Source organism: Rana temporaria, chromosome 1 (assembly GCF_905171775.1).
Source record: "Rana temporaria chromosome 1, aRanTem1.1, whole genome shotgun sequence".
Classification (NCBI taxonomy): domain Eukaryota; kingdom Metazoa; phylum Chordata; class Amphibia; order Anura; family Ranidae; genus Rana; species Rana temporaria.
The window spans coordinates 315,181,345-315,253,433 of NC_053489.1; the positions used below are offsets into that span (position 1 = coordinate 315,181,345).

Consider the following 72,089-nt stretch of genomic DNA (forward strand, 5'->3'; position numbering starts at 1 on the left):
TCTGGAGTTTAGTTTTGGTGCATGCGAAGCAGCGCTTACAGGGGAAGAACCCCATGCCAGGGAAGAAAGTAAAACCCTTGGTGGGGGGGATCAGGAATGTTCTGTACTAATTTATCTCAGAGTGTTGGAGCTCTTCTGTATATGAAATTGGGATGTTTGGGAAGTAATTGTATATCAGATAGCAGAATGCCCCAATGTCGCCTGATAATTTGCTCCATTTTCTTGTGTTGTCTGTTGTAGTCTAAAATAATGGGAACTCTGTCGATGGCTGGTGCTTGGTTCTTATCTTTAATTAGTTCACTACGGTCCATTGCTATCACTTTCTTTATATCTTCATCAATGTCTGATATTGTAACCTTTTTTTGTAAATCTATGTCAAATATGGTTTGCTTGGGTTATGAAAGTATCTATGTTTGTGCAGTTCCGTCTAAGGCGCATTAATTGTCCCTTTGGAATATTGCATAACCAATTTCTGTGGTGGTAGCTCTCCAAAGCTATTCCTGTCAACGTTTTTGAAATGATGACCTGGTTCTCTTGTATCTCTAAATCCAGGAATGTAATCGATGTCCCAGGTTAGCTTTATGTTCCTGTCATTTAAAGTTGAGATTCTCAAGAAAACGGAACAGGTCTTTATCACCTTTCCAAAGGATGAAGATGTATGTCATCAATATATCTTCTAAAGATGGTCAGTTCACTTGGAAGATATGAAAAAACTGCTTCTTCCTCCCACTAGGCCGGGCGTCACTAAATGGCAGACCGCGGTCCGGTTCCGGCCCCAGTGGCCATTCTACCCGGACCGCAGCCTCGCCTGTGTGTCTCTGTGGCCGGCTCGCCCGCCTGCCGATGCCGCTATATACACAGCATGGCAGGCGCAGCAGGTCTGTGCCGTCTCTGCACTCCCCCTCCCCACACTGCCTGTCTGCCTTATTCACACAATCATGAATCACGACCGCGCTGGACAATGGGCGGGACTTTTTAAAGTTAAAAAGTGGGTGATTGGTTGCTAGGCAGCGGGTCGGTCCCAGCAACAAATCACTCGCTTTTAATGGGAAAGGTCCCGCCCATTGTCCAGAGCGGCCACGCTCCATGTCCTGTGTGAATAAGGTAGGTTTTCTGTGGGGAGGGGGAGTGTTGTGCTGTGCAGGACAGGACAGGACAGGACAGGGGTTTGCTATTGAGAGGATTGTGATGGGGGGGAGGGGGTCTGTTATTGTAGGGAGGGGGTTGTTCAGTCTGTGATGGGGGGGTCTTTGAATTTGGGGGGGTCCGTCTGATTGGTGGGTCAGTCTGTGATAGGGGGTCTGATTTGGGGGGGGTCAGTCTAAGATGGGGTGCTCTGTGATTGTGGGTGGGGGGGGGGTTCAGTTTGTAATTGGGTGGTCTGTGAATTTGGGGGGGTCAGTCTGTGATTGGTGGGTCAGTCTGTTATAGGGGGTCTGATTTGGGGGGTCAGTCTGTGATGGGGGGGATCTGTGTTTGTGGGGGGTTCAGTCTGTGATGGGGTGTTCTGTGATTGTGGGGGGTTCAGTTTGTAATTGGGGGGATCAGTCTGATTTGGGGGGGTTCAGTCTGTGATGGGGTGGTCTGTGATTATGGGGGGTCCATCTGTGATTGGGGGATCAGTCTGTAATAGGGGGTCTGTGATTTGGGGGGGGTCAGCCTGTGATAGGGGGATCTGTGATTGTGGGGGTTCAGTCTGTGATTGGGGGGTCCATCTGTGATTGTGGGAAATCAGTCTGTGCTGGGGGTGTCCATCTGTGATTGGGGGGGATCGGTATGTGATGGGAGTCTGATTTGGGGGGTCAGTCTGGGATGGGGGGATCTGTGATTTGGGGGGGTCAGTCTGTAATGGGGGGTTTGTGATGAGGCAGGGGGATGTGATGTAAGGGGGGGGGGGCTGAGGACACTGATGTACAAGGGGTTCTATGATTTCTGCACTGGCAAAACACAGGTCTCTGATTTCTATGTGTCCTGTTCACATTGAAACACTGAGCAGTGTGGTGCAAAATGCATTCTGTTTCTATGCACCGCAACTGATCTGTGCTGCCTAAAAATGAAAGAAATGTATTTTGAGATTTTAATGTCGATTTCGATGGTGTGTGGGTCTTAAAGGTGTGTGCATGTGTGTGGTGGGGGGGGCGCTGTGAAGTGGAGGATATCATGTGGCGTCATAGCACCAATATGACATTCGGACCTCCGCTGGAAGAATTTTTTTCCGACCGGACCCCCGTGAATTTTAATTCACTACCCCTGCACTAGGCCATAAATAGACCCGCTACGCTGGGAGCAAATTTTGCTCCCATTGCTACTCCTATTTTCTGAAAATAGTAATGTCGATTATACCAAAAATAATTATTTTTGAGACAAAAATCTAAGCTTTTGACTAAAAAATGTCTTTCAACGCAAGGTAGGGTAGTGTGTCCCCATTTGACAGCCTCACGTGCCAAATGATGTGGAATGACCGTGTAGAGTGAAGAGACATCAGCCGTAGCCATGATCCAAGGCATTTCTGTTGGCAGGATTTCTTCTAAGATTTGCAACATCTAATTGGTGTCCCTTAAATAGGCCCAAGTTTCTTTGAGTAGTAATCAATGTATTCACCCATCCTGGATGTAAGGGAATCCATTCCATTAACTATCGGTATTGGGGGTGGATTGGTGCCATCTTTATGGATTTTGGGAATAGGGTATAAAATTGGTGTGCGACAAGATTCAGGTGTTAGGTATTTTGCTTTTTTATTGAGAATATCTATTTTAAGGCCTAGATGTACTGTTTGTTCTAGCGCTCTTCTACATTTGAACATTGGATTTCCCAGTAATCGATTAGAAGTACTTTCATCCAACACGCCAAGATAAATTAGTAAAGAACATTCTTGATCCACCCACCAAGGGTTTTACATTCTTCCCGAATGAGAATTTTTTTTTTACTTTACCTCAACCAGCACTGGAGACTCATATGACGTCAAGGCGTTCATTTGCTGAAACAGGGGGCAGTATACATGCTGGAGTGCAGCTGTGGATTACAGTATGTAGGGCGTACCAAGAGACTTCTCAGGATCCGAATTAAAGAATGTTCAGAATATAATGAAAGGTTTCAATAAACACAAGGTCTCCAAGCACTTTTTACTACATCACAACAAAGATCCCACCTATTTGAAAATTTGGGGGAATCAAACTCTACGCCAGACATTGGAGGGGTGGGCATAAAGTGAGGACATTGAGTTAACTAGAGTCCAAATGGATCTTTACTTTAGATCAAAGTCTACGTTGAGGCCCAGAGGTACAAAAGTATCTAAATTGTTTCCTTAGTGATTTTTCGGTTTCTTAGCATAGATCTTGCCTTTTAGCATATATTTTATTTTTGTCCCCACTTTATATATATTAGGGCTGTGCAAATTAACTTTTAATTAATCGATTAATCTTTAATTTTTTTGATCGATTAAAATTCTTTTGATTGGTACTCACCTCTCCGCCGGCTTCTGGGCCTTCAGGGAGTTCCGTCGGAGATCCAGTAACGTCACGGACTTGCCGGCGGGGCTTGCCGTGTCCATCTGAAGGGCTCTTTTGCTGTGCCTTCATATCTGCATGCCGGCGGGACCTTACTATCTGGCACACGCAAGGGTTGTTACACTTCCCTCTATCAACCTGGGATTCTACAACCATCCACTGGGAGTTGTGATAGTTCCCTTCATGGGACATCTACATGCCGACAGACTGATGTTAACCTCTCCTCATCTGGGATTCAGCAGTGGCATCGTTGTACACATTTTTATACCCGTATCATACTTAGCTACATGTTTTTATGACTGCTTTTGGTACCGTTTGGTATTACAGACACCATTTTTACAGTTTATGTAGCTACATCGATTTTTATCTTCAGTGCAATATTTATTTGGTTACCTACTTGAAGACTATAAAAGTTTTAATGCTATTCCCATTGAGTGCTGCCTTTGTGTGTTTTTTTGTATCCTGCTATCCATTTTTCCAGTGGTTGGTAGCTGCACTGGGAATCAGCCTGCAAGGAGATCAGCTAAAAATAGTTGGATCTGTATGTGCGTTATAATTAATCGATTAAAAAAAAAAAAAAGATTAATCAAACAGAACATTTTTGATCAGTAACAGCCCTAATATATATATATATATATATATATATATATATATATATATATATATAAATATATATATATATTCTCCATACTCATTTTATCTTTGACCTTCACAATATTATTCTCCCTCATATGTCACTTGGTTGTTATCGCCCGTGTCATTTTCGGTAGCAGACTTAAATTATTTCGCAAAATACCCTCCTTTTTAGATATTTATGGCATCTCATTTATCCTATTTCAATTTACTCTAGGCTTTTAGCCATTATATATTTTTTTAATAATTGTTTTATGCATACTTGATAGTATTGTTTTTACAACACCGAGAAACTATTATTTCTTCAGTTCCGGCATCTGCGATATAGCAACATGTCTTCATCGTTGTAGCTATTAAACTTTCCCATCATGCATTCCATTATATGTTTGCACTCAAATCATGTCTTGCTTTTTAATACTTTTTTCACACAGAGCTGAAGATTTTAAATTAGTGTGAACTTTTGTTTTGTACCACCAACAAAATGGCTGCGCCCATCACCGCACAAATATCCTTAAGAAAACGCATTTCCATTCACAATATAAGGACACTTCCTAAGCCCATTACTCATCCCCTGATGAAGTCACGTGATCACCGACAATACATGTAGGGACGTAGAGGCAACCGGAAGTGACGCAGGCGAGCTCGGAGCCCGTGGATACACGTTTTGTTTACGGTTTGAATGCCAGTACCTTGTATACTTTTTATGAAAAAAATGCAATTGTAGTTAAAACATACTACACTATCCTGGAAATCCTTTTACCTTCCCTGCTATCATATATGCAGGACATCTAGAGACCCCTTACACCACGGACATAACAGCCACTGCCCACTTCCAGGGATTACCCAAAGCACCAACCAGGCAGGCTGGATCCACTCAAGCTTTTCTTATATGCTGTAACCTCACAGCAGTGGAGTAAGGGGCCATCCATTTACCTTAGCAGAAGGCACTGAAGAGCCATCACTCTGCCCAATTGCACCCAAGAAGGCACTGAAGAAGCCATCACTTTTTATGTGCGATGGCACATTTTGGACTTTTTATTTTTGCATCACACTTTGGAATTGACCATGTTTACCTAATGCACCTTTGCATTTCATGATTGTTTACATATTTCACAGCAGATGTGATCGTTTCAGAGCAGATGTTATTTGCGCTTGTACTATTTGAAGTATTTTCCATGATTCTTTCACATTGTGTCACATACCTCTTTAGCATTTGAGGTTTATTTGGACACTATTGTTTGGCACGTTATTTCGTTTGCAAATTACACCCATTATCATTGCTTTTATGCTTGTGCATTTTTATAGTTTGCCACTTGCACAATATTTTGCACCTATTATCATTGCTTTTATGCTTGTGCATTTTTATACTTTTGCATATAATTTTATCAACAGCTCAGCACTACTTTTCACTTAGATAGATATGATGCAATAGAAGTTAAATACTCTGGTTATTTACAACCCCAAGTCTGGAATAAAAACGCAGCGCATAGGCATTTATCCCTCTTTTTTCCTCCCCTTTCTTTTTCCTTTGGCAAAAATAAAGGCATTTTCACCCACAGAACTATGTCTGGTGAAGAGGTGCTCAATTCTTTAGACCAGGGGATGCCCAACCTTTTGCAGATGGAGGGCCACTTAAGCAACTTGGTAACCGGTCGCGGGCCGACGGACACAACCCACTATTCTTTTTTTCTGATGTGCTGCGGTTTACAATGCAGTGCACCTTTGGCTTTCCTGCACTTTGCAATAGACTTCTATTGTATTCTGCAGGTTTGGTGCACTTTCAGAAAGCTCACCAAACTCACAGTTAAACAGAAGTCTATGGCTCAGTGCAGGTAACCTGCAGGTAAACTGCAGGTAAACTGCTCTGCATCTGTGGGTCATTTTGAAAGCAGCCCAGTAACCAGAATGATTACATTTTTGGCAGGTAAATCTATTTTTATTTATATACTTCAACAGTATATTTAGCCGTTTTCTTATTGTTCAGCTTTTAGAAACACGAGCCATACAAAAATTGTTATAGTGAATTGCACAAAAAAAGGAGGGGGGGGGGGGGCAGGCATGCATGTTTTTTTGTACATTCGGGTGTGTTAAAGAGCCCATTCAAATGAAGGTCTCAATGCAATGCACAATAAAGCAAACACACTACACTTTAGGACATTGCACAGAGGGACATGGGGCCCCACAGATTAAAAAAAAAAAACTACCTACTGTAACAATCAAGTGGTTTAGCAGCTCTTTCCTATTCTGAACAGGTCAAACACAGTTTATACAAAGATCATTTTTATAAGATCTGAGTGAAGATTTGTCAAAAAAAAAACAAAAAAACACCACACTACAGCCACCATCAAAACGTAAATTTGCCTAGCTGTCAACAGCAAGCTCTTATTTTGACAGACATCAGTCCATTCCATCATACAAAGCATACAGAAATCAGATAGAACAGCAAATAATTTTACCCACACACTGTACAAGGAGAACCTTTAATGTTGTGCATATTTTTATGTTTTTTTTTTTCTTTTCCTTTTTGCCGATTGTCCATCTGTCCATTCATCCAAAGTATATAAGTGGTACATACACAAATAGTCCTAACAGTTCAATTATATGCCATGCCCTCTTTAAAAATAACAGAGGATGGGTTGACCTCTCAAGCTCTGTCATGCCAGCTTTACAGCAGAGTAACTCTTATTGAATATTTTGCTACAGGGGGGATGAAAATTAAAACGGTGCAAAAACCCTTCTGCCAGCTTCTCACATTAAGCAGCTTGTATTGATATGGGTCTGGTTGGTATAGGTGTTCATTCAGGAGAAGTATAGGGGTAAATGGGCTGGCAGTAAACAGTTGTTGCACAATGTCATCTGACATGGAAATTAAGTAATCACTGGAAAAAAAAAATATGTTACTTCTTAAACACAGCAAGTGGGCTCCATCAAAACTAAAAAACATGCAACAGTTGTTTTAAAACCTTTACTGCAATGTAAAAATTGAAGAGAATGAGCAATTAGAAAGCTATCCATTTCAATTAACGGTAAGGAAAAAAACAAAAACATACTGTTTTGTCAGCCAGAACAGAAAGTGGCTACTTCACAACCAATGATCAGGGATTTACTTAAATATCAGTAAAGATTTATTGGAAGAAAGTGCTTCTGAACCCATTTTCACAGCATTTGCCACAAAAGGTGTTCTGTGCACTAACTTCAGGCAAATGATCAGCTATCTATAGTTTGGCATTTACATTTCATAAGTCTTCCTTAAAGCCCTAAAGTCTTACAAGGTAACAAGCTGGTGCTACTGTGAATTACAAATACCTCCAATAGCACCAGTTTTGTTTTTTTTCAATACCAAGGTATATGTCAGAAAGAAAACAAGAGGCAGGGCATTACACTAATTTTCTGGATCTAAATATACTAGTGAAAAAATAAAATATATGTAAATTAGCAGATGGTATTCAGAGGGGAAAATGCTTGCAGAAGCTATATTTTCAAATTTTTGTCTTTAATAATCTTTCCCATAGCACACATGGATTGCTGCAACTGCTCAATTATAGCAGATGTATGCATTATATTCTAGCTTTTTCCAATATTTCCCTAACCCACCCCACCCTCGACTATTGTACACCAAATATTGTGGATATGAGCCCAAATCATCCCAATAAATCCAGTGAGCAAAGTTAGTGTAATGCACTGGTGTGAAGTGAGATAAAAAATAGTCTTTTTTCAATCCTCATCAAAGTTCTGCTGTAGGAGAAAATTGGCAGCCAGGTTTTCATTCTTCTCACATGCAAAATATGCCTGTATCACCAGTCCCTCAGGAAATCCTAGTGCTTTTAGCTGCAAAAAAACAAACAAAAAAAAAAAAGGGTACAAAGCATTGTTAGCAAGTTATACAATGTAGTAAAGAATATATCAAAATGTACCAACAAAAACCACATTCTACAAGACTGAACACATTAAAGTGGTTGTAAACACTTTACAACCACTTACTTACAGGCAAGCCTAAATTAAGGTTTACCTGTAGGTGCTCAAAATATCTCCTAAACCTCCACAATTTAGGATATATTTACAATGACGGGTAGACATCGGTGCAGGCGCACTTTAGAAACAGCGATCGTGCCGTTCCTAAAGGAGGCCGTGCCGTCATCGTGGCTCCAGCCAAATCACCGCGATGGAGCCGCGATACCCGGAAGTAACCCCCGGGAGAGATGTCCAACGTTGAGCGGTGTACGAGGATGGCTGCAGGGGCTTCAATTCTGAGGTATTACATAATAAGCTAGTATGCAATGCATACTAGCTCATTATGCCTGTGTCTTGCAGGTGTTTTTTTTTTTAAGTGGGTTTACACCCACTTTAATCATCCATCTTCAGGATTGCAGTTTTTGAACTTGCGTTTAGTTATGGCTTAATTTCCATATACAATATAAGTTACAGTTTAAGAGTAACTGAGCTTTGTAATAAAACAGGAAGTTCTGGACAGCCGCACTCCAAAGAAATAAAAAGAAAAAAAAGTAACATGCGATTAGCTGTGGCAAATCAATGCTTATCACAACAAACACACACTGAATCAATTTCATTTAGTAAAAATGGTTGCTTATAACAGTAAGGGCCCTTTCACACGGGGCGGATCAGTAATGATCCGCCCCGTGAACCTCCGCTGCTCAGCGGGGATCGCTCCGTTGATCCCCACTGAGCCGGCGGATGATTTTTCTCCAGTCTCTCCCCTATGGGGGGGGGGAAATCGGATGTATTTCCGCCCGTATGAAAGAGCCCTTAGACGATGCAGGAACCCTGCAAATCCACTGCGGGTTCCCGTGTTGCACCTGACTTGCAAAGCAGTTCACACTGCTGCGAGTGTCAATAGAAAGTAAATAACACCCCCAAATCAGTTTGCATATCGCAGTGCAAACTGTCAGTTCGGACATAAATCGGAACGCATGGGTGTGAAAACCTATGTGATCCGATTCTGGAGTAAACCAAAAAAAGGGTCATGTGAGAGGTTGGTCCGAATGCGATGCAAATTCAACCATACTATTATCTGTATGGCTGAAATTGCATCACACAGACATCACATGCGATATCGCACTGGCGAATCAGGCCTCACCTGTTGTGTGGAAAAAAAAAAAAACAACACACAACACTGTCACCGGTGTCCCTGATCACTGCAACACCAGTTACAAAACCACACTGTTCTGTACAAAAAGGGGGGATATTTGTACTGTCCTGGCATTTTCAGGCCTCAAGAATTGAGATAGTACATCAGCATTTATAAATTTTTAGAAAAAAAAATAAAATGATAAATACAGTGGAACCTTGGATTACGAGAATTCGCTCCAGGCGAATGCTCGTAATCCAAAAGTACTCGCATATCAAAGCAAGTTTACCCATTTTAGTCAAATGGAAACAAAAATAAAATGGTCCTGCATTGACGTCAATGGCATGCAATACCACATAAGGCCAGAGGCAGGGGGTGCCGGAGAGCCTTGGAAACGGCCGGAAATGCCAGAGGACAGTTCGGCTGACCTCGGCAAACCTCGGAAAGACTCCGTTCACGAGCCTTTCCAAGGTTTGCCGAAGTCAGCCAAACTGTCCTTGGGCCTTTCCGGCAGTTTGGCTCCGGCGCCCCCCCCCACCTCAGGCCAAACGCGATACTGCACACGGCTTTGGCCTGAATCCTGCTCCTTTTGCGTGACAACACTCGCAAACCGAGTTAGGACTTTAGGAAATGCAGTGCTCGTATTGTGAAATGCTTGTGAACCATGTTACTCGCAATCCGAGGTTCCACTAATTTTCATATTACACACACACACAAAGTATTTGGGTTATTTTTACCAAAGAAATGTAGCAGAATACAGTTTAGCCTATATTTATGAAGAAATAGGATTTTTGTACTCACCGCAAAATCCATTTCTCTGAGTTAATGGACGGACACAGCAGCATCTTGACCTTAGGGTATGATCGTCCTTTTAGGAGATTGACTAGGCAGAAAAACAGCATGTTAAGTGTTAAACACATCACACAGTACAGTACCTTCCAGGGGGCGGTTCCCCTGGGTACATCCCCCTTTCTCTGCATATGCAGCCTCAGTTCGTCAACAAGCCGTACAAAGGAGGGGTGGGTACTGTGTCCGTCCATGAACTCAGAGAAATGGATTTTACGGTGAGTACAAAAATCCTATTTTCTCTTCCGTTCATGGATGGACACAGCATCATCTTGACCTTAGGGACATCCCCAAGCAGTGTCAAAAACAGAGCTCTCCAACAAAGGAGCTGCAACCTTAAAACAGCCGTCTGCAAAACCTTGCGGCCGAAGGAGGCATCTGAAGATGCACTCACATCCACCTTGTAAAACTTCGAGAAGGTGTGGACCGACGACCAAGTCGCTGCCTTACACACCTGTAAAACAGACGCCTCATAGCGGAAAGCCCAAGAGGCACAAATTGCCCTGGTCGAATGCGCCGTAACTGGGAAGGGGGGCGCCCGCCCCTTTACAGCATAGGCCTGAAGCACAACCTGCCTGATCTACCTAGAAATGGTGGCCGACAGACCCTTCTTCGGACCAGTCACCGACACGAACAGTGAATCCGACCTCCGGAACAGAGCCGTAGCAGACAGGTACACCCGTAGGGCTCGAACCACATCCAAGGAATGCAGCGCAGCCTCACTTGGGTTCGCCGGCCGAGGACACAAGGATGGGAGAACAATGTCCTCATTAATGTGAAAGGCCGAAACAACCTTAGGAAGGAATGACGGCTGCGGACGCAGCACCACCTTATCCCTGTGGATGACCAAATAGGAAGCCTTCCAAGAAAAAAAGCCGCCAATTCAGAAACCCGCCTGACCGATGTAATTGCCACCAGAAAAAACACCTTCTGGGAAAGAGTCAATAAAGGGATCTCCCCAATGTTCTCAAACGGAGGCTTCTGAAGCACAGAGAACTAAAATTCAAGTCCCACGGAGGCAGTGAAGGACGTACCGGAGGGGCCACATGCCGAACCCCCTGCACAAACGTACGCACCAGGTAGTGCGCCGCCAAGGGTCGCTGAAAGAAAACAGCCAAGGCCAAAATCTGCCCCTTAAATCATACTTAAGGCGAGTGCCTGGTCCACGCCACGCTATAAGAACAGCAGAATCCGGGACATCACGTATGCACGGGGGTGCCATTTCATCTCTTCACACAGAGATGCAAGCCTTTCACGTACAATGATAAATCTTCCGGGAAGTAGGCTTCCGCGCCCTTGGCATGGTAGAGATCACCGAATTCGACAGACCTCGGTCCCTCAGCACCTGGCTTTCAATAGCCACACCGTTAAAGCCAACGACTGTAAAGCAGGATGAAAGATATGACCCTGCGACAGAAGGTCCTCTCGCAGTGGCAGTCGCCACGGAACATCTGCCACCAGACGCACCAGATCCGCGTACCAGAGAAGGAGAGGGCAATCCGGAGCCAATAGGGATCATCGGTATCCCCTCGGCTTCCACTCTGCAGAGCAGCTGAGGAAGAAGCTTCAGGAGGAGGAAAGGCATATATTAGGCGATCGTGACCCCGCGGTGCCACCAACGCGTCTGCCCATGAACCGCGACACCTTGCGATTGAGTCGTGATGGCAGGAGATCCACATCCAGAGTGCCCCATTTCAGACACATTCTCTGAAACACGTCCGGGTGTAGCGACCATTCTCCTTGGTCTAGCGTTTGGCGACTTATGTAGTCCGCCTGCCAGTTCTGTATACCCGGAATGTACACGGCCGAAAGAGCCGGAACGTTCTGCTCGGCCCACCGGAGGATGTGAGGAACTTCCGCCTCCGCAGCCGAGCTCCTTGTGCCCCCCTGATGATCGACATAGGCCACAGCCGTGGCGTTGTCCGACTGAACCATGACCGGACGGCCCTGTAGGCTGAGACCACTTGGAGAGGAACAGCCTGATTGCCCGGAGTTCCAGGACATTGATCGGCAGTCCCCTGGGCCGACTGAACACCCCACACTCCCCCCAGCCGGTGAGACTGGCGTCCGTCGTGACCACTGTTCAATGACACAGGAGGAACGACTTTCCGGCCCGAAGAACCAGAGACGTCAGCCACCACACTAGGGAGGACCTGACCAGGCGACTCACCGGGATTTGGTAATCCAGAGGCGCAGGGCGCTTGTCCCAACGCGACTGACGACTCACCACCCGACCAGGCCTTTACCGCCGCTGTCTGCCTCCTAGAGTGCTGCCCTGTGCCGTTCTGTCCCTCAGGAAGTGTGCTGGAGCCGTTTGCGCCGTTATTTTAGCCATTAGACTCCTATCCAAAATGGCCGCCGACCATGCAGGCTTCAAGAAAATGGCCGCCGAACTCCAATAAAAGCGCCCGGGGCAGCCAAAATGCCGGCCGCAATGATACACCAAAAAACAACAGCACACAGCAGCAAACACCTGGGACCCCCTCCCACACACACAGCAAACGACACCACCCCCCCCGGAGAGCAGACACAGCCAGCCCCAGGATGGAAGCCCCCCCAGGCGGACCCCCCACCTCACGGCCGTCCCAGAATATAGGGAAGGAGGGGAAGGGAGAGAGGAAAGCAGGGCGGACCCTCAATCGACCTCCCCAGGATTTCCCAGCCGCACCACCCTGCCAAAGCAAGGGGACTGCTACTTACCCGTCCTGCGACGACTGGCTGGAGGCATCCCAGACAGAACCAACATCTGCACGGTTTACGGCATGGCTGTCAGCCCGGCACACCGACACAACAGAGCCAGGTAATGTGTGTGCTCTGGAGCGTATAGCTCACGCCCACCCCTGGAGCAACGGGGCATGTCGTGGACGGCCCAGCGCGTAGCTAAAAGGCCGGCACATGCTCGATGGCCGAACTGGGGGGACTACAAGGATCGAGGATGCAACCTGTCACCCAGTCGGCAGTTGATTGTAGATCTCAGGATCCAAAAATGCAGAAATGAAAATTAAGAAAAAAAAGCAAGAACATCGCAAAAAATCCCCAGGCCACATGGGCCCACAGGGAGCCATGTCATTCTCCTGTGTTAGGCAGAAGAAGAAAAAACTGAGGATGCATATGCAGAGAAACAGGGATGTACCCGGGGGAACCGCCCCCTGGGAGATACTGTACTGTGTGATGTGTTTAACACTTAACATGCTGTTTTTCTGCCTAGTCAATCTCTTAGGAGGATAATACCCTAAGGTCAAGATGCTGCCGTGTCCGTCCATGAACAGAAGAGATTTTTTTACTTGCAAAATTTTAAAACAGAAATGAAAAAAAAAAATCCCCCCCCCCCAAAATTTTTGGTCTTTTATTAAGCAAAACAAATAAAGAAACCTAGCAGCGATTAAAGCGGAGTGCCACCCAAAAGATGAACTTTCTATTAACAGCTCGTCTTTAATGTAAAAAAAAAAAAAAAAAAAAATGTTTTACTCACTTCCATTTGCCTAGTTTCTGGTCCTAGGTGGTTCAACTTCCTGTCTTAAGACCCCATTGCCTCCTGGGAAATGATGACATTCATTTCCCAGGAGTCTCTGGGCATTACTGCGCCTAAAAATCGCCCAGCATGCACCTCTCCCTGAAAACCAGGAAGAAAAAGGAACCGAGCTTCACATGCTCACACATATGATGGATACGGCCACAACATGAGCTGGAGGATATAACAAAGTGTTTGCAATGATTGCTGGAACAATTGGGGGGCAATTTATATGTTTTAGGGACTATTTAATGTGATTATTTTTTGCTTGCAAAAAAAAAAAAAAAAAACAAAAAAAAAAAAAAAAAAAAAGGTATGCACGGAACCCCGCTTTAAAAAACACCAGAATAAAGCCATTTGTGAAAACAATTACCCAAAAATCATATGGGTATAGTGTTGCATGACTGTGCAGTTGTCAAATTGCGATAGCGCTGAAATACTGAAAAATTGGCCTGGGCAGGAAGGGGGGTACCCAGTATTGAAGTTAGAGGTCGACCGATATATCGGCGGTCGGCCGATATTTTGCCTTTTTAAAGATATCGGCATCGGCCGATTATTATGAAAAATATGCCGATTGTCTGGGATCTGAGGTAGGGGTGTGCTGGGTGGAATTCTTCCGCCTGCCTGCTATCTGCTGACTTTTTTTTTTTTTAGTTCAGGAAGTTAGCAGCCAACCAGCGGGCCGGTAACAGCCAATCGGCGGCCGCCGACATCCTCCACTGTAAAAAAAAAAAAAACGTCCGACGTACTGCGCGCCCTCCTGCCTACAAACCCCAGAATGCAGCGCGGGCCGGCAGTTACCGCATTCTGGGGTTTGTAGGCAGGGCGCGCAGCACATCAGGGGACGTTTTTTTCCCCCAGAGTGAAGGATATCAGCAGTGGTGGCCGCCGATTGGCTGTTACCGGCCCGCTCTGCAGGCAGGGCAGCATGTCAGGGCCAGGGACGAATGGAGCTTTCTTGTGCTAGGCTAGGAGATGGAATGGAGCCTGGAGCGCTCCACTGGTGGGCATTAATGAGGTGGCAGTGAATGACATTGGGCTGTACTGGTGGGCACTGATGTGAGGCAATGATGAGGTGATGCACTGGTGGGCACCAATGAGGTGGCACTGATAGACTTCAATGAGGTGGCACTGTTGGGCACTGATGTGGAACTTATGGACATTGATATGCTCCACTGGTGGCTACTGATGAGGTTGCACTGGTGGGCACTAATGGATACTGATAGGCTGCACCCCACCTCTCCATCCTAAACAATTATCTCCTCCCAACCCCTCCACCCTAGGTTTTTAGAGATGAAGGAAAGAAGAAAAAAAAAAAAAAAATCGGCCTAAAATATCGGCCGCAAAAATCGGCAACACATATCGGCCGCCCCGATTTACAAATGGCATCGGCCAGAGAAAAACCCATATCGGTCGACCTCTAATTGAAGTGGTTAACCACTTATCAGTCAATGTACATAAATAGCAAGGCTAGTTTGTGAAGGACACACATTTTTTACAGACGCTTTTTTGTAGTCACCGGAACAAGTAAAGATTCACTATGATGACATTGTACCGCTGTGGCTGTAAACATGTACAATAGCTGGCAGCTCCAATATCACCACTACAGCAGTACAAGGCCAGTGCCAGTCACTGCCACCACCAGTCGCAGGGTCCCTGATCACCGCCACTACCAGTCACTATGTACCTGAACACAGCCACACCAGTCATATTGGCCATAAGCTTGGCTTATAGGAATTGAGATGGCTATAAGTGACACTACACTACACTACACACTTCACTACATTCCCTGACCATGTGTATAGGAGATGACCATTAGAGTACAATGGCTTTGACACAATTGTTTGATTTGTGTGATATACAAGATACAATGTCCTGTACATAATCAAGTCCAGACAGTGACAGTTTCAAATGTGGTATTGCCATACTCAAGTAGTAGAATGAATTTTAAGGTGTAATTCTAAGTACAGTAAAACGGTTTGTGAGCAAAAATATAATAAAAAATTGGGCACAGTGTGACGGGGTAATTGTCATACATAGTTGACAGAACTAAAATCACAAAATTGATCTAGGCAGCGAAAATGTGCAGTATTGAGATGGTTAAGAAACACTTTGAATTTAATTTTACTGTCAAAATGCAGAGATCTAACTTTCATTTTCAAAGCTTAATTGAATAAGCTGCAGACAGAAGCTAATAGTTTGCCATGCACAGCTGATCCAGTTTTTGTGCATGTTAACAAGTACATACCCTTTCAATAGCTTCCTTTTCCTGAGGTGTCACTTGAATATAGTTCATATGACCACTTCCAGCTTCAGCTGCCACTCCCACTCCCCTTCCTCCTCCTCCGCCGCCACCTCCTCCGCCAACTCCTTCTCCCTGACTTCCAGATTCTGGGATTGGATCATTTAACATCTGGATGAACTGCTCCTGGTGTTGACTAATTTGCTGTTATAAATGTAACAAAAGAAAAATAAGAAAATGGATATAAAAACAGACCAATACGAAAAAATGTATAAAACAACTATCCAATATAAATATGAAGACAAGCAGGCAAGAAAGCACCAGTTAATATAGTATTTGTACACCGTTACTACCAAGTAAAAAAAAAAAAAAAACAACACTAAAATAAAGAGCCATCAGATGAAAACATGACAATACAAATTACTTTAAAGCCTAGGTTCACATTGGAGCGCTTTGTCATGCGATCTGAGAGATCGTATGACAAGTCGCAGCCTATTGGAGGCAATGGCACTGTTCCAATCGGTGCGACACCACACCGATTTGCAAAAGTAGTTCCCGCACTACTTTTGCCGATTTCAGGTGTGACTTCATTAGACATCTGTGCATGAAGCCACACCGATGTCCATCAAATAGCACCTGAAATCAATCTTATCTTGCCACTTTGAAATCGTGTTACTTCAAGTGAAGTAGCATGATTTCAAAGTAGCATCAATGTGGACCAGGGTTAAAAAGGGGTTGTAAACCTCCATGTTTTTTTCACCTTAATGCATCCAGTGCATTAAGGTGAAAAATAGGATTTTTGCACTCACCGTAAAATCCATTTCTCCGAGTTCATGGACGGTCCGTCCATGAACTCGGAGAAATGGATTTTACGGTGAGCATTGACCTTCGGGTTATATACCTTCCTTTCAGGAGAGACTTAGGCAGAAAAATAGCACTTTAAGTGTTAACACTTTCAGTACAGCGGGTCCCCCGGGTACATCCCACTCTGCACATGCAGCCTCAGTTTGTAAACAAGCAGTACAAACAAAGGAGGGGTGGGTGCTGTGTCCGTCCATAACTCACAGAAATAGATTTTACGGCGAGTACAAAAATCCTATTTTCTCTTCCGTTCATGGACGGACACAGCAGCATTGACCTTAGGGATGTCCCCAAGCAGTGTCAAAAAATTTCGAGGGGTGGAAAAAAAAAAAAAAAAAAACAGAAAAAAAAAAAACGCAAACCAAGCTTCACCCCAAACAAACCAGAGTTCAACGGAGGAGCTTCAACCTTAAACTGCCGCCTGTAAAACCTTGCGGCCAAAGGAGGCATCCGAAGATGCACTCACATCCACCTTGAAAAAAACATTAAAAATGTGTGCATTGACAACCAGGTCGCTGCCTTACACACCTGTAACACAGACGCTTCATGGCGGAAAGCCCAAGGAGGCACCAATCGCCCTGGTTGAATGCGCCGTAACCTGGAAGGGAGGCGCCCGCCCGTTTAGGGCATAAGCCTGGAGCACGACCTGTCTGATCCACCTAGAAATGGTGGCCGACGAGACCGCCAGACCTTTCTTAGGACCAGTTCCTGACACGAACAGTGAGTCCGACTTCCGAAACGGAACCATAGCAGACAAGTACACCCGTAGGGCCCGAACCACGTCCAAGGAATGCAAAGTGGCCTCCTTCTGTTTTTTTTGGCCGAGGACATAAGGATGGCAAAACAATGTCCTCATTAATGTGAAAAGCCGAAACAACCTTCGGAAGGAATGACGGCTGCGGCCGCAGCACCACCTTATCCTTATGGATGACCAAGTAAGAAGCCTTGCAGGACAAGGCCGCCAGTTCAGATACCCATCTGACCGAGGTAATTGCCACCAGAAAAAACACTTTCTGGGACAGAGTCAACAAGGGAATCTTCCGAATGTCCTCAAACGGAGCCTCTTGAAGCACCGAAAGGACTAAATTCAAGTCCCATGGAGGCAGTGGAGGGCGCACAGGAGGGGCCACATGCCGAACCCCCTGCACAAACGTACGCACCAGGGAGTGCGCCGCCAAGGGTCGCTAAAGGTAAAAAGCTAGAGCCGAAATCTGACTCTTAACCGTACTTAAGGCGAGAGCCTGATCCACTCCACGCTGTAAGAACAGCAGAATCCGGGACATCACGTATGTACGGGGGTGCCATTTCATCTACTCACACATGGAGATGTAGGCCTTCCACGTACGATGGTAAATCTTCCATGAAGTAGACTTCCGTGCTCGCAGCATGGTAGAGACAGCCGAGCCTGACAGGCCTCGATCCTTCAGCACCTGGCTCTCAACAGCCACGCCGTTAAAGCCAGCGACTGTAAAGCAGGGTGAAAGATCGGACCCTGCGACAGATCTTTTAGGTGTAGACGCCAAGGGATATCTGCCACCAGACGCACCAGGCCCGCGTACCAGGGACGGCGCGGCCAATCCGGAGCGATCAGGATTGTTGGTATCCCCTCGGCTTCCACTCTGCGCAGCAGGCGAGGAAGAAGCTTCAGAGTAGGGAAGGCGTCGATTAGGCGATAGTGATCCCATGGTGCCACCAACGCATCCAAAGCGTCCACCCACGGATCCCTTGACCTGGCCACGAACCGTGACACCTTCCGATTGAGACGGGACGCCAGAAGGTCCACGTCTGGAGTGCCCTATTTTTGGCACAGGCTCTGAAACCCCTCCGGGTGTAGTGACCATTCTCCTTGGTCTAGCGTTTGGCGACTTAGGTAGTCGGCTTGCCAGTTCAGCACCCCCGGAATGTACACGGCCGACAGAGTCGAAACGTACCTTTCGGCCCACTGGAGGATGTGCGCGACTTCCATCGCTGCAGCCGAGCTCCGTGTGCCCCCCTGATGATTGACGTACACCATGGCCGTGGCGTTGTTAGACTGGATCCTGACCGGTCGGTCCTGTAGACCCAGAGACCACTTGGAGAGACACAACTTGATCGCTCGGAGCTCCAGTACATTGATTGGTAGGCAGGACTCCTCCCGAGTCCAGCACCTCTGGGCTGACTGGACACCCCAGACATCCCCCCAGCCGGAGAGGCTGGCATCCGTTGTGACCACTGTCCAATGGCACGGCAGAAACGACTTGCCTGTCCGAAGTACCAGAGATGTCAGCCACCACACCAGGGATGACTTGACCAGTCGACTCACCTAAATCTGGTAATCCAAAGATGAAGGCAGCTTGTCCCAACGTGACAGAATCTTTTTTTGCAACACTCGTGTGAAATTGGGCATACGGCACTGCCTCGAAAGAGGCCACCATCAGACCCAGCACTCTCATGCAAAATCGAAGCGACGCCCACTGCTGGGACGCCAAACGCTGCACCGCAGAGCCTTCTCCAACGTGGGCACTCGATGTGGGGAGGAGCTACCAGCACCGTCAGGGGACCCCAGAAAGAGGATAGGGGGCACTCAGTGCAAAAACAAACTGCACAGTGGAGGTATGACATGTTTTTCAAACAAAAAAAAAGTAAAGTTATTTATGAAAAAATGTAAAACGCAAGTCAGGTAATTTCTTTGAAAAAAAAAAAGGAGCAACAGACCAAATGCAATTTTAATTATTGGCAAATAAAAGTCAGATAAATACATCTACTGCAAGTTTTCTGGAGCCAAACCATCAGGGCTCTAAACAGGATAAAAGCTGAATGGACTTGAAGAAACTGACCGCAAAGATCTATATTAGGACCAGAGTTAAACTCCAGTTACGAAAATACAATGTAATAATTGCTGAATGTCAATTCCCTGTTTAACAACAATTAAAAAGGGAAAGTATAACCAACTGTCGGTCGATTTTAGCTCAGTTGGTTCAGGCTCTGAATTGATCCAGACTTTACAGTTGGAATCCACCCAGATGCCTAAACTGGCAGCGGGCTCAGCCTATCAGCTATTCGCTGGGAGACTGATCAAGCCCCTCTCACCCCGGCACAGCTCAGCATTCCAGTGAGCGTGGGAGGGGCAGAGCAGAGAGCCAGTGGAGGACAGACGCAGCATTAGATCGAGCTGGTTGGGAGCTTTATAGCGTTAAAGCTGCCTCGCTAGAGCAAATAAGCAAGTTTTCCTTCAACAGACTGCACATACAAATGAGAGAGAGAGAGAGAGAGAGAGAGAGAGAGAGAGAGAGAGAGAGAGAGAGAGAGAGAGAGAGAGAGAGAGAGAGAGAGAGAGAGAGAGAGAGAGAGAGAGAGAGAGAGAGAGAGAGAGAGAGAGAGAGAGAGAGAGAGAGAGAGAGAGAGAGAGAGAGAGAGAGAGAGAGAGAGAAATTTGCATATTGTGATAAAGTTCATTATTTTCTGTAATGTACTGATAAACATTAGACTTTCATATATTTTAGATTCTTTACACACAACTGAAGTAGTTCAAGCCTTTTATTGTTTTAATATTGATGATTTTGGCATACAGCTCATGAAAACCCAAAATTCCTATCTCAAAAAATTAGCATATCATGAAAAGGTTCTCTAAACGAGCTCTTAACCTAATCATCTGAATCAACTAATTAACTCTAAACACCTGCAAAAGATTCCTGAGGCTTTTAAAAACTCCCAGCCTGGTTCATTACTCCAAACCGCAATCATGGGTAAGACTGCCGACCTGACTGCTGACCTGAAGGCCATCATTGACACCCTCAAGCAAGAGGGTAAGACACAGAAAGAAATTTCTGAACGAATAGGCTGTTCCCAGAGTGCTGCATCAAGGCACCTCAGTGGGAAGTCTGTGGGAAGGAAAAGGTGTGGCAGAAAACGCTGCACAACAAGAAGAGGTAACCGGACCCTGAGGAAGATTGTGGAGAAGGACCGATTCCAGACCTTGGGGGACCTGCGGAAGCAGTGGACTGAGTCTGGAGTAGAAACATCCAGAGCCACAGTGTACAGGCGTGTGCAGGAAGTGGGCTACAGGTGCCGCATTCCCCAGGTCAAGCCACTTTTGAACCAGAAACAGCGGCAGAAGCGCCTGTCCTTGGCTACAGAGAAGCAACACTGGACTGTTGCTCAGTGGTCCAAAGTACTTTTTTTCGGATGAAAGCAAATTTTGCATGTCATTCGGTAATCAAGGTGCCAGAGTCTGGAGGAAGACTGGGGAGAGGGAAATGCCAAAATGCCTGAAGTCCAGTGTCAAGTACCCACAGTCAGTGATGGTCTGGGGTGCCATGTCAGCTGCTGGTGTTGGTCCACTGTGTTTTATCAAGGGCAGGGTGAATGCAGCTAGCTATCAGGAGATTTTGGAGCACTTCATGCTTCCATCTGCTGAAAAGCTTTATGGAGATGAAGATTTCATTTTTCAGCACGACCTGGCATCTGCTCACAGTGCCAAAACCACTGGTAAATGGTTTACTGACCATGGTATTACTGTGCTCAATTGGCCTGCCAACTCTCCTGACCTGAACCCCATAGAGAATCTGTGGGATATTGGGAAGAGAAAGTTGAGAGACGCAAGACCCAACACTCTGGATGAGCTTAAGGCCGATACCGAAGCATCCTGGGCCTCCAAAAGGATTCCCGACCAAGTATTGAGTGCATAACTGAACATAAATTATTTGAAGGTTGACTTTTTTTTTATTAAAAACACTTTTCTTTCATTGGTCGGATGAAATATGCAAATTTTTTGAGATAGGAATTTTGGGTTTTCACGAGCTGTATGCCAAAATCATCAATATTAAAACAATAAAAGGCTTGAACTACTTCAGTTGTGTGTAATGAATCTAAAATATATGAAAGTCTAATGTTTATCAGTACATTACAGAAAATAATGAACTTTATCACAATATGCTAATTTTTGGAGAACGACCTGTATATATATATATATATATATATATATATATATATATATATATATATATATATATATATATATATATATATATATATATATATATATATATATATATATATATATATATATATATACATATATACATATATATATACATATACATATACATATACACACACACACACACACACACACACGAACTGCAAGAAAAAAAAACAAAAACATAAATGTACCGTATTTATGGCAGTATAACGCGCTCCCGCGTATACTGCGCACCCCTAAAGTGGCCCCCAATCCTGTGGAAAAAGTTTTTTTGTACTTACAGTTTTGGTGTCTTGCGCAGCGTCCATCGGCGGCCTCGCCGGGTCCGGCTGCGGGCTTCGGGTGTCCTCTTCGTCGGGTCCGGCGTCCGTCTGCGGCGTCCTCCCCGCTCGTTTCCCGCGGCGAGTTTGAATACTGCGCCGACAAATACAGAGCGCAGTACACTCGTGTATTGTCGGTGCAGGCTCGGCAACACTCGCGCTCACGTCCTGTATGTTCAGGACGTGAGCGCGGAAGGAGCCGAGACTGGCCGACTATACCCGAGTACTGCGCTCGGTATATGTCGGCGCAGTATTTAAAACTCGGCGCTGGAAAGCGGGTATCGGCAAAAAAGTGCGCGGTATACGCCAATAAATACGGTATGTGCAGCCACACTGAGAGTTCTTGGTGCATGTTACCACTGGCTAGTCGCCAAGTTTATTTTGGACTATATGCTTACTACACTGCTGCTAATGAATCCGTTATATTCTGATTTTGTCCAGGGCTTCCGGGTTCTGATGACTGCGGGACTGGGCATTCCTATCCTTGGATTACATGATTGACGGCTTGTGAAACAGTTCCCCTGTCGCACAACGCGCGTCACCAGATTTCCGGAAATAGCCGAGCTGCGAATCGGCACTATACGGTGCCTGCGCAGTCAGCTCTACATGGCGGGCGCAGGCGCCGTATAGTGCCGACTCGCAGCTCGGCTATTTCCGGAAATCTGGTGACGCCCGTTGTGCGACAGGGGAACCGTTTTACAAGCCGTCAATCATGTAATCCAATGATAGGAACGCCCAGTCCCGCAGTCATCAGAACCCAGAAGCCCTGGACAAAATGACAATGTAACGGTTATGTACGGAGAAAAATTGACCTGCATACAGTAAATGTCCTTAGTATGCTGGATGTAATGTTAAAAAAATTTTTTTGGGTGAACCCCCCGCTTTAACAAGTGTCAGAAAAAGATTTGGACTTTAAGTGGTTAAACTTCCTGCATTTACACACAGAAGTTTGCTCTAAGAAGGAAGCTTAGTTACAATGTTTCCTGTTAAGAATTTGGCAGACTGCACAGATATTTTCTTTTGATGGTGAGCAGATAAAGTCTTTCTACTTGTTATATATGAAAGAATCTGCAAACTCTGCATTGGAGATATTCAGGGGGGTTGAATAGAGATCACAATTTATTTACATTTTTTTTTAAAAGGCACCAGATACACCAACCTTTAGCCATAGCCAAGACCAGGAGATCACGATTTTTTTTAACGATTAATTGTGCAGCTCTACTACATAATGGGCCTAGGATCTAGGAGGCATCACAAGGATCAGTACTTGCAGATGCTACAAGATGCCCTTCTTTAGCACAGCTGTCTCAAGGGCAGGTAGCATAGTTGGATGTCAGCAGGTAAAGTATATACATCTCCAGTCATAACTTACACAGGTACTAGTGCAGTTTTGTGACAAAGAAGGTACCTGCAGTAATGAGGGGTTTTCCCTCCCAATTTGTTGTAGAAGTGCTGGCAACAGAGAGGGATTCTGTTGAATAATCTGTCTCATCTGCTGAAACTGAGGTTGATTCTGTAAGAAATCAAGGGGATTTCCTAGAAATAAAATAAATGAAAAATACATATGTCACCTTATAAAAACAGAAAGAAATTAATTAGCTGCCCTGCTGTACACGTGATTTTTTGTTTTTTTTTTAAAGTAAACCCAATCTGGCATAATTTTAACAGTACTGTAATGCAGGCACCTCCAAACCGATTTGTGTTGCCTGCTTAGATCCTATGCCCACACTGTATATGAGACCTCAACCCTTGCCCACTTCCACACCTTGCCATTAAACTGTCAAATGCAGAACTTGAGTTGGCTTTAGAGGCTTTGGTATTTGACAGAATGAAAAGGCATTTTAGTGTGGAGACCTCTCTCCTTGGTGTTATTCAATAAAATTTATATTTGAAAAAAAAAAAAGAAAAAGGCATTTTAGTCAGAAGTCAGGGTGCAATATACAGGCTGGGCAAGAGATCCAAGGAGGCTTCTCGGCAATCATTTTGAAGGCCAACACAGTTACTACTGCTGCCACTTTAAAAACAAATATTAGGCCAAGCCAGGCTAAAGTAAACATTCAAAAACATGATGACTGTGCGTCTCTGGAGGCTGCCATTTTGCTAAAGACCTAAGGCCCTGAACAACAGTAAATCATAAAGCAGAAGGAAATCTATTGCAGATCAAACAGAAGCAGCTTTGGCTGTAAAGGATAGGAAGGTTTAATTCCGCTTTAAAGCCGTCAGCAGATGGACCTTTACAAATTTGGCAGTTACTAAAAACACCCGACCATGGAAAGCAACCGAGTATGTGCAGAGCAGCATGAGACAGTATTACTGGATCATAAAAACGGTATAGACACTTCTTTTTATTGCTTTACATAGCTAAACTTGCAAAAGGGGCCAGCCTGAAGTGACCTAGCAGGACCTAATTTTCTGACTAAAGTTCCACTTTAAACACTTCAGCTCCGTAAGGTTCCCTTCATGACCAGGCCATTTTTGCGATACGGCACTGTTACTTTAATGGACAATTGCACGGTCGTGCAACGTGGTAACCAAATAAAATCGATATCCTTTTTTCCCACAAATATACATTTAATCACATCCTGCATAGTTTACATTAAAGCCTTGTACACACGATCAGACCTCTGTCCAACTTGCCCAACATTTTCAGCTAACATCGCATCAGCCGGACTCGCCGATTGCACACAGCGGGAGCCAATCACAGCAAAAGCAGGTCACCGGTGGCACGCACCCTAGACCATGTACCAGGAATGTGATCTGGCGCAGCGTGGCCGCCCTGCAGCGGTATATCATGGTGGGCGGTATATCTATGGTGGTGCCTGTTCCTCTCCAATCCATCTCCATAGGCAAAGCATAAAATGCATAGCTTAGGCTAACTACCGTATATACTGAATTTTTTCTGCAAGATGAACAGATTTTACCATTAACATTATACAGCACGGTCACTAGCAGCAGCTGTTTGAATACCTGAACAGCAGCTGCATCTGATGGCAGCCACTGTTCAGCCAACAATTTTTCGCCAGACTCCTTCAGTTTTTCAATTGAAGAATGTCAGGAGGGGGCCACCAAGGCCACTCACAAAGGGAATTTCTGACAGTTCATTTCACAGAGCATAGCCAGTTTATACCAAGTGTTTGTATTTATGCATTGAGCCATGCCAAAAACAAAAAAACACACCTAAAAAAGATAAATCAAACTGTGGAAGCACTTTCTCCTACATATTTTTATATAGGTACCGGCCTCCAAGCTGGACCAGTTGTATGTAAAATATACTATGCCTGCCATTAATCTTTAAGCTACAGCCTACAATGCATATCAGTAGTCATGGTTTGTTTCTTTTACAGTTTTGCCTGCAAATCTATATACAAATTCAAGACAGCATCTTCACAACAGTCACATATTCAGAGTAATATTTACCTCCAGTAGAAGGTGTAGTTGGTGTAGTTGTAGTTGCAGCCGCACCAGCTGCTATTGGCAGAGGTGGAGTAGGAGCACTGACTGCTTGGGGAGGATCAGCACCTGCCTGACCTTCTCTATCTCCCGGAATTCCCTTTAAAAAAATAAATAAAAACATTGCTGTGTAAGTTTGTCCTATTCACAACCTACTGAGCATAATTTTTCATGATTACATAACACATATTCCATAACGTAGAAAATAGAGCAATGTCTTTGAACTGCTTGAATTTAAAATGGTGTAATCCAAGTTATGTACAGGGTGTAGAGTTGGGGGGGGGGGGGCACACTACATACAGAGTGCAGAGTTGGGGGGGGGGGGGCACACTATTACATACAACAACATTTTGTATCTTTTCATACGACTGACCAGTTACTGTGTAAGTTTGTCCTTTTCACAACCTACTGAGCATCATTTTCCACGATTAGATAACACATAAGTAGAACATAGAGCTTTACCATGTCTCTGAACTGTTTGAATTTAAGAGTGTAACCTAAGTTATGTACAGGGTGCAGAGTTCAGGGGGTCACGCTACATACAGGGTGCAGCGTTTGGGGTGGGGGCACACAAGAAAAAGACAAATACAGAGATCAAATGTAATCACTTCCAATTACCTATAAAACCATGTGAGGATCCTTTGCCTTGGCACCTCCTTTGTAACTGGAGGATTTAAGGTGCACGCTGTCCTCTGTGGTATGGCTACAGATAGAAGCTCTGTTAACCTTTTCACTAAGTGATGAGGATTAGAACCCTAGAAAATATGCCTGGCATCTTTCAAGCACTTCAAATCAGGTTTTTGTATTTTTACTTTGGTTTGTGCAGTACTGTCAGTCACACTCACATACTAACGGGCTGCCTATAGAACTACTACTGAACGTGGAGTACTGTACAGCTAAGAATCATGCAGCAACTAGAGCCCTGAGCAGGCAGCACACTCCATTTAATCAGAGAATTGCTGAATTACGTTCTGAAGTATATTTAGAATTGTTCTTCTTTATCGTTTTACAGCCATTTCTGAGTAGTAACTGTTCTAGAGAAGTGAAGGACAGGGTCTTAAAATATTGGCAATTACGAATTGACAGTACAAATTAGATTAAGATAGAATTAGAAAATATAAATTTACCATAAGGAGATACTCCACAGCCCTGTCAGGGTTGTTAAAGCTGGCTCTAAGGGCAGCAATAACTTGCTCTCGTTCATAGCCCATGGACATAATTTCAGTCACCATATTTTCATATGACTGACCAGTTACTGTTGAAAAAACAGAGTGGTAATTTATTATACACAAAGTACATACCTGGCACGTATCACTAACGAGCAAGAGAAAAAAAAAAAGAAAAAAAGATTGGAACTCTAAAACAATTGTTAAGATTATATAATACACACACAAAGCATATTTAAACCTCCCCTAAAAAACATACTGCAGCTTACCAGTCCTTTAAGCGGAACTCCAAGAAAATGCGCAGGAATGCTTTGAAGTACAAGGTGAATGCCACCTACAGGACAGCTACAGGATAGCTAGCGCTAAACTCTGGGGCTCTGTGTGGACACACACAGGGGGTTATTTACTAAAGCTGGAGAGTGCAAAATCTGGTGCACCTTAGCACAGAAACCAATCAGCTTCTTGGTTTTATTTCCAAAGTTTATTTGAACTAGAGCTGCACGATTTTGGACAAAATGAGAATCACGATTTTTTTTTGCTTAGAATGAAGATCACGATTCTCACGGCGTAAAATCTTTTACATTTTTTACAAAAAAAAAAAAATGGGCTAACTTTACTGGCTATTTTTTTTTTTTAATTAATTTAAGTAATTTTTCCAAAAAAAATGCATTTAAAAAGACTGCTGCGCAAATACAGTGCAACATAAAATATTACAGCAACTGCCATTTTATTCTCTAGGGTCTCTACTAAAAATATATATAATGTTTGGGGGTTCTAAGTAATTTTCTAGCAAAAAAAAAAAAAAGATGATTTTAACTTGAAAAGAGCTGTCAGAAAAAGGTTTGGCGTTTTAGTGGTTAAACGTTCCTAATTTACATACAGAAGTTTATTCCTTTGATGTACAAGTCAATGTGACAATGTTTAGACTTAACTTTCCACTGATAAAGAATGTTTTCAAAACTTGGCAGATTGCCCAGACTGACTTTTCATTTCACTTCCGGAGCCCAATGTAAAAAAGAAAAAAAAAAAAAGAAAAAGAAAAGCAGAGCGATGTCATGACACTTCCGGAGCCCAATGTAAAAAACAAACAAAAAAAAAAACAAAAAAAAAAACAATGTTTTTTTTGATCGAATGCTTGACATTGTAAAAAGGAGAGATCTGGGGTCTTATTGACTCAACACTGCTTATTTCTATCATAAGGAAAGTTCACCTTCATGTCTGGCAGTATGGATTTTTGAATCCATTCCAAGGATTTTCCCCAGAGACAGAGCGTTTTGCCAAAGAGAAAATCTTTTGAATTTATACCCTCAACATCCTGACACCTGGTGGCCTCAATGAACTAAAAGGTTGGCACCCTCCTTTAAAATACCTCAATGGTGACGCCTGCCTCTGGGGGGTCGCTCTTGGCTTTATTATACATCCTATTTGGTAATATCTCGCCACACATATAGGTCCTCTACTTCTGTTCCCACAAGGATTATGTTACAGCATATGCATCCACATACCAAACATTTTCAATGTTTTTATATTTTATCTATCTAGATACACATTTTATACGTCATATCGGACCTTTAAGATTTCCTAACTGCAAGTACCATATTATATACTTTTCTAGTGCACCCAATTATTAAAGGGTCACTAAAAGGAAAAAAATGTTTTTGCTGAAATGACTGTTTACAGGGTATAGAGACATAAAAGTTAACTGATTACTTTTAAAAATGATTAAAAAGATTAAATTCAATCATATAATGTGCCTTTAGTTTCACTTTCGTTTTTAAACTGGTTTCATGTTTCTGTGAAGTAAAGAGACCCACAGAACAAAAACAAACAAATCCAGGGCAGCGTTTTGTTTTTAAAATGAATCCGAGGGGTTTTAGACACACAGTAATGACAGCTTAGACCATCGTGAAAAGCTCCCATTACTATGGTTTTAAGGAAACAAGCAGGAAGTGTGGAGATCAGATCAGTTTTACAGCAACATCAAAGCAAAAACGAGCAATGAGGACATGAAACCAGTACTGCAGTAAGGTAAAAGTAAGCTATTTAGCTAAAAAAAAAAAAACGGTTCTTGCGTCAAAGTATACACCTATTAAACTCAAGCAAGCTCTTTTTCTCTCTAAAAATCACTGAGATTGGCTGAAGTATACACGCAACAAAAACTGATTTCAACTCTTAAGCAACAAATGTCAGAAAAAGATGAAAGATACAGCTTACGAATCGATCGTACGATAATCGGATCGTTCGTACAGAGCTTTTTGATAGCCGATCACAACAGTTCATCCGATATTAACCCATTGGGCAAGCACGCAAATTTTTATTGTACGATATCCGATCGTACGATAAACTTATTAGTATGGAGGTCGTAAGGAAAAATTTGAAAGCAGTAAACGGCGCATGAGCGGAAACGAACGAACAACCCGGAAAAAAAAAAACAGAACAAACTAGGCATAAATTGCATAATGTCATAGTCGGAAAGCTAGCCATTAGGTTTGGTTGGTACTTGAGGATCAATACCATTATTTGGTTGGTACTTGAGGATCAATACCATTATTGTACAAAGTTAATGGATGGAAAAGTTTGAAAGTAATAAAATAAAAAACATTACATCATCTCCCCTCACACGCTACAGTGTGGTTACGCAGACAGGAAACTATTGTAGCATCGTACGGAAAAATTTGGATTGTTAGTACAATCTCCCAATTGCGATACATAAGTATTTGGACTAGCAACCGAAAAGTCATTCTATTTTCAGATTGTGTGTACGGGCCATTAGGCATGAAAGGGTTAATACTCATTTTGAGCAATATTCTTCAAACCCCATTAAAGTGACTATATTGCTACACGTAGTATGCGCTTTTGTCTCGGTTTTTCTCTAGAGCTTCTCTTATTGCTCCAACACGGAGTTGCCGTTACAGTGAGCTTTTTTTTACCCATGGACATCTTATCAATGAATCCATAGATGCTGCAAACGTAAGCCCATCCAAAAATGTTATGGTCTTTATTCCTTCGATTAGTTTGGCTGATGGCTCAACTGGGCCACTAGCTAATGATATTGCAAAAAAAAAAAAAAAAAAAAAAAAAAAAAAAAAAAAAACTTACCAAGTGCGCTTGTTGCATCTTCAAAAAGTGATGGTCGGGAAGAATCACTGGGTACACTGTAGGAAAAAGAAGCTTTTAGGACATTTGTTTTTTTTTCACATAAAAGACTTAGGGCAATGTAAAGGCATTAGTACCCTAATGCACTTTTCTGACACTTTGTGTATTTGGTGTAAATGTAGCTCTTGCCATGGTAAAAATGAATTGCAGATTAGGCTGAAGTGCTCTCACTTTTGCTTAACAGGAATTTATAACTTCGTAGCCCAAAGGGGGTCAAGAACGCATATATCTTTTAGATATGCAACAGTTGTGTGCGTCTCAATATTTGCAGCAATTTTACATATAAGCACCTTGCATAATGGAAGGAGTTAATACATTACAAGCAATAAAAACGGTATGGAAAAAACAGAAGAGCGAATGACACCTCTGATTAAAATACTGATAACCAAAGTTAGGGCCATGCATTGGCAAGCATAAAAAGGGTTGCAATATTTTTTTATTTTATTTTGATTGTGTACTACAGAGTTCAAAGCATATTTAAAGAGGAAGTAAACTCCTATGGGTTTTACTTCCTCTTTTGCTACCTGAAAAGCCTGCAAACTAAAAAGCATAATGGGCCAGTATGCATCGCATACTAACCCATTATGTGACACTTACCTGCAAAAGAATCCAGCAATGTCCCCTGTGTAGGCATCACCCATCTTCTGTCTATTCATTTCAGGCTGTGGGCTCTGATTCGGCGGAGCCGCGAGACGTCACTCCCATGCATGCAAACTAGAGCCGCCAATAACGGCACAGGCTGGAGAAGAAACGGCACTTAGTCCGCCGTTAACACTTTTGGCGGACTACAAGTGCAATATCTCCTAAACTGCGCACGTTTAGGCGATATTTCACTACCTATAGGTAAGCCTTATTCTAGTTTTACCCATAGGTAGAAGTAGTCAAAAGGGGTTTACAACCACTTTAAAGACAACTTGTGAACATTTAAGACTCCTAAACTTTAGAAAAATGCCCTCTAGGGCTTCCTGGGAGTCCCAAAGATTAGTGAGGTCTAATATATTAAATTCCTAAAGGTGTGCTTGGCCCCATCTAATCCTAGGTCTCGCTATTAGCTTTAATGACCAATAGCAAGGTGCATGACATGAGGTCGAACGCAACTTTGAAAACTGAAGTTAACACTTGGATTTTAGAGCTCCCTAATCTTTAAGACTCAATAGAACATGAACATATGTATGCAGACGCCTTCCTAAGGTATTAGCAGAAGTGAACATGGACACGCCAAATACATTTCATTGTGTAAAGCACAAAATTTCATTAAAAGTGGAAATTCCTAAAAAAAATATCATGTGAACTGAATCATGTACAAAAATGTAATGAATCCCACATACCTGCCCTCCGTTGATGAAGGACTAACTGTCTCCTCAGGAGACTCTGTCTTCTCTTCAGGTTTCTCTTCTGTACTAGCTGTGGTTGTCTGGGGTTCAGTAGTAACTACTGGACTAGGAATAGCGATGCTGGGTAAGGGAAATGGAAGGGACCCAGGTGCATTGGTTCGGGAAATTGGTGTGTATGTCTGAGGTGGTGATGAAGGGGCAGCAGTTGCAGTGCTAGTTGGCTGAGTTGGTGCTGGAGCTGGTACGGAGGGGGCTGCTGCTGCTGGTTTTGGCTAAACGGGAAAAGAAAGAAAAATGATTACATATTACTTAGAAAATGTAAACACAATAAGATAACTCCATCCAGAAATTAATTTTTTGGTGGCAAGCACCAGTGGATTGAAACTAGTAATCTATGATCTAGTCAAGTAAAAGAATAAAAACCACTAAGGGTGGCTTCACACTGCGCTTTTGCTAACCCACGATTTTCATGGCGGTTAGCTGTGCTTTCCCACAGATATCCATGAGGTCCTGCTTTCTAAAACCGCAGCAAAACTCCTGCATGCTGCATCTTTGGTAGGCTTTCTGAAACTGGTAGGCTTTCCAAAAGTAAGGGACATCATATAACTATAAGAAAGTCCAGCTAACCTGCACGAAAACACTGTGGGACCGCACTGGGCGAGTGTGAAGCTGTCCTTAAACATAAATATTGGGCTTGTGGGGAACGGGGGTTAAAAAGTAAAAAGAAGAAACTTACACTTACTTTTGTAACCATAACCACTACAAAGTTCTTATCGTCAATTTTGTATTCTTTAAGTGCCGTATCATCATTAAGGATTTTACCTGGAAAAAATTTGAAGACCAATAATAAAATTCACTCTATGGCCAAAAAAAAAAAAAAAAAAAAAAAAGCACTATACACAAGAGGTTAGCAATGTATACATTTTGACCACTTGATGACCAGCAACATACCCGTACGTTGCTGGACTTCAAGAGGTTATATAAAGGAAAAAGGGGATGGCCGCACACCACGAGATGGATGCTGTTCAAATGTGCTTTATTGTCACCATGCCAGATGATTACATGAGCATTGTTGACGCATTTTCCACGAGCAGTTTGTGCTTGTTTACAACACCAAGAGGTTATACCAGGATGATGCTTGCAGGCATCATCGCGATATTTTTTTTTTTTTTTTTTTTGGGCAGACGGTCGGCTTTCTTGTAAATTACATAAAAACTGCAACAAACATTTTATTCTCAAGGGCCTCTGCTATAAAAAATAAAAAACTTTTTTTTTACATGTAAACAAAGAAAAGTGTCAGAGAAAAAGCTTGGTCTTCGATTAAATATATTTTAAAACTCCCTTTTGCGGATTGCAATTTTAAACTGCAAGAGTAGTTTGGCATAATTTCTATAATTACAAAATATAACCAATATTAACACTGCAGTCCAAGCAATATAACTCAACCTTGTGATATACTGGTGGAATTGACAAGGTTACACCATGTAAAGAACAGTACAATATGACATGTTAAATACTTAAATTAGAAAGGCATTATCAAGTCAATTGTCCATTTATAAAAAATCATTACAGGAATATATTATTAAAATTTTCAAATTATCTTAAAGGGTCACTAAAGGAAAAAAAATGTTATGCTGAAATGACTGTTTACAGGGTATAGAGACATAAAAGTTAACGGATTCCTTTTAAAAATGATTAGATAAAAATAAAATAGATAAAAATCAATCCTATAATGTGCCTGTAGGTTAGTTTCACTTTTAAACTGGTTTCATGTTCCTGTGAACTAGAGAGACACACAGAACAAAAACAAACAAATCCAGGGCAGTGTTTTGTTTTTAAAATGAATCTGATTGGTTCTGTTAAGTTTTAGACACACAGTAATGACAGCTTAGACCATCGTGAAAAGCTCCCAGTACGATGGTTATAAGGAAACAGACAACCAGGAAGTGTGGAGATCAGAGCAGTTTTACAGCAAAACAAAAACGAGCAATGAGGACATGAAACCAGTACTGCAGTAAGGTAAAGGAAGCTATTTAGCTAAAAAAAAAATCCTTTAGTGATCCTTTAAGTTTAAAAGTACCAGTTCAATGAAAGCATTTTTTTCACTGCCCATCCCCTTTGTGCAGAGAAATACTTACCTTGCTCACCCTGTCTCAACTGTGTGGCCTTGCCACTCTGTACAGCACAGCCTTTTAAAAAATGGCCCCCCACAGTGTCATCTTCAGAGTGTGCATTTATTCCTATGGGCGAGCTCTCTTCCAGCAGAAGACTGCAAAGCAGCTCGCCTGCAAGAATTCATGGGGCAATGACACTTGAGCACACTGGGAAAACAGGCCAGTGATGGATTTCACTCAAAGACTGTGTGGTGCCTGGCAAGGCCACACAGTAAAGATTGCAGTAAGAGGCAAGGTTAAGTACTTCTCAGCAGGCTACACTAAGGCAATGATGGCAAACCTTTTTGAGTCCGAGTGCCCAAACCGAGACGCAAAACCAACGTATTTCTTTCAAAGTGCCAACACAGACTTAGACCTGCCAGGGTCTCTGTACAGAGGATGGGACTGATCATCCCTCTAAATAAGCCCTAAGGGACCAAAAACGTACGATTCTGCCAGATCCGCTCAGAATGCAGGGTTTAGGAATGCACTGTGCAACATGCACTACCCACATGACACATGTTTCCTGCATTACTCACATCCCCATCCCCCCACACACGGTACAACGTAGATCGGAGGATCCATCATCCTCCTTACCTTTCCATGGCCTCATCGTCCAGCTCTCACCGGGCAATATTGTAGAATCCCAGTCATCTCCTCTTAGGACAGACTGAACCAAAGTCATCCTGGAGCACGGGGAGCTGCCAACGTCACTGGCACTGATACAAGGAAGGGAACCGGCTCCTCCGTGCCGCACGTCAGTGCGAGTGACTATCTGGCTGAGGGATTCTGCTGGTGTGCCGACATATGGCTTGGCGTGCCAACTGTAGCACCCATGCCATAGGTTCGCCATCACTGCTATAAGGCCTCATGCACACTGGACGTGCCAGGACCTTTTTACAGCTGCTGTTTTTGGCTTCAGATGTTTTTTTTTCTACAGTCAATAAACTCCCCATGTTATCCTATGTGTCCATGCACATATAGGCTGTTAAACTGTTTTTGGCTGGGGTGATTTTTGGCTATTATAAAAAAAAAAAAAAAAAAAACTAAACTAGTGGGTTCCGAGAGGAGTTTTTCAGCTGTAAAAACACTCTAAACGCTGATAAATGCTTAAAAACGTGTCTCACCAGTGTTTTTTTTTTTCCCCAATGGATCAAAAACATTAAACACAATTATATATAAACACAAAAAAAAAACGCTATTGCAAAAACTCACTGCAAGGCTACTGGCATTTTTCTAACAGTAATTTAACATCCAGTGTGCATGAGGCCTGAAGGGCAGGCAGTGACAAAGTAAAAAACTTTTAATTCAAAAGTTTTGTTTGACCAAACAGCTTGTAATTATCCTGGATATGAAAATAGGAGTAATTTTTTCCCATATTTTCTGATTCATAGTGTCACACTGCATACTGCTTCTGTCAATGCAACAGCAATAGCTCTACTTTCCATCTAACCATGAATGAACACGGTGTTGGAGAACTCTGCTAAATGCACAAAAGTGGTCACAAGCTGTAGATTACAGGTTGAAAGGATTCTATATACCGGTAGTCATTTTGTTAATAAAACGCCCATGGATTACCTGCATAAATTAATTTTTGGCCATCAACTGGAAACTGATCTTTCCCCTTCTCAAGTTCGATTTTCGCTTTTAAAGCTTTGACCTGTCAAACAAAGCACAATAAGAATGCCGCTGTAAATGCTGCCAAACATTTCTTTATAAATTTGCAAATGCATAAAATGAAGTTAATTAACATATGAAAAACATCAGTACATTTGGGGAGTAGTGCAGCTATGGAGTGCTTACCAGCATGAAAAAAAAAAAAAAAAAAAAGATGAAAAAAAAAATAGGAAAGCAATGAAAATCGACATCCCAGACGCCTTCTCACATCAATTCCGGTCACTTCTGGTGTGCCCTACACCTTTACCCTGATGAAGTCACAAGGTGCGTGATGCAACGACGTAGGGCACGCAAAGCTGACGAACACCGGAAGTGACCGGAATTGATGCGAGAAGGTGCGTGGAACACCGATTTCATTTTTTTACCATCTTTTATGGACTATTCCTGAAACCATTATCATTCTATATATTTGTTTTCACTCAAGTGGACTTTATATTCATTAGGAGAAAATAATTATATATAATATAAAAAACACTGGTTTAGTGCTATTTTTTTTGTTCTTGCCACTTGTTTTAGGCACTGGCCTTTTTAACCACTTAAGGACCAGACCAATATGCTGCTACATGACCCAAGGGTTTTTTACAATTTGGCACTGCGTCGCTTTAACAGACAATTGCGCAGTCGTGCGACGTGGCTCCCAAACAAAATTGGCGTCCTTTTTTCCCCACAAATAGCTTCTTTTGGTGGTATTTGATCACCTCTGCAGTTTTTATTTTTTGCGCTATAAACAAAAATAGAGCGACAATTTTGAAAAAAAAAAATCTATATTTTTTACTTTTTGCTATAATAAATATCCCCCAAAAACATATATAATTTTTTTTCCCTCAGTTTAGGCCGATACGTATTCTTCTACCTATTTTTGGTAAAAAAAAAAAAAAAAAAAAAAAAAAATCGCAATAAGCATTTATCGATTGGTTTGCGCAAAATGTATAGCGTTTACAAAATAGGGGATAGTTTTATTGCATTTTTATTATTATTTTATTTATTTTTTACTACTAATGGCGGCGATCAGCGATTTTTTTCGTGACTGCGACATTATGGCGGACACTTCTGACAATTTTGACACATTTTTGGGACCATTGTAATTTTCACAGCAAAAAATGCATTTAAAAATTGCATTGTTTATTGTGAAAATGACAGTTGCAGTTTGGGCGTTAACCACAGGGGGCGCTGTAGGATTTAGTGTTCACCTAGTGTGTGTTTACAACTGTAGGAGGGTGTGGCTGTAGGAATGACGTCATCGATCGAGTCTCCCTATATAAGGGATCACTCGATCGATGCAGCGCCATAGTGAAGCACAGGGAAGCCGTGTTTACATACGGCTCTCCCCGAGGGAATCCGACCGCAGCATGTAGCGGGGGGGTCCCGATCGGACCCCCCACCCGCTAGAAGGCAGGGACGTACAGGTACGCCAATGTGCCTGTACGTGCCATTCTGCCGACGTATATATACATGCGGCGGTCGGGAAGGGATTAAGTAACCACTTTTTAGGCACTTTTTCACTTCCAAGTGATCATTATTATTATTATTATTATTATTTTTCCCCCATTCATTTTCACCGGATACTCCTCTTTGACATCAGCCATTTTTGGATATTTGTGTTTTTATATTTGATGTATTTTTCTTGAGCGCGGTATCACCTTGCATATTATAATCTATGAGGCATAATGAGTCTTTTAATCAATTTTTTCTACAAGTTTTTGGAAAATGTGGAAAGAAAAGAAACACTTTTTTTTTTAACACAAAATTGTCAATTTTTACAATATTTCTCACACATAGGTCGTACATACCAAAATAGCAAATGTGGGAGACTTTCCACAGCCTGGCCACATACAATGGCCCAACATGCAGGGAGCACCATTAGGTGTTCTAGGGGCATATATTTCAAATCTAATTTGACTACCGATTACACATTTGTGAGACACTGATGGGCACTATAGTGGCATGAATGTGGATGAGCATGGCTGGGGATGGATGAGTGCTGCATTTAGCACAGAGCAGCTCTGTGGGCACTACAGATCCAGCCCACAGTGCTTCTGCACCTGATCCCTCCCCTCTCCGCTCACACTGTACCGATCGGTACAGAGAGGGGAGAGAGAAACCAGACACGATGCCGGCTTGTTTACAAGTGATCGCTCTGTCATTTGACAGAATGATCACATGGTAAACTGCCGCTGTCAGAGGTCACAGATACTCCTGTCTACGCGCCCCAGGGGGCACGATTCTGGGACATCGTCATAGTACGCCATCCAAGAGTTAGCGTGCCAAATGACGGCTACAGCGCGGTTAATATCAAATATTTATATTTCTCCACAACCCTTCATGCAGCTTCATGCCTGACTCCCAGTTAACCACCTCAATATCGGGCACTTTCACTCCCTTCCTGCCATTTTTCAGCTTTCAGCACTGTCACACTTTGAATGACACTTGCACAGTCATGCAACACAGTACCCATATGACATTTTTAACATTCTTTTCCCCACAAATAGAGCTTTCTTTTGGCGGTATTTTATCACCTATGCAGTTTTTATTTCTTGCGCTATAAACAAAAAGGGGGACAAGTTTGAAAAAACACAATATGTTTTACTTTTTGCTATAATAAACATACAATTTATTTTTTAAAACCATTTTTTTCCCCAGTTTAGGCCAATACTTGAACATTTTTTTTTGTTTTTTTAACAAAAATCGCAAAAAGCGTCTAAAACATAGTGATAGATTTATAGCATTTTTATTTATTTTTACTAGTAATGGCGGCGATCTGCGATTTTTATCGTGACTGCGATATTGCGGCGGACATATCAGACACTTGACACATTTTTGGGACCACATTTATACAGCGATTAGTTCTATAAAAATGCATGGATTACTGTGTAAATGTGACTGGCAGAAAAGGGGTTAACACTAGGGGGCAATCAAGGGGGTTAAATGTGTTCCCTAGGGAGTGATTCTAACTGTGGGTGGAGGGGACTGACTGAGGGAGGTGACCGATCGGCGTCCCTATGTACAAGGGACACACCATCGGTCTCCTCTCCATGACAAGATTACAAGTTGACAAGTTTACACGCACACAGATCCACGGTCCTGCTCAGTTACTGGGCAAACACTGGTGCCCGACAGACATCGCTGCCTGCTGGGCACGCGCATCAGGTCCCCAGTGACTCGGCGCATGCCCCCTAGAAGCCTGGGAAGGAGAAGACGTCATATGACATCCAGCCTGAACTAAAGCCTCATCGTCCCGCCGTCAAAAATACTCTTTATATCCTACTTCTAGGAAAACTGGGTATGTTTTTTTTTTTTTTGCTTACCTGCTCCATGCAGTGGTTTTGCACAGAGCAGCACTGATCTTCCTCTTCTGGGGTCCCCCGCCAGTGCTCCTCTCCCCTCCCACCTGCCCCCAGAGCAAGCAGCTTGCATTGGGGGTTCCCGAGCCACTGCCCTGCTTATCAATTCATACAGAGCCGTCGCTCAGCCCTCCACCTCTCTCTCTCCTGCTGAGGCTCTTGTGCACATCTCTGAAAGAAGATTGGGCTCTGGTAAATACAAGTGGGGCTGCTACGCAGAGGTTTTTTTTTTTACCATCATGCATAGAATACATGAAGGATAGAGATAGATAGATAAGATATAAAAAAAACACCCTTCAGTCTTGGCACATTAACCACTTATAGTAGCGATGATCCGCTGTTTCTTTTTAACTAGAAAGAGCTAAATGTACGACAGGTGATAAAAACAATTTTTTGGGGGGGGGGGGGGGAGAATATACGTACGAAAATTATTTGTACATACGATGGACGAATGTCATTTGAAAAAGTTCACTTGCTTAACCGCTTAAGGACCGCCTCCTGCACATTTACGTCGGCAGAATGGCACGGCTGGGCACATTCACGTACAGGTACGTCCTCTGCTAGTGCCCGGTCGCAGGCGCGCACCCGCGACCCAGTCCAAAGCTGTGGGGCCCGATCGCTGCTGGAGTCCCGCGATCGGTCCCCGAAGCTGAAGATAGGGGAGAGCTGTGTGTAAACACAGCTTCCCCGTTCTTCTCTGTGGCGCCGTCATCGATTGTGTATCCCTATAAAAGGGATCACACAATCGATGACGTCACACCTACAGCCACACCCCCCTACAGTTAGAAACACATATTAGGTCATACATAACCCCGTCAGCGACCGCGCAATTGTCTGTTAAAGCGACGCAGTGCCGAATCGCAAAACCTGGCCGATCCTTTAGCTGCCTAAAGGTCCGGGTCTTAAGTGGTTAACATTTTTAAATAAATGGAATTTCTAAAAAAAAAAAACACACATACACTGTCCAAAAATGTATTCAATCAAGAAAAGGCCACTATTCTCTTTAGAATTTTCCCATCACTGTGGTTTTTAAACAAACAATTTGACCCCATTAACGACTGTGGCGAGGTGGAGGTGGACGCCGTCATGAACAAGCAGTATACCCATAAATATATTATATAAATAATTTAAAAACGTGCGTAGTGCCAGAAAAAAAAAAAAAAAAAAAGAAGATATGGAAAATAGAGTCCTCAATTATTGAATTTAATGCTCCATTGTAAAAACGGAAAAATGTAAGAAAGTCCAGCGAAACAGTAAAAAACGTATTTGGAAAGTCCAGTGCAGCAATGAAGTGAAAACATCTCCAGCACCTCATGAAGTGAACATGCCGTTTCAAACCCCTTGCTCAGGTCAGCCACCACATCCCAGTGAACTGAACACTTACCAGAGACAATGGCTACTATTACAACAGCATGCATGCCTTTAATGTGTGTGTCATCCCTTGATAACATCGCTGCTCGATTCCAGGGTGCCAGTGGCTTCATATGCAAGGATTTTATGCTACTTTCTATTGTCTTTATGTTTTTTATATGCATTCAGATTAAAAATGACTAAACCATGAGGATTATATCCGGCTCCTGGTGAACTTTATTTATCATAGTCTTAACCCCGATGAGACGTGTTGCTTGACAGGCTTACTGGATGACAGATGCACATTAAAAGGCGTGCATGCTGGCAAATGTTCATTTCACTGGGATGCAGTGGCTGATCTCTGAGCACAGGGTTTGAAACTACATGTTCACTTCAGGAGGTGTTGGAGATGGTTTCACTTAATTGATGCACTGGACTTTCCAAATACGGTTTTACCGTTTTACAATCACTTTAATAAGAAGGTCCAGTGAAATGTTTGTTATTTAGAAAAAAATAACAAAAACTAACATGTTATATACTTACCTGCTCTGTGCAGGGGTTTTGCACAGAGCAGCCCCGATCCTCCTTTTCTGTTGTCCCCCGCAGCGCTCCTGGCTGCTCCTCTTCGAGTGTCCCCGCGGAGAGCCGCATGGTAGCACAGCGGCTGGACTCGTGCACATCACTAGGACGATCGGGTTCAAGTAAGAAAAAAAAAAAAAAAAGGGGGGGACTCTGGGGGGCAGCTGCAGCATAGAAGGCATTTCCCCTTAAAAGGGGTTGTAAGGGGAAAAAAAAAAATTCCTTAAATAGCTTCCTTTACCTTAGTACAGTCCTCCTTCACTTACCTCATCCTTCCATTTTGCTTTTAAATGTCCTCATTTCTTCTGAGAAATCCTCACTTCCTGTTCTGTCTGTAACTCCACACATAATGCAAGGCTTTCTCCCTGGTGTGGAGAAACCCTCCTGCTCGCCCCCTCAAGAGGCTAAGGACGCTCTCTACTTTGCAGATAGAGAAAGGAGCTGTGTGTTAGTGGGCGTCCTGACACTCCTGCTCGCCCCCTCAAGTGGCTTTCTCCACACCGGGTAGAAAGCCTTGCATTACTGTGTGGAGTTACAGACAGAAGAACAGGAAGGGAGGATTTCTCAGAAGAAATAAGGACATTTAAAAGCAAAATGGAAGGATGAGGCAAGTGAAGGAGGACTGCACTATGGTAAAGGAAGCTAGGGAAATTTTTTTTCCTTTAAAACCCCTTTAATGCATAGAATGTTCTTACCGTGGAGGATTACATTCAATAATTGAGGACTCATTACACTTTATTATGATTTTTTTTTCCTGGCGCAACACAATTTTTTTAGATTAGAAAAATCTAACAAACATTCTTAAAACAAAGGCTATTGAAGGAAATATTAATTTATATATTGCCAGCATAAGACAGCAGGATCAGGTAGCTTTCAACCAGCTACCTGCCTATCTCAAGATATCTTTTGCCTGTTATCGATTAGATGTTTTATTCCCTAACCATATAGCTGGTTATTTAGATTTACCACTGCATATAGATATTGAAGAATAAATGGTCTTTTTTAAAACTTTACATAACTAAACTTGTATACAATATTTTTTGATGTTTTAATTAGATTAATCGAAACAATTAACCAACTAATCCAGGGTTTGACAAATTTGCTTGGAATCTAGGAGCCAGCTAAAAAAGTTAGGAGCCAGAAAACGCGCCCCGTCGAGCTTGCGCGCAGAAGCGAACACATACGCGACTAGCGCCCGCATATGTAAACGGTATTCAAACTACACGTGAGGTATCGCCGCGATCGTTAGAGCAATAATTCTAGCTCTAGACCTCCTCTGTAACTTAAAACTTGCAACCTGTAGATTTTTTTTAAACATCGCCTATGGAGATTTTAAAGGGTAAAAGTTTGTCGACATTCCACAAGCGGACGCAATTTTGAAGCATGACATGTTGGGTATCAATTTACTCGGCGTAATATCTTTCACAATTTAAAAAAAATTGGGATAACTTTACTGTTGTCTTATTAATTTAAAAAAGTGTATTTTTTCCCCAAAAAAGTGCACTTGTAAGACCGCTGCGCAAATACGGCGTGACAAATATTGAAACGATTCTCTAGGGTGTTAGAGTAAAAAATATATATATATAAATGTTTGGGGGTTCTAATTAGAGGGAAGGCGATGGCAGTGAAAATAGTTAAAAATGAAATTAGAATTACTGTTTAACTTGTAATGCCAACGGCCACCACCAGATGGCGCCAGCTCACAGAAGGAAGAGCTTGGGACTTCACAAGGCCGCGGCCTAAATTACCGACAGGCGCCAAGTCACAATTTTTTTGTTGCAGTTGCGACCTGGCGCCCGGATATTGTCGACCCCTGAACTAATCGATTATGAAAATAATCCTTAGGTTGCAGCCCTATCGTTGTCTATGGAGCAACGATCAGTAATGCAGCGATGCTTACAGGGCCATAAATCTGAAAAATGGGCATGTCTTTTTAAAGGGGTTTCAGCTCCCACTTCCTCCCAGGGCACTGCGGCGCCGGAAAGAAGTTCACCTCTCTCCCCCCTCCCTCTCGGCAAACATCTGGGATGTGTCGCAGGTCCCAGATGATTGCCCAGCTGGTCACAGTTCAGCTTGCGCATGAGCAGTGCGTGCCCGACTGTGAAGCCACAGCCGGGCGCCCACAGTAGTGATGCCGGAGGGGAGGGGGAAGAGGAGTGGGGCTTTGTACGCTCACATCGCTGAACCCTGCAACAGGTATGTGTCCGATTATTAAATACCAGCAGCTGCAGTATTTGTAGATGCTGACTTAATTTAAAAAAAGTAAGTGGGAAAAGGCCACGATATATATATATTCCCTATGGCCTTTCCTAATGTAATGGCCGCGGCTTCGGCCTACCTCCGGAGCCGCGACCTTAACGCTAGGAAAGGCCGCGGCTTCGGCCTAGCTCCGGAGCCGCGGCCATCTTGGTACACCCGGCGGCGGCCCTCCTCTGTTTACACCCACAGAGGAGGAGCCCGCACTCGTGGGACACGCCACTCGTCTGTCGGTATTAGCTGGGGGGGTCACTGTCCTGAGAAGGGGGGGTCTGCACCGAAGGGGTACTATAGTTGGTGGGGGGGAGATGTGGATATTACAGTGGGGGAGATTTTTTTTTTTGCCGATCCGAAAAATGATCCGATCCGTGACTCCTGATCCGAGGAACGATCCGAACCATGAGTTTTTTGATCCATTGCACATTATATATATATATATATATATATATATATATATATATATATATATATATATATATATATATATACATACATACATATACATACATATACATATATATATACACATATACATATATATATACATATATATATATATATACATATATATATATATATATATATATATATATATATATATATATATATATATATATACACATACACACACACACACACACACACATATATATATATATATATACACACATAGCGGATTTTTCACGCTTAACGACAAAGTCACACGAACACGCAATGGTCAGTGCAGAATAGCAAAAAATGCTCTGGTCATTGAGCAGCCAATTTTTCCGGGGCTGAAGTAGTTACCTTAATGCATCCTATGAAAAGGATGATGAGAAGGCACTGTCAGGCTTTACTGCTGGGCACTGATTGGCACTTTAAAAGTTAATACCTAGTGGTCAACTGTGGCATCCATGGTGGGCAAGTTATTTATTGCGGATCAGCTCTCTTCTACTCGTGTCTGTAAGACGCGAGTGGAGGAAAAGCAGATTAAAGTCTCTTCCCGTTTACACTGATCAGCTGTGATTGGACACAGCTAATCACATGGTAAAGAGTCTGTCAGAGGCTCTTTACCCAGATAAGAGATGCGGTGTGTCAGACTGACACACCATATCAACAATCACAGGTTATCATGATCACATCATATGTCCGTTCAAGATGACAATCACTTTGCACACATCATATTGCTATATGGCGGGAAGTGGTAAACTGGCACAGAACTTGCTGATGCATTGTCCAAGCAGACAAGATTTTAGCTGGAAACATTTGGTAAAGTGTGCCATCTCACTAAATCTTGGGATCATTGGGAGAGATGGGGGGGGGGGGGGGGGAATTAATGTTCTACTTAGCAATGCTATCACCAAAGATAAATGGACCGTGCAGGTTTAGGAGATATCCAATGCAGCTACAGGTAAGCCTATTAAGATATTTACCCCCCTTCATGACCAGGCCACTTTTTTTTTTTTTTAAGATACTTATGTCTGCTTGTTCATCCATCCGTTTACGGATGAAAAAGGGACATTCATTAATCCCTATGAGATAGTGGGTGTAAGTGGATAAACATCCACTTACATCCGATCGCATCAGTGTCCGCTTTGCTCCAATTCTGCAGACGGAGGTAAATCCTTTTCCATCCGTCTGCAGAGCGAATCGGGTGAACAAGGACAGACAGGGTGGTTCCTGCACAGTGTGAGCTCTTGCTATGCAATTGGCCGGAGCCATGACACTCCTGCACGTGTGTGGGAGCAACGACTGCATGAACTCTGATGTAGAGTTCACTACCAATTTAACATTTGCTAGAGAGTTTTTCACCACCATGACAGCAGCTAGAGTCAAAATGACAGAAAAACACACTGTAGAGCAGTTTCTCAAGCAGGGTTCCCTAGGAGGTTTTCAGGGGTTCTTTGAGCAATAGAAAATCATCCCTCCAACCGAACCCGAAAACCAATGCAAGAGAGTACTTTTTGTTATTAATTTATTAGGTTTATTACTGAAAATTATCTTGCCATATACAGAAGGTTGGTTTTAAAAAATAAAATAAAAATCTGGCCTGTCAAATACTCAAAGTATGCCACATTATTATTTTTTATATAAACATACTTACACTTAATTGATCAAGCTAATGTGAATTAAAAGGTGTAATTTTTTTTTGTTTGCAGTAGCTCCTTGAGATGTGAAAATTTAGTTTCATGGAGGTAAAAAAGTTGAGAAAAGTTGCTGTAGAGAATGGAAAGCACAGAATGTCAGACTCTAGAACAGAGATGACAAGGTAGCAATCACTGAACTGTATAAATGACACAAGATCATATAAATGAATGCAGCAGATGGTATTGTAGAGACAGATCAAGGAGTGCAGAGTGAGCGGACTGTAAGAAAAGCTAATGTGATCAGAGGAAGACCTATCAGAGAGTGTAGCATTGTACTGTGGACAGTAAGTCCCCTTTCACACTGGGGCGTTAGAGCGAAGCCTCATCTGCAATCCCAATGTGAAAGCCCGAGTGCTTTCAGAGCCCTTTCACACTGCCAGTGCCCGAAAAACACTGGTAAAGCACCGCTAAGACCCCCAATGTTTTATGGCGTTTTTGCAGTGCCTCAGTGTGAAAGGGCAAGGCGTTTTTACAGCGCTTTCAATTCATTTCAATGGAGGTGTTTTTGGAGCGTTTTTTTTTCAGCGCCCAAAAGCTGCTTGCAGGACTCAGTGTGAAAGGGTCCATTGAGAAGAAAATCGCAATCTCGATTCACCCCGCGCGCGATCTCCAGGACGGATGACCCGCGATTTTCGGGTGCGGCCATAGGAAAGTCCCCGGCCTAGCTCCGGAGCGTGGGCCATCTTGGTACAACCGGCGGCAGCTGTCTCATAGGAAGTGACGTTTCAGTGCCGCCATCTTGCTCCACCCCACACTCCTGCACAGTAATGATAGTGAGAAGGGGCAAGCGGACATCTTGTTACACCCAACAGTTATTTTCAACACAAAACGGAGCTTATGTGGTTAAATACAGTATATGTAAATCTGACAGACTGTTTACATGTTAAATTTTAAAAGCCGCAGCAAACCTGCTGACCTTACATGCTTGCTAATGTGACAGAACACCTCTGATTTTTACATTTAATTCAATGTAAAAATCAGAGGTGTTCTGTCACATTAGCAAGCATGTAAGGTCAGCAGGTTTGCTGCGGCTTTTAAAATTTAACATGTAAACAGTCCGTCAGATTTACATATACTGTAGTTAACCATGTAAGCTCAGTTTTGTGTTGAAAATAACTTTATATATAAAAAAAAAAAAAAAATTGAGAATCATGATCTTCATTTTATACAAAAGAATCGCGATTCTCATTTTTCCCAGAACCGTGCAGCTCTAATGGAGAGCGTTTTAATAGCGCTATTTTTAACGCTAAAGCGCTGTAAAAACGCTTCAGTGTGAAAGGGGTCTAAGGCAGAAGTGAGGAAGATCTGAATTTACAAAGTATGCCCAAGGTCGTTAGTTTGTTTTGTTGGGTGTACACCCAGGGTCTATAAAGTAAACTTTTTTACAGAGAAATATCAGGGCTGCCAATGTTGACCTTCTTCTGAAAACAGTAGATGACAGACATATGCCAATCCACTAGTATTAAAAAATAATGTTCCTGCCTCTAACCACGTCTATACCAGGCCAATTCTGGCACTCCGCTCCTACATGTAAAATGTTTTTTGCTAGAAAATTATTCGCTACTCCCTGAAATTACTCATTAACCCCCAAACATTATATATGTTTTTTAGCAGACACCCTAGGGAATAAAATGGCGGTAGTTGCAACTTTTTCTGTCACACGGTATTTGCGCAACAATTTTTCAAACGTGTTTTCTTTTTGGAAAACAAAACACAGTCTCAGGACTTAAAACAGTGAAGTCAGCTGAATTTTTTTTTATAATGTGAAAGATTATGTTATGCCAGGGTTTGACAAAATTTGCTTGGAATCTAGGAGCCAGCTAAAAAAGTTAGGAGCCAGAAAACGCACCCCGTCCCGACGAGCTTGCGCGCAGAAGCGAACACATACGTGAGTAGCGCCCGCATATGTAAACGGTGTTCAAACCACACATGTGAGGTATCGCCGTGATTGGTAGAGCGAGAGCAATAATTCTAGCACTAGACCTCCTCTAACTCAAAACATGCAACCTGTAGATTTTTTTTAAACGTCGCCTATGAAGATTTTAATAGGTAAAAGTTTGTCGGCATTCCACGAGCGGACGCAATTTTGAGGTGTGACATGTTGGGTATGAATTTACTCGGCGTAACATTATCTTTCATATTAAAAAAAAAAAAATGGGGATAACTTTACTGTTGTCTTATTTTTTTAATTTAAAATTTTTTAATTTTTTTCCCAAAAAAGTGCGCTTGTAAGACCGCTGCGCAAATACGGCGTGACAGAAAGTATTGCAACGATTGCCATTTTATTCTCTAGGGTGTTAGGATAAAAAATATATATATATAATGTTTGGGAGTTCCAATTAGAGGGAAGAAGATGGCAGTGAAAATAGTGAAAAATGACATTAGAATTGCTGTTTAACTTGTAATACCAACGGCCACCACCAGATGGCGCCAGCGCACACAAGGAAGAGCTGGGGACTTCACAAGGCCGCGGGCTCAATTACCGGACATCACGGGCCCCCCGCGATCGAGCAGCGGGGGCCTAGTCGGCCGCGATTCTGGGGAAAAGGCGCTCCCCGCGGACTAGGCCAAAGCCGCTGCCTCACCTAAAACATCTTTTAACACTCTTTAAATCAATCACTTTTATTCCTATTACAAGGAATGTAAACATCCATTGTAATAGGAATGGTGTGTGCCAGGTCCTCTTTATGAAGAGATATGGGGTCTATAAGACCCCACATTTCTCCTCAAGACTGGAAAGCATCAGATAAAAAATAAAACTTACAGATCTAAATCTCTATGTTTATCCCACTCTCTCTATCCCACAGATTATTTTGCCAGGTCCCAGATGGCACGGGAGAGCCTCCAGAAGCACCGGAGAGCGGCGGGGGGGGTGCCCCCTTCTGTCACCTGTAAGAACAATCAAGCGGCTGAACTGCTGCTATGATCGTTGTTACAGTGAACAGAATCGCTGGCAAAAAAGAATATCTGAATAATGCTTGCTGCTGCAGGCATTATTCAGATATGCCCACTGAAAGTCAAGGACGTTATGCAACGTCCTTGGGCTGGAAGTGGGTAAAGGAAAAACTTTTTTTCTAAAATTAATGTCTGCAAGGTAGACAGAATAGTGTAATAATTCTGTTAAAAACAAGTAAATACCTATTAAATTCCTTCATCTATATCACCTCCGGCGTTCTAGTTTCTGTTCTCTCATTCACTTGCTGGTTTGCGGTGCTCGTTCATCTAAGAACTTCATTTCCCAGTATGCATTGCGGCACACCCAGTAATTCACACCTCCTTGAGGTCTCTAACACGTAGAGAGCGTCCTGCCGCACAGATGTAGTTCCCAGGAGGGGGTGAGCACCTCACTGACCACCGCAGTAAAGCCTCCCTTCACGGTGGTCAGTAACAATCAGACAAGCAGGAAGTGAACAGAACAGAGAAGAAATAGAGCAACTTCTGAGCAAAAACGAACAATGAGGAAGTGAAAAAGCTGAGTTAGGCTTACCGGTAACTCCTTTTCTGAGAGTCTTCCAGGACAGCCCATGAGACCTAGGGCTCCTCCTACCAGGACAGGAAACACGTTAACCCCCACCAGATAAAAGGGCGGTCCTCCAGGCCCCATGCCAGTCTTCTCGAGAACCGTAGGACTACCCTGAAAAACATATGCATTAATAACACATAACTTCCATACAACAAAACCGGGTGGGAATCCGGCTGTCCTGGAAGACTCTCAGAAAAGGAGTTACCGGTAAGCCTAACTCAGCTTTTCTCTCAAGCGTCTTCCAGGACAGCCCATGAGACGATGAGCCAGAACTTACCAGTCTAGGGTGGGACAACTGCCTGAAGGACCTTTCGACCAAACGCCTGTTCTTGAGCGGATAGCAGATCCAGGCGATAATGTTTAATAAAGGTCGAATAACTGGACCATGTGGCAGCTTTACAGATTTGTTCTGGTGAAGCACCAGCCCTCTCAGCCCAAGATGCAGCCAAAGCTCTTGTTGAATGTGCTGTAACAAAAGGTGTAGGAACTTCTCTGATTTTATAGGATTCTGAGATGGCCTGCTTAATCCATCTAGCCAATGTGGCTTTAGATGCACCTTTACCTTTGTGTGTACCTGAAAAAAGGACAAATAAAGCGTCTGTCTTCCTGAAGACCTTGGTGACCTCCAAATATGCAAGAAGGGTTCTTCTTACATCTAAAAAACTAAATTTCTTTTCCTGATCACCCTGTGGTGAACTACAAAAGGATGGCAGTACAATGTCTTGTGATCTGTGAAATGTACTAGCTACCTTAGGCAAAAAACCTGGATCAGTTTTCAATACAACTCGATCCTCAAAAATCGTGAGGAAAGGCTCCCTTACTGATAAGGCCTGTAACTCGCTTACTCTACGAGCTGAGGTAATAGCTACTAAAAAAATAGTTTTTAAGGTAAGTAATTTAACAGAAATATCCTCCAAAGGCTCAAAGGGAAACTCTACCAGAGTTTGAAGTACCAGGGACAGGTCCCAAGTTGGACAACTTCTTACCACTACTGGCCTGGCCCTTGAAATGGATTTAAAGAATCTAGCTACCATGGGATTTTCCAAAAGAGAAAACTGGAGGAAAACGCTGATAGCTGCCGCCTGTACCTTTAAGGTACTAACTGAAAGACCCTTGTCGACACCCTCTTGAAAAAATTCCAAAATAGAAGGAACATCATGCGTTGATCTTTGGTTTTCAGACAACCATGAATTAAACTTTTTCCAAACCTTGGAATAGATGGCTCTAGTGACTGGTTTTCTGCAATTTACCAAGGTTCTAATCACCTTGTCAGAAAACCCCTGAGCCTTCAGTATCTTCTCTTCAGATACCAAGCTGTCAAGCTTAATGAAACCACCTGTGGGTGTGACACTGGACCCTGCGACAGCAAGTCCTCTCTGTTCTGAAGTCTCAGTGGAGGCTCCGAGACCAGAGACTGTAGCAGGGAAAACCATGGCCTCTTGGGCCAGAAGGGGGCGATCAGAATAAGATCTGTTTCTTCTAGGAGAAACTTCCGGAGCACTTCCGGAATGAGTCTGATTGGCGGAAATGCGTAGCAGAGGTTGAAGGGCCACGGATTCGCCAGGGCATCTATCCCCAGTGATCGATCCTCTGGGTTTAGAGAAAAGAACTCCTCTGTTTTGCGGTTGTCCTGATTTGCGAACAGATCCGCTTCGGGACAACCCCATTTGTTGGTGATCTCCAAAAAGACTTCTGGATGAAGTGACCAATTGTCTCGCTCCACCCTGTGGCGACTGAGGTAATCTGCCAAACTGTTTTGCGTCCCCTTCAGGTGCACTGCTGAAATTGAGCCTAGATTTACTTCTGCCCAAGACAAAATGTTTTGTGCGATTCCTTGAAGAATTCGACTCCTCGTGCCTCCTTGTTTGTTGAGGTACGCCACTGTCGCAATGTTGTCTGACAGGATCTGGAGATTGTGACCCCTGACCTCCGATTGAAAAGCTTGCAGGGCTCTTTGCACCGCTAGCAGCTCCCTCTGGTTCGATGAGGCTCTTGCTTCCTTCAAGGACCATTTCCCCTGTGCGACCTGGTCTTTGAGGTGGGCTCCCCACCCCCAGGCACTTGCGTCCGTCGTGATCCTCTTGGATATCGAGATGGACCAAGGCAGGCCTTTTGTTAGGTGCAGATTTTTCCTCCACCACCACAAACTTCTCTTTACCTTGGTCGGTAACCAAACTTTTGACTCTAGGGACCTGGCGTCCCCGTCCCAATTTTCCAGAAGGAATCTCTGCAATGGTCTCTGATGGAACCTTGCCCATGGTACCGCAGGGAAACACGAGGTCATGAGACCTACCGTCCTTGAAATTTCCCTCAGTGAAACCAACTGATTGGTCTGTAAGGCTGACACTGCTTGCACCATCTTGGAGACCTTCTCTTCTGGGAGAAAAACTTTTTGGACTACTGAGCAAAAGTCGTAACCCAGGTACTTCACCTTCTGGGCTGGATCTAGGGAAGACTTTTCCCTGTTTATCAACCAGCCCAGGGATTGAAGGAAGTCGAGTACAGTCTGAAGATCTGCTAGTAATTTCTGGCGGGACTCTGCCACTATTAATAGATCGTCCAGGTAAGGGATGATAGTTATCGCCTTTAATCTTAGTGGCGCCAGCGCTTCCCCCAATACCTTTGTGAAGATACGAGGGGAAGAGGACAGACCGAAGGGGAGGGCCTGAAACTGGAAGTGCCTGATTTCCGATCCCATCTTTACTGCTATTCTCAGGAATCTCTGGAAAGCCGGATGGATCGGGACATGTAGGTAAGCATCCCTGAGGTCCAACGTGGCCATAAAACAGTTTGGGTAAAGCAGATTCTTGATAGAGAAGACTGTCTCCATCCTGAAGTGTTTGTATCGGATCGATTGATTTAGAGACCGAAGATTCAGAATAAGCCGATACTTTCCTGACGGCTTTCTGATGACAAAAATGTGGGAATAAAACCCTTTGTTCTGATCTGACCGAGGAACCGGAATCAGGACCTTCTGGTCTAACAACTCTCCTACTTGGAGACCCAGAGCTCTTGCTTTCTCCCGATCTTTGGGAGGAGATGTGATCAAGAGTCGTTCTGGTGGCCGACAGGAAAACTCTAGCCTGTATCCATTTGCCACCAGATCCAGAATGAAGGGACTTGAGGTGACGGTTGCCCATTGTGGGAGAAAGGCCCTCAGTCTTCCCCCCACTGGCAGATGTTGGTCATTGTGGCTTGGCGGGCTGCTGAGGTGTGTTAAACAACACACCTCCTCTCCCTTTGCCTTTGTACCCGGACCAATGTTTTTTGGGCCTATTGTCCTTTTCTTTAGGACCTTGTTGCCATGGCAAGCCTTTATTTTGGCCACGAAAAAACTTTCTTCCCATCTGCTTTTTCTTTTCTGGAAAGGCCTTTTTCCTATCGGCCGTACGTTCCAGTGCCTCCTGCAAACCTGGGCCAAAAAGATGATCCCCGTTTAGGGGAAGCCCACATAATCGTAATTTAGATGCTGCATCCCCAGACCATGTTTTAAGCCAAATGCTTCTTCTGGCTGAGTTCACTAAAGCTGAAGTTCTGGCTGTCATTCTTACCGATTCCGCAGATGAATCTGCCAGAAAACCCACAGCACTAAAAAGGAGAGGAAAGGATTTTAAAATCTCTTCCCTAGAAGTACCCGCTAAAAGATGGGTTTGGATTTGTGTAAGCCATTCCTCCAGATTTCTGGCTACACAAGTAGAGGCCAGAGCTGGTTTGAGATTCCCCATAGCTGAATCCCAAGCTCTATGAAGAAGGACATCACATTTTTTGTCCATAGGATCCTTTAGCGTACCCATGTCATCAAACGCCAGGTCCGAATTTTTTGAAACTTTTGAAAGAGGAGCATCTAACTTTGGGTTCTTATTCCACGGTAGCGCTGCATCCTCATCAAATGGAAACCTTCTTTTTAGGTTACCGGAAAAGAAAGGTTTTCTCTCTGGACTCTCCCACTCCAGTTTGATCGTATTAAGGAGGGAATCGTGCACTGGAAAGTTTTTACTTTTCTTTTTGTGCAAACCTTTGTACATAAGGTCATGCTTAGACATTTGTACCTCCTCCTCCTCCATTTCAAGGGTGGTATAGATGGCTTTTAACAAATTATCCACATCTTCCAGAGACAATTTGAACCTTGAGCCTTTAGAGGATACTCTATCCTTGGGCTCTGTATCTGACCCTGAGTCTTCCTGAGAAGAATGGGTAGATTTGGCTTCAGCCTCAGAGTCTTCACTCTCTACGCTCACCTGCGGGGTGCTAACCACTGAAGCCTTTCTTTTTGAAGATGTACCCTGTTGGGGAACCTGCATTTTGTCAATCAACTCCCTAAATGAGCCAAAGGTAGAAGCAAGCTCATCCCTGACCGAAGTCAACATTTTTTGACATGAGGTCACTGGGTCATCCTTCACTAAACCATCTATACAAGTGCGGCAAACTGGTTTTCCCCAAGTGGAACTCAGTTTGTTACCGCACACCGCACATTTTCTCTTATGTGGCTGTGATTGGGCTTTGTCCTGAGTCTTGGCCTGAAAGACACAAATTAAATGACCCCATAAGTAACCCAAGCCACAAAAAAATACTCCATCACCACGTGCAGGAGAAGAAAATGTGTCCCCTAACACCTAATCCTATGATTGGGAGGGGGGGGGTAAAAACCTTCACCAGGATAGCAAGAAAAAGTGACCATAAAAAACACTTGCAGCTTACCTGAGAGGTGCTGGTGTTGGGGACTGCATCCGTTGCCTGAGAGATTATCGCAGGATTGTCCATGCCGTCCGTCTGGTAGTCCTACAGCCTGTGCTGTCTTTACCAGAAATCACCAGCAGCCATTAGCCCCCGTTTCGCGCCGTTTTATGGAGACAGGAACCATGTCTCCGGCGCCCGAGGATGACGTCATGCGACCCGGAAGTGACCCTCGCCGGATCTTCCTGTAGCCAGCTTGAAGCGCAGAGGCTCCGCCCCTACCAGCGCTAGTGAGCTCCACGTTTCCCAGCACGAATCAGCCATGCTGTGTGCGGGAAACACTCTCACCAACATACAGCCTGTGCTGCGAACAGCGCAAGGGACCCGACGCCATCCCGGTCCTGGCCCTCTCCAGGCACAAAGAAGCAAGGGCAGCAGCAAAAACTTCCCCATGGAAAAACTGCTAATGGCAAGGAGGTTAGTCAAAATATATACATACCCCTTTGAACGGTCATTAGAGCCCCTGCCCATGAGACCTAGGGGACCAGGTTCCTGAAACATGTTACCCCCCATCCGGAGGAAACACTAATACTGGCATGGGGCCTGGAGGACCGCCCTTTTATCTGGTGGGGGTTAACGTGTTTCCTGTCCTGGTAGGAGGAGCCCTAGGTCTCATGGGCTGTCCTGGAAGACGCTTGAGAGAAAAGAGGAATGTCTGCAGGTAAAGGATGCTTATTATGAAAAAAAAAATGTTTCCTTTACAACCCCCTTTAAGGCACGCTAGGGTGCATAGTGATCTTGCAATGTTATGCAATACCTGGGTTGATCCTGCCTGCTCTCATGTTTCTCCCTGTACTCTGACCATGCCGATCCATGTTTACGTCCCTCTGTCATCAGTTTCTCAGTGCAGCACCTGAGTCTCCCTGTAATTCTTCAAAGCTGAACCCCCAGTTGAGAATTAACAGTCCTCCCTTGCAGTGGGGCTGCATCTGCACTACAAGGGATAACTGCTTGTTCATTCTGATCTATAGCTTCTGCAAAATCCTCCACTCTGCTAGACTGGTCCCAAGAGCCTCCTCTTCGCTACACAAGTCACAACAGTGTGAACTGGTGCCAAGGCTTGGTGTTAAAGTTGTAAAGTCACATCAATAAAATCATATGAGCCTTTTTTTTGGTATGGCATTAGTAAGTGCAGTGTGGTTATTTGTTTATAAACCTTGCCAAGTACCTTTTTATGAGTGCTTTCTTAGTCACATGGTCGTCTCTCATTGTCCATCATATGGAATCCAGTGTGAAGCAGCTCTCCTCATAGGCCTTCCCCTCCTGCCTTCAATAACTGAGCATGCCTCTGCAGCTGCTCCTCTATGTGAAAGCTGCCCTGTCCCCCTGAGCTTTGCGGGCAAAAGGTCAGAGTGAAGTGCACAGAAAGGAATACAAGCCCCTCCTACTGGATTCCATTTGATGGGCAATGAGAGAAGACCACAGGACTGTAAGAAAGCACTCATAAAAAGGTACTTAGCAAGGTTTATAAACAAATAACCACACTGCACTTACTAAAGCCTTACAAAAAAAAAAAAAAAGGATGAAGCTCCATGAAGAGCTATGAATTGGTCTGATCAGAACCGTCTGAAAAATTGACAAGTGGACCCTGATTGGTCCATCAGTGTAAAAGGGGCCTTAAAGTGGTTGTAAAACCTTACAACACACTTTTTGCTACGGGTAAGCCTATAATAAATCTTACCTGTAGCTACCCTGGATCTCTCCTAAACCTGAACGGTTTAGGAGATATCCCCTGTATTTGCATGTGCCAATGTAATCGGCACATGTGTACTGAAGCAACGGCTCTGTGATTGGCCAGAGCCAAGTTGACGTCACTCCCGCGCATGCGTGCGGGACCCACCTGTAATTGCACAGTCACTGAAAGCAATGACGTGTATGTGCCGTTGCTTTCAGTGACTGTGCAATTACAGGTGGGTCCCGCACGCATGCGCGGGAGTGACGTCAACGCAGCTCCGGCCAATCACAGACCTGGAGCCGCGATACCCGGAATTAACTGCGGGACAACATGTCGCCAGCTGGTGCTGTGTCAGGAACCGCAGCGGGGGCTTCGATCCCAGATGAGCATTACATATTGAGCCAGTATTCTATGCATACTAGCTCATTATTCCTGTGTCTTGCAGGGTTTTTTTTCTCCAAAAGTGGGTTTACAGCCAATTTAAGGCCCCATTCAAAACCAGATGCAGTGGAAAGCATGTTTGACTGCATAGACAGTCCAAAAACCAAACTTATAGGCTTAGTTCACAATATTGCAGTGAATAAAATATGCAAGCTGTATTTTCCTGCACTGCAAATGCAGAGAATCACACGCGGTGCACATAAAAACCCAAAGACGATAGAAGGTAAAGGGTCTGATGCCACAAAGACTCGCAGGACACAAATGCATTTTATCACGTGCCCAATTGCACAGTAATGTACAGCAACTCAGCCAATCACACTGCTGTACATTGCTGTGAAGTGTACGTTTTGTATACTTCACATAAAGTTCCTACATAAAAATAAAAAAAATAGGGGAAGCCGTGTGATGTGCTGAATCATGCACCACACTGCCCCCTACCGCAGCCAGTAATGGAAAGCACCTTTATCTTCCCACAAGTTTGTTACTGTTAACAAAATTCTCTCTTTGTTTTCTAAACATAAAAATTACGCTAGGTTCACACTGCAGCCATCTGATTATGATCTAACGCTCAGTGCGGTTATGTAATGCTATTTGAATGGGGTTTTTAAATTTTAGGGGCTAAAACCGCACGGATATCACAAAGTAGTACAGGAACCTATTCTAAAAATTGTGCCACATTGAGTTGCATTGATGTGGACACCATTGAAAATGATTTCCCTTGTCACTCAACTTGCACTAGTGTGAACCTGTCCAGGCTCCCACCCACAAATAGAGCTTTCTTTCGGTGGTATTTTATCACCTCTGCGGTTTTTATTTTTTGCACTAACAAAAAAAGGACAGACAATTTAAAAAAAAAAAAAAAAAAAAATCAAATTTCTTCATCAATTTAGGCCAATATGTATTCTACTACATATTTTTGGTAAAAAAAAAAAAAAAAAAAAACCCAATAAGCGTATATTGATTTTTTAAATCATTTTTTTTTTACCAGTAATGGTGGCGATCAAAGACTTGTAGCGGGACTGCAACATTGTGACGGACAAATCGGACCCTTTTTGGGGACAAGTGACAATGTTAAAAAATATGCACCGTCACGGTACTAATAACACTGGCAGGGAAGACATTAACATCAGGGGCAAAGGGTTAAATGTGTCCGTAGGGAATGCTTTCTAACTGTGGGGGGGGGGGGGGGGGGTGCGTTAACTCTGGGAAGACAGAACCGTGTTCCTGCTTAGCGGAAACACAGGATCTCATCCACCTTAGAAACCGCTCAGCATCTGCTACCCCCATCTGCCAATCCCTCCATTGGCTGCCACACAGCCAAATTAAATTCAAAATACCAATAAGTTACAAAGCCATCCACAACTCTGCCCCCAGCTACATCACTAACCTAGTCTCAAAATACCAACCTAATCATCCTCCTCATTCCTCCCAAGACCTCTCTAGCTCCCTCATTGCCAAGGATGAGCTCCAGTGTGTTCGCACAGTTCACATGCACTGCGCTAATCCCAGGCAGGGAGACATTTCCTGATCTCTGCAGCCGACCACCGGGACAATATCTCACTGCCCGTGATTAGCGCAGCGCAATGCCGACTTCCTGGCAGGCTCTGCACGTGGATTGTGTGAACACGGCGGAGCTCATCCTTACTCATTGCCTCCTCCCATATTCGCCTCCAGGACTTCTCCTGAACCTCTCCCATCCTCTGGAATATCCTGCCCCAATCTGTCAGACTTTCTTCAAATCTACTTTTAGGCAATCCATGAAAACTTCTTTGGGGAAAGCATACCCTGCCACCACCTAATGCACTTTAATTTTCTCCATCAGCTCACCCCCCAGTTATTACCCTTCCCTCCTAGGCAGTAAGCGCTATTGAGCAGGGCCCTCTGATTCCTCCTGTATTGTGCTGTCTGCCCCATGTTGTAAAGCATTGCAACGCTGTTAACGCTATATAAATCCTGTATAATAATAATAATCTCCCCTTGTACCAGAATGGTGCTCTGCCTTGTTTACATAGGCAGATTGTTGCTCTGCCTGTCTTGCAAACAATCAGCAGGTTCCCGCTGTGTCCAATCATAGCGGAAGCAAGTTGCTGGTGGTGCACACCCCAGAAGTGCAGTTACACGTACAGAAGCCGTCTCCCCGCAGTAAGGCTACTTTCACACTGAAGGCATTTTTCAGGCGCTTAAAGGGCTAAAAATAATGCCTTAAAAAACACCTCCCCTGCCACCTCAGTGTGAAAGCATGAGTGCTTTCACACTGCAGCAACGCACTTGCAGGACAAGAAAAAAAGTCCTGCAAGCATCACCTTCGGGGCGGTGCTACACTGCTCCTAAAACCCCCTGCCATCGATTATTTCAATGGTCAGCAATGCCGAATCACCTGCAAAGCACCACTACATGGGCACTTTTAACCCCTTTCCAGACACTAGCAGGGGTTAAAAAAGCACCCCGCTAGCGACCGAAAACACAGCTAAAAAAATAATGGGAAAGCACCCCCAAAAACTAGCGGCACTTTACCGCCGATGCAGCCCCCGCGTCATGTACGTGGGGCGGTTGGCAAGCAGTTAATTGAAGAAGCTGATTGGCTACCACGCCTGGCAGCACCAGATTTTGTACTCTGCAGTTAAGTAAACCAACCCAGTGTCTGTTCTCTTCCTCACCAACACAAGGGAAAAAATATGTGCACCTAAGGCCTGGTACAGCACACCTCTGAATTGTTTTGCAAACCTAATATTAGGGGGGGGGAAAGGGGTGGGGGTGGAGCAGGCGGCCAGCAGCTGACATGAGTCAGGAAAAAATCAGACAGCACGCGGTTACTGCCACACAGCCGCTCGCAGGGCATGCCGGGACGTAAATCCCGCAACAGCTGCACAGACACCTGTATGAAAGCGTGCGCGCGCCTAGCCCATTCCCACGTGATGCACGACACCGCGACGCCCTTCGATCACGTGCTAAAACTCCAACATAAGCGCGAGCACGCGCCTTCACCCCGCCCCCTCCGCACTCCGTTAACCCTTGTGAGTGCACGAGTGTTGTAAATAACCCCGGCGGCCTAGAACGCCATGTAATAGCAGGGAGACACAGCTCCCATCAGTAGTACAAGGCACAGTAAATGTGGCCTACCGTCTCTTCACAGTCAATGTCTATCTTGAAGGTCTGCTGCTGCAGCGTCTTCATTGTGATCTGCATGGCGGCAAGGCGGTGGTGACCCTCCCGGTCCCGCTGTGTCCTGGGTGCAGTGTCGGTTTCCGGCCTTTGGTTTAATTAGGAGGGACGGTCTGCTCGATCCTGCGGCTTTGTGTCAGCGTACCGCGGCGATGCTGCCTCTGTGGAGAGCGCTGTTGCTAATGGGCCGCTTGGAAGCTTCTGTAGCTGTCGCCTGTTTCGCTGTCTCATCAGCACGGCCTGTCCGCCGCCATCATGACTCCGCTCACTGCCAGGCGCGAGGGCGCTACGACGCATGCGCACGCCCCACAGAAGGGGAGGGGCCATGTCCTGAAGTGGGCGGGGATGTGACGACACTTGAGCGGTCAGACGGCAAGCATTTCTAGAACGTCTAGACTAGTGTGTGAGAGGATCGGGTATCAGCGGGCTCCTGGTCACACGGCCTCTACCCTGCGCCTGCGCCAAAATAAAAGTTATTTTATTCCTGAACTGGCCATAGCGGGGAATGGGAAGACTTCTGGTGTTTAGTGTGCCGAGTACACCATAAACCAGCTCAGCTGCTCCTTTTACCACTTCAATACCAGCCCATAATACCCCTTCGGTAACAGGCTATTATGATCGTTTGACTGACAACGAGTCAGCCTTGTAATAATGTACACAAGATTCATTTTATCTTATTTTATTTTTTTTAGTCAGCTATAACTTTGTTTTGGTGGCATTTAAAGACGAGCTGCAGTCTGCTCACGTAATTTGTAATAAAAACATCCTTGCCATTCTGAAGCTTCTCTCCAACCACTTTGCATATTATTTTATATATACTGTGATTCTGTACTTGCCAAATATGCAGAATTCTCCCTCCACCGAGTCTGGCAGCAGCCATTTTAACTGTGGGCAGCCGAAGCTGCTGCCTGTTCACTTCCTGGATTTACACAGGCACACCTCCAGCTCTCATTATGACTCATCCCACCTGGCAAACTCTTACAAGAGAGAGTGAGAGAGCTGGGCATGATGTCATACGCCTAGGCTTTTTACCAGACGAGAAACAGGAAGTGGGCTGTATACGGTATTTACTGACAGAAAAGATTTAATAGATGAAAAAATTACTTTAATAAATTTAGCCCAACATATATTCTGCTATAATTCTTTGGTGAAAATAACCCAAATCTGTGAATATTATTTAGTCTGTAGGAAAGTTATAGAGCCTGCTATAAAAAGTTTACACACCCCATGTTAAAATGTCAGGTTTCTGTGATGTAAAAAAATGAGACAAAGATAAATCATTTTAAAACTTTTTTCCACCTTTAACCTGCCTGGCGGTATTCCTGAGTGTGGCTCGGGGTGGAATTTCAGTGCCATTAGCGGTAACCCCGAGCCACACTCGCTGGATCCTGGAAGAGGTTACTTACCTTGTCTCCGGGATCCCGCAATGTATTTCGGCAGTGTACGGCCGCCGGATCTTCTGCACGTTGGACTTTGTGCTGTACCTTGTTTACTGAAGCAATATGATTAGTAATATTGCACCCTTGTTTGGGCAATTTTTTTTTTTTAGTGTTTTTTGATTTGATTGACAACATTTTTTTGATTTGAGTGACTAAAATTTATTGAATAAAAAGTATTATTATTATTATATTATTTATTAATATCTATTACATTATAATTTAAGATTTTGTGTTTCAAACTTTATCATACCCGGGATGTCTACTAGACTCTTGTTTGGACAGATTTAGCCCCCATTCACATTGTAATGCCGCGATTAGGTTACTTTTTTTTTTGTTTTGTTTTCACAAAGAATTGCCATTGATGTCTATGGCCGAACGCCGATGCCGCCTGAAAAAAAGGGTCCGGGACTTGTTTTCAGGCGGCAGGCGTACGGCGTTTATGAGATGTGAACCATCTCATAGACATCAATGGCAATTCTCCCCTCCAGCGGCACGAGCGTCGGGCGTTTTGTCGCCAAGGTGTGAATGGAGCCTTAAGTGAGTTATTCCTAAGAATAAGACCCCTTTCACACTGAGGAGTTTTTCAGGCGGTACAGCGCTAAAAATAGTGCTGCTATACCGCCTGAAAAACTCCGGCCCAGCCTTCTCAATGTGAAAGCCCGAGGGCGTTTTTCCACTGAGGCGATGCGCAGGCGGGAGACAAAAAAATCTCCTGTCAGCAGCATCTTTGGAGCGGTGAGAGGAGCGGCATGTATACAGCTCCTTCCCATTTAAAACAATGGGAAACCGCGGCAATACCGCCCGCAATGCGCCTCTGCAGAGGCGCATTGCGGGCGGTATTAACCCTTTATGGGCCGCTAGCGGGGGTTAATACCGCACCGCTAGCGGCCAATTCCCGCAGCAATCCCGCCGCTTTACCGCCACCGCGGCTCCCGCTCCAATGTGAAAGGGGCCTTACAGGCCTACAATATAAAACAAATTTCCATGCAAAATAATTGTACCGCTCTCAGCACCTAAAATCTGACCAGGGAGGTTAATGTGACCTATAAACTGTACAACTCAGTTGAACAACAAACTGAAATCTTTCAGGTGGAGGGAAGTAAAAATAAAAAAATAAAATAATATGGTTGCATAAGTATGCACACCCTTAATACTTTGTTGAAGCACCTTTTGATTTTATTACTGCACTCAGTCTTTTTCGGTAGTAGCCTATCAGCATGGCACATCTTGACTTGGCAACATCTGCTCACTCTTCTTTGCAAAAACACTCCAAATCTGTCAGATTGTGAGGGCATCTCCTGTGCCCTCTTCAGATCACCCCACAGATTTTCATTCGGATTCAGGTCTGGGCTCTGGCTGGGCCATTCCAAAACTTTAATCTTCTTCTGGTGAAGCCATTCCTTTGTTGATTTGGATGTATGCTTTGGGTCATTGTCATGCTGAAAGGGGAAGTTCTTCTTTATGTTCAGCTTGCTAGCAGAAGTCTGAAGTTTTGTGCCAATATTTACTGGTATTTGGAACTGTTCATAATTCCCGCTACCTTGACTAAGACCTCTGTTCCAGCTGAAGAAAAACAGCCGTAAACCATGCTTCACTGTGGGTATGGTGTTCTTTTAGTGATGTGCAATGTTGTTTTGGAATTATGGCCAAAAAGTTCAACCTTGGTTTCATTAGACCATAACATATTTTCCCACATGCTTTTGGGAGACTTCAGATGTGTTTTTGCAAAATTTAGCCAGGCTTGGATGTTTTTCTTGGTGTAGAAAAGCCTTCCGTCTGGCCACTCTACCCCATAGCCCAGACATATGAAGAATATGGGGGATTGTTGTCATGTGTACCACACAGCCAGTACTTGTCAGATATTCTGCAGCTCCTTTAATGTTGCCATAGGCCCCTTGGCAGCCTCCCTGACCAGTTTTCTTCTTGTCTTTTCATCAATTTTGGAGGGATGTCCAGTTCTTGGTAATGTCATTGTTGTGCCATATTTTTTCCACTTGATGATGACCGTCTTCACTGTGTTCCATGGTAAATGTAATGTTAATGCCTTGGAAATCCTTTTATACCCTTCTCCTGACTGATACCTTTTAACAATGAGATCCCTCTGAAGCTTTGGAAGCTCTCTGCTGACCATGTTTTTTTCTGTAGGGATGCAAATAAGAAAATGTCAGGAAAGACCTACTAGAATAGCTGAACTTTATTTGGGGTTAATCAGAGGCACTTTAAACGATGGCAGGTGTGTACTGACTCCTATTTAACATGAGATTTTTGCATTATTTTTTTTAGCCCCCCCCCAAAAACAAAAAAGATTTCAGCTTGTTTTTCAACTGAGTTGTACAGTTTATAGGTCACATTAAAGGTGGAAAAAGTTATGAAATTATTTATCTTTGTCTCATTTTTTTTTTACATCATGGAAACCTGACATTTTAACAGGGGTGTGTAGACTTTTTATATCAATTGTATATCTGAAAACCAATCAGTCGTGATGTCTGATCTCATTTCTTGAGGCTCTTAAATGCCAGAATAGTACAAATTACCCCTTTCAGTCCAAGGTACTGAGTAAGAGGCATGATGGGTCTTTTGAAGTTGTAATTTTTTTGTCATAATTTTTTGGAAAATTAAGAAATAAAAAAAATTCGGATTGCAACTAAGGATGCAACTAAGAAAATGTCAGGAAAGACCTACTAGAACAGCTGAACTTGATTTGGGGTTAATTAGAGGCACGATGGCAGGTGTGTACTGACTCCTATTTAACATAAGATTTTTGCAACCACATTATTTATTTTTTATTTTTAGCCCCCCCCCCCCCAAAAAAAAAAAGATTTCAGCTTGTTTTTTCAACTGAGTTGTACAGTTTATAGGTCACATTAACCACTTAACCCCCGGACCATATTGCTGGTCAAAGACCAGAGCACTTTTTGCGATTCGGCACTGCATCGCTTTAACTGACTTTTGTCGTGCGACGTGGCTCCCAAACAAAATTGGCATCCTTTTTCCCCACAAATAGAGTTTTCTTTTTGGTGGTATTTGATCACCTCTGCGGTTTTTAGTTTTTGCGCTATTGAAAAAAATGAATATTTTTTACTTTTTGCTATAATAAATATCCCCCAAAAATATATATAAAAAAAATGTTTCCTCAGTTTAGGCTGATACGTATTCTTCTACATATTTTTCGTAAAAATAAATCGCAATAAGCGTTTATTGATTGGTTTGCGCAAAAGTTATAGCGTTTACAAAATAGGGGGTATTTTTATGGCATTTTTATTAATATTTTTTTTTACTAGTAATGGCGGCGATCAGCGATTTTTTTTGACACATTTTTGGGACCATTGGCATTTTTATAGCGATCAGTGCTATAAAAATGCATTAGATTACTATAAAAATGCCACTGGCAGTGAAGGGGTTAACACTAGGGGGCAGGTAAGGGGTTAAGTATGTTCCCTGGGTGTGTTCTAACTGTAGGGGGGGGTGGACTGACATGGGGAAATTACATTGTATGAACAGAAGATCAGCATTTCTCTCCCTGACAGGACCTGTAACGAGCGATCGCGTGTGCCCGGCGGTGATCGCGCCCGGGAATCGGGAGAGAGCGGGGGGCACGCACGCGCCTCCGGCGGTGTGCACGCACCCCTAGTGGCCTGCGCGAGAGCCGACGTATAGCTACGGGCTCTCGCTCAGGGGAGCCGACCTGCCACCATAAAACGACGGCAGCTGGTCGGCAACCAGTTAAAGGTGGAAAAAGTTCTGAAATTATTTATCTTTGTCTCATTTTTTTTACATCATGGAAACCTGACATTTTAACAGGGGTGTGTAGACTTTTTATATCAATTGTTTATCTGAAAATCAATCAGTCGTGATGTCTGATCTCATTTCTTGCGGCTTTAATATGCCAGGATAGTACAAATTACCCCTTTCAGTCCAAGGTACTGAGTAAGAGGCATGGCGGGTCTTTTGAAGTTGTAATTTTCTTGTCATCATTTTTTGGAAAATTAAGAAATTAAAACAATTATTTTCACAATTGTTTTTTTTTTTATATATATATATATATATATATATATTGTCACCAGTGCAGTAAAGTGTCATCATATAACTGATGTTGGGGTGATCATGACACTGATGACAGTACAAGAACATTTTTATATATTTTTTTTTTTTTTTTCATAATTTTTTTTTTATTTTTGTTACAAGTTTTTTAATACACTGTGAACAGAGCAATGTAATGTTACCATAGTAACATTTCACTGCTCTGAGGAAGTGATCAGGATTTTTTTTTTTTTACACATTTCCTTATAGCAGTGAATTACATTGCTATAAGCAAGCTTTTTCCTGAAATGAAACTAAATCATTCAGCCTGTTTTGTTGTGATTAGCTGTGATTGGTCAAAGCTAATCACATGGTACAGATGGGCTGTGATTGGCCCTGCCTGTACCATGTGATCAAATTGACCAATCACAGCTAGCAACACATTTGTACACATTGGATGGCTTAAAAGGAAGCCATCCATTGTGTACAACTGTTATGTGACCTGCTGTGATTTCTCACAGTGCTCACATGGTACCAGCAGCAAGGCGGTACTCTGATTGGTTATCAACTGTGTCCTGCGGACATGGCTGATGACAGAACCCGCTGCTATGCGGCCCGCAATCGACACATTCTTACGAGACGTCATATGACTCGAACATCGTATGTTCGATCGTTCGTTGAATAACGAACGTTATGGGCCGTTCATGCCAAATTCGAGTGGCGTGTCACGGCCCATAATTCATTGCGGCATCGCAGTGCATTGCTGGCTGATGATTGGCCAATCACAGCTTGCAAAAAACGGAGAGCCATAATTGGCCAAAGCCAGGGTGGCTTTGGCCAATTATGGCTCAGGGGGTTTAGTACACGCCCCACACTATAAATGGCCACCTGCAGGTCGGCCTTGTGTAGTGTGTTGCGGAGGTTAAGAGAGAGAAGACAGAGAGAGAGTGTCATTTTTTGTAGGTAGATAGAGCAGGCAGGCTAGTCAGTTAAAGGTACAGTGTGTAGAGCATATATATGCATCCCAGGTGTTGTATATATATTTATACACTGTATAGTATAGCTAGATCCGCTCTTCTTAATTTACTAGCAGGCAGGTGATTGTGCTAGCTGCAGTATTCTCACGTGGTGTACTGCCTGTGTCCTCTGCAGTGTGCACCTAAAGCTACATGGTGTATACTGCCTGTGTCCTCTGCAGTTTGCACCTAAAGCTACGTGGTGTGTACTGCCTGTGTCCTCTGCAGTTTGCACCTAAAGCTACGTGGTGTGTGTACTGCATGTGTCCTCTGCAGTGTGCACCTAAAGCTACGTGGTGTGTACTGCCCGTGTCCTCTGTAGTCCCCTGCTCTCCAACTAGAGTATCTGTGAGGGGTTGCAGTGTTGTGGCACCAGTGCCTAAGGCTTAATTTTTCTGCCCCTGTTTAACAGGGGCGTGTAGTTACAATTTTTGATGCAATACTTTGCAGTGGGCTCATTCCTGCGCTCCAACTAGAGTATCTGTGAGGGGTTGCAGTGTTGTGGCACCAGCACCACCACCAACAAAGGCCCATGGGGCATGTAATTATCATGTAGATTCTCTAGGAGACAGAATATCTGTCTCCTAAAGGATGTGTAATGAGTTCCTTGTGTCATGTTGTGGGTGGAGTTGGAGTCATTGTTGATTGGAGTTTCTAACTGTATATAAGAAGCCTGAGTTTTCCCATTAAAGGCTATTCCTGTTGAACCATAGAACAGAGCTGTGTGTGTCTCGTCTCTGGGGAATCCTATGGGTCGTGTCCCTCCGCTGGATTGTGGAGTGTCGATAAGCTGTCGTGGGTTGGTGGAATGAAATATCGTAAACGGCGTTAACCCCTGACCGTTACAGTGAATTCATACAATGCTACACAATACAGTAGTGTGCAGTATTGTAATGGTAATGTGATATACTAGACACATAAAATATCTGGTGTAGGTTTGAACCAGTACTTAAAGGAGTTGTAAAGCAAAAAAAGTTTTGCCTAAAATTAATGTCTGCAAGGTAGACAGACAGAATCGTGTAATGATTCTGTTAAAAAACAAGTAAATAACTATTAAATTCCTTCATCTATATCACCTCCAGCGTTCTAGTTTCTGTTCTCTCATTCACTTCCTGGTTTGCATCGCTCGTTCATGTAACAACTACATTTCCCAGCACGCCCAGTAATTCACACCTCCTTGAAGTCTCTAACACGTAGAGAGCATCCTGCCGCACAGATGTAGTTCCCAGGAGGGGGTGAGCATGTTACTGACCACCACAGTAAAGCCTCCCTTCACGGTGGTCAGTAAAATCAGACAAGCAGGAAGTGAACAGAACAGAGAAGAAATAGAGCAACTTCTGAGCAAAAACGAACAATGAGGAAGTGAAAAGAGGAATGTCTGCAGGTAAAGGATGCTTATTATGAAAACATTTTTTTTCCTTTACAGCCCCTTTAAGCTGGTCTAACTGAGCCGCTAGCAAGTAGTCCCTAATATCCACCAGTCCCATACCTCCAGCCTTCCTGTCTTTAATTAGGCACATGTATGAATATCTAGGATGTTTCCCCTTCCAAAGATAATGCTTGAGCAGAGAGGGGAGGGCTGCAAGATAACTAGAAGGCAGTGTGATGGTAAAGTCTGGAATACATACAATATTTTGGGTAGGAGCATCATTGATCACTTCCATGTCGTCCAGGTAGATCACCACTTCTTAAAGGCTGCTTACCCCTGCTCTGGCGGGCCCAATCCTCACCCATCATGGCAGCTTTTGCCACAAAGGGCCTTGAGGGACTCGATTCCACAACTAGAGTTTACTGTCCTGGACCTGTATAGCACCCTACTGGTATAGCAAGCAATATATTGTTGAACTTCGTTCCATACCACAGGGTACAGTGCCAACTGGCAACATTATAGGCTGTCCACGAATCGTCTGGTGTAAGATCTGGGTACCATTTGCCTAAGTGATGAGTAGCGGTAAGAATGGTAGTGGATAATGCCGCTTTCACACTGCCACGGCTTGAAAATCGCGTGATTTTGCCGCAATTTTGATGCGATTTTGCGGCCACGATTTTACCATGATTATGCTGCAATTTCAGGGAATGCCTGTGTAAACTTTAGGTCTATTGACCTCAACTCGCATCAAAGCCGGACCAAAGTAGTACAGGGACTACTTTGAAGTCAGTGCGACTTGAAGTTGCACAGATATGAATGGTAATCATTGGGAATCATGGGGTACAACTTGTCATGCAACTCTGATGTCCAAAGTCGCATGAAAAGTGTTATGTCCCCTGGACGCTCTGTGTCTCTCAGGTGCTGCTGGCAATGCTGCCAGTATCTGCTCAGCAAGTTACACACACAGGCCGATGTACTACTTAACCAGAGCAAGGTTTATTACTCAGAACATTATGGCATTCTTACATGGAGGAGTCTTATTCCAAACAGCTTCTGTCCTTATCAGATGTAATCCCTTCTCAGCCTCATGTGTCTGCTTCCAGTTCCCCTCACACACTGTCTGACTTCCTGGTACAGCTCCTCCTCCCCCATCATGCATCAGGAGAAAGAGGGTAAAGGTCACAGTGATCTATCACAAACATCACACCTCCTTTCCTTCCCAAAAAAAAAAAAAATGTTGAACACATAACATAACAAGGCAAGCGAGATCAGTTCAGCAAGTAGTATCTCCAACTCAGTTCTGTGATTTCCGCAGCACTTCATGAGCCCTTTGTCTCTGTTCCCTGACCTCCAATGTGTCCCGTAATATTTCAGCACTTTGCCAGCGAGGCGTTTGACGTCTTTGACGGGTAGACTTACTAAGAGGCACAGCACCGGGAGGGATAGAGTCAGTCAAAGGTTCTGGAGATGTCAGTGGGCGTCCCACAGACAAATCAGTCTCTGTAACTCCAGGCACATGTCCGGGCTCCTCAGGAATATGGTCACCAACCGGTTCAGGGTTTGGTTGTAAACTTGTGGGATCATGCCAGACACCATGCCATATGTCACCAGCAGAGTTCAGAGTAGACTCTGGTGGGTGGTTAGAAAGAGGGGTCGGGTTTGTCACTAGTGGCCGGCAAATGCGTTTCCTCAATTGTGAAAGGTGTCGCCGAGCACAAATGCCTTCCTCCAGGCGGACAAGGTACATTCTTCTGCCAAGAGTTCCATCAATAACGCCAGGAAGCCAAGGAGGCAAAGCTCTGTAATTCCGAGACCATACAAGATCACCGGCACGGAATCCCAGACGGCCCGGCGGAGGAGGTGTTGGTGACTGTTCCTGCGGACGAACTAAATCAAGTTTGGTGCGGAGATGCCTGCCAAACATAAGAAAAGCCGGTGACAGCCCAGTAGTAGCGTGTTTCGTGTTACGGTACATGATCAAGAATTCCAGCAGCTTCTCTTCTGACAGTCCAACCTGGTCCAAAGTGGACAGTAAGTGCTTCTTAAATGTCTGCACAAATCGTTCTGCCAGCCCATTTGAAGCTGGATGATAAGGAGCTGTTTTGTAGTGTTGGACGCCCAAGCCACTAAGGAAGGATTGTAATTGAGTTCCATTGTCGGAGACTATGGCTGTTGGCAAGCCATATTGAGCAAAGAGCTTCCTTAAGACTAGAATGGTAGCAGCTGAGGTAATAGAAGGCATTTGAAAAACCTCCGGCCATTTTGAATGCGCATCTACCACGATCAAATACATTTTACCCTGGATGGGGCCAGCAAAATCAAGATGGAGTCTGGACCACGGTTCTGTTGGCCATGGCCAAGGTTGCAGGGTTCCTCTCTTTTGGGGTCGCTGGGCTTGACAGCACCCAGGACATTGAGCAACATAATCTTCAATTGCCGTATTCATTTGTGGCCACCAAACATAGCTCCGGGCTCGCTGCTTCATGCGCACCACACCAGGATGGCCTTCATGCAGTATCCTTAGCATGGTTGATTGCAAGTACTGGGGTACAATCACTCTATTGCCCCATTGTAGGCAACCAGCATTAGTCACAAGCTCACATTTTCTGGCAAAGTACGGACGAAATTCACCTGAAACTCTCTCTGGCCATCCAGTCTGAACATAAGAGAATATCTGAGACAGGAAAGGATCTGTGGCTGTATGTCTGGCAATCAGGGAGGTGGACATGCAAGATTGTAGCCTGTGTACTTCCACTACATGTATCTCTCTTAGTGGGTGGTCTCCAAGTGGCAATCTGGAAAATGCATCTGCATTGCCATGGGTATCATGGGAGCGGTATCTGATAGAATAAGCATAAGCTCCTAAAAAAAAAAGCGTACCTTTGTAAGCGAGATGCGGTTGTTGTAGAAATTCCTTTCTGAGGGTTCAGTATTGACAACAGAGGTTTTTGGTCAGTGATAAGTGTGAACTCCCGACCATAGATGTACGCGTGAATTTTTTTGTGGCCCATACAATGGCCAAAGCTTCCTTGTCAATCTGGGAGTAGTTTTGTTCTGCTGAGGTTAAAGACCAGGAGGCAAAAGAAATGGGGCGCTCCGTGCCATCCGGCATGACATGGGAAAGCACGGCACCCAGTCCATAAGGCGAGGCGTCACAAGCCAGGATGACGGGTTTCTTTAAATCATAGTGGACCAGAACTCGAGAAGACTGAATGAATTCTTTAGTAAGCCGAAAAGCTTCTTCACATTTGTCTGTCCATATCCATTTAGCTCTTGCATCCAGTAAGCGATGTAATGGGTAGAGCTGGTGTGCTAGGTTCAGCAAGAAACGGTGGTAGTAATTTAGGAGGCCAAGGTAGGACCTGAGCTGGGTGACATTCCGGGGGGTAGGGGCATGGGTAAGGGCTTTAACCTTTTCTTCAGTAGTGTGTAACCCATGTCGGTCCCCCGTGTGGGCACAAAACTCCAGTTGAGACTTGAGAAATTCGCATTTTGAAAGATTGACACGTAAACCATACTTTTGGAGTCTCTCTAGCACAGCTTCAACATTCTTTCTGTGTTCTTCATCAGTGGGACCAGTGATGAGCATGTCATCCAGTAGACATTGGGTGAAAGGTATTCCTGCCAGTACCTCATCCATGATCCGCTGCCAGATGGCTGGAGCTGGGGCTATGCCAAAAACCATGCGGTTATACTGGAATAATCCTGTGTTAATGGTCAACAGATGGCGTGAATCTGGGTGTACTTGCAGTTGCAGGTAAGCTTGCTTTAAGTCTATTTTTGTAAACTTTTGCCCCCCAGCCAGTGAGCCAAATAAATCTTCAAGTCGAGGCAATGGGTATTGATCCACAAGAAGTTGGTTGTTCAGAGCTACCCTGAAATCACCACAAATCCTAATGTCTCCATTCTTTTTCTTGACAGGCACAATTGGTGATGCCCATTCACTTCTATCCACTTTCGTTATGATCTTTTCAGCCAATAGGTGGTCCAGCTCTGCTTCCACTTTCTTCCGCAAGGCAAAAGGTACTGATCTTGCCTTACAAAAACGAGGTGTAGCACCAGGCTTCAAGAGGAGGTGGGCCATCTTTCCTTTTACGGTGCCCAAAGAGTCCTCAAAAACCTCTTTAAAACGTGACTTCAGGGATTCCACCCAATGGTCTACTTTAGAAAGCAATGTACATTGGGCAATGGTAAAAGGAGGCATGCCCAGGGCTTTGATCCAGTCCCTTCCATACAGCGGAGGACCTCCATTCCTTACAACATAAAGGCGTAGACTTTGACTGCGGTTGCCTAATGTAACAAGGGGTTTTACATAACCCAAGGGCTGTAGTAGTTCCTTGCTGTAGGTTTGTAGTGTGAGCTTTGTAGGTTTTAGCGGCAGGGACAGACCCGATGCCTTTAAATCAGTCCATGAAGTGACAGACACAGCTCCCCCTGTATCAACATCCATGGAGACAGGACAGCCATTGAGTGTGACATCCACTTTAATCGCAGGAGTACTCCCAGCTACTCGAAACAGTCCAACATGCTGGACACAGGTCTCCTCATCAGAGCTAAAACCGTTATTGTCCATATCCACACGGAATGTCTGTTTACGTCTATCTTTTGTGGTAGTGTTCGGGGAGCGAGAGCTGCGGCAAACGCGCCCAATATGACCAGTCTTTCCACAGCAAAAACAAACGACATCCTTGAACTTGCAAGCAGGCGCACTGTGAGTAGTGTTACCACAACGGTAGCAAGTCGGGGTCCCAGAGACAGAAGAATTAGGGTGGCAAGGTTTAAGCTGAGTGGCAGGGGACTGGCGTCTCGAGCGTTGAGTGATAGCAGTGTGGAATATTTCCTCACCCTGGCTTGCAGGAGTTGTAGGTGGTGCCTTCAGTAGGGTGGCATCCCGTGTTGCCAACTCTATGACCGTAGCAAGGTCAGTGGCCTTCGCCAGAGTCAAGTCGGGTTCTGTGAGTAAACGTTTCTGTATGGCTGGGTCGCAGAGTCCCATGACAAACATGTCACGGAGAGCCGTCTGCAGGTAGTCTCCAAACTGACAAGTGGCAGCTAGTTTACGTAAAGCAATGATATATGTCTTTATATCCTCCCCGGCCTGCTGCCTTCTACTGTAGAATTTAAACCGCTCTGCGATTTCTAACGGCTTCGGGTTGTAGTGTGCATGTAACGTCTGAATTAACTCAGGCAGGGGCTTAGAGGCCGGCTTGTCTGGAGAAATGAGGTCTCTGAGAGTTCCATATGCAGCTTGACCCAATGCAGTGAGAAAAACTGCAACTTTCTTTTCCTTGTCAAAAGATCTTTATTGTGTAGTTAACATTTGTACAAGCATGTTATCAAACAAAATCGACCTTAGGCGAAAAGAAAGTCCTGCTTTTACAAGTGAATTAACTAATAAAGAGTGGTGTCTTTACTTAGCTCATTACATTTCTCTAGCATCAATGGCTTAACTATTAACTAAACAGGGATCAAGAGGGAACAAACAGTACAGTTTATAGTCCAAAAACGTTCTGGTTATTGTTAGCAATTGTTGCTAGTCTTTGTGGTTCGGTTCTATGCGTCTCATGGAACTTCCATCTTGACCAAAGCCTCAGGTCGATCAAAGAGGTATGGCTTATTATTTAGGTACTTAGTGCTATGAGAAAGACTACACAATAAGGTGAAACACATTCGAAAGTAATATAAGTAACGGAAAACAAATAAGTAAATAAAATAAAAGGGAGAAGGAGAACTGAAAGGGGGAGGAAGGAGAGGGAAGGGTGGGGTCAGGGAGTCTGCAGGATTAGATCGGGGACATTTCAGTAGAGCAGAAGTTTCTGACAGGATACCTGTGTAATGGCTGGGCTACCATGGCATCAAAACATCACCATTAAACGTTTTTTTTCGTGACATATTCCAACCAGGGCTTCCATGTATCCTCAAACCTGGCGATCGTGTCCATCTCTATCGCAGTTATCTTGGCGTATATCATAGCTGTGTTCATTCTGTTGATAGTTTCGTTTAGATTCACATTTGGGGACTTCCAAGCTTTCGCAATGGTTTGTTTTGCTGCTGTTAAAAGCTGCCTTGTCAAAGTGAATCGAGCATGTGAAATACCATCTGGCTTAAAATTGAGCAGGGCAATTTTGGGGTCCATGGGGATTGTTTTATTTGTGAG

The 72,089-nt window shown here is 43.9% G+C and overlaps 2 protein-coding genes across 3 annotated transcripts; both read right to left on the bottom strand.

Moving 5' to 3' along the window:
- Positions 1-6,600: 6,600 nt before the first annotated feature.
- Positions 6,601-58,385, bottom strand: RAD23B (RAD23 homolog B, nucleotide excision repair protein). 2 transcript variants are annotated; one of them, XM_040359117.1, is made up of 10 exons: positions 58,047-58,385; positions 34,803-34,884; positions 31,808-31,893; positions 31,066-31,343; positions 29,681-29,736; positions 26,543-26,670; positions 25,383-25,515; positions 23,374-23,501; positions 15,831-16,028; positions 6,601-7,967 (listed from the first exon to the last, which is right to left on the bottom strand). In XM_040359117.1, the coding sequence occupies exons 1-10, from the start codon at positions 58,110-58,112 to the stop codon at positions 7,854-7,856; spliced, it is 1,269 nt and encodes a 422-aa protein (XP_040215051.1). In that variant the 5' UTR covers positions 58,113-58,385; the 3' UTR covers positions 6,601-7,853. The 2 variants fall into 2 exon arrangements, with proteins under 2 accessions (XP_040215051.1, XP_040215061.1); XM_040359127.1 differs by having other exon boundaries at positions 31,814-31,893; positions 58,047-58,384.
- On the bottom strand, positions 48,099-51,236 carry LOC120945178. The gene is made up of 2 exons (XM_040359108.1): positions 48,354-51,236; positions 48,099-48,187 (listed from the first exon to the last, which is right to left on the bottom strand). The coding sequence occupies exon 1, from the start codon at positions 51,214-51,216 to the stop codon at positions 48,358-48,360; it is 2,859 nt and encodes a 952-aa protein (XP_040215042.1). The 5' UTR covers positions 51,217-51,236; the 3' UTR covers positions 48,099-48,187; positions 48,354-48,357.
- Positions 58,386-72,089: the final 13,704 nt, after the last annotated feature.

What these genes read in the sequence shown, in the direction of transcription:
- RAD23B (XM_040359117.1), bottom strand. Translation starts at nt 58,112, where the DNA reads ATGCAGATCACAATGAAGACGCTGCAGCAGCAGACCTTCAAGATAGAC. An exon ending in CCTTCATCAACGGAGGGCAG is followed by an intron (nt 29,737 to 31,065) that starts GTATGTGGGATT and finishes TTTTTCCTACAG; the next exon opens with TGTACCCAGTGATTCTTCCC. An exon ending in AAAAGGAAGCTATTGAAAGG is followed by an intron (nt 7,968 to 15,830) that starts GTATGTACTTGT and finishes GTTTTTTTGCAG; the next exon opens with CTAAAAGCACTAGGATTTCC.
- LOC120945178 (XM_040359108.1), bottom strand. Translation starts at nt 51,216, where the DNA reads ATGGGCAACCGTCACCTCAAGTCCCTTCATTCTGGATCTGGTGGCAAA.